The sequence below is a fragment of the Carcharhinus amblyrhynchos genome, chromosome 14 (assembly GCF_965287045.1).
Source record: "Carcharhinus amblyrhynchos chromosome 14, sCarAmb.v2.hapA, whole genome shotgun sequence".
In the NCBI taxonomy this organism is placed as follows: domain Eukaryota; kingdom Metazoa; phylum Chordata; class Chondrichthyes; order Carcharhiniformes; family Carcharhinidae; genus Carcharhinus; species Carcharhinus amblyrhynchos.
In genome coordinates, this window is record NC_137337.1 from 61,700,794 (window position 1) to 61,772,882 (window position 72,089).

The 72,089-nt window shown below is 43.0% G+C and overlaps 1 protein-coding gene across 1 annotated transcript; it reads left to right on the forward strand.

Moving 5' to 3' along the window:
* The first annotated feature begins 17,815 nt into the window (after window positions 1–17,815).
* Window positions 17,816–49,179, forward strand: LOC145352282 (EEF1A lysine methyltransferase 3-like). Its single transcript, XM_080202023.1, has 3 exons — window positions 17,816–17,998; window positions 20,052–20,163; window positions 48,769–49,179. The coding sequence occupies exons 1-3, from the start codon at window positions 17,879–17,881 to the stop codon at window positions 49,152–49,154; spliced, it is 618 nt and encodes a 205-aa protein (XP_080058149.1). The 5' UTR covers window positions 17,816–17,878; the 3' UTR covers window positions 49,155–49,179.
* The last annotated feature ends 22,910 nt before the right edge of the window (window positions 49,180–72,089 follow it).

Here is a 72,089-nt window from a genome sequence, read left to right on the forward strand (position 1 = left end):
GCCATCTAGCCCTTCGAGCCTGCCCCGCCATTCAATAAGATCATGGCTGATCTGTCGTGGCTCAGTTCCACTTTCCCGCCCTCTCCCCATAACCCTTAATCCCCTCTCTTATCAAGAACCCATCAACCCGCTTCTTAAAAATATTTAGCGAGGCAGCCTCCACCACTTCAACGGGCAGAGAATTCCAGAGATTCACCAGCCTTTGAGTGAAGAAGTTCCTCCTCAACTCCGTTCTAAACCGCCTCCCCTTTATCTTGAGGCTGTGCCCCCTAGTCCTACTGTCTTTTTTGAGCGGGAATCAGAATGGAACACAAGGGCGCTCACCCGCAGAACGGAAAATCCCTCCTGAAATCAATGGACCTTTGCATGGTCCCCCCACCCCCCGGCCCCGTTCGCTACGATTCCGTTGGCGAGCAGGACGGGAAAATTCCAGATTGAAATCCTTTTCAGCCACAGTCATAGGAATTGTGGTATGTTTGGTTTGGGACCGACTTCATTTCTTAAATTGACTGAAGACTAAAATGTTTATTAAGCAGGTGAGAATAGCAAAACTAGAAAGCGACCGTTCACTGCATTAAATACCGTCCAAATATGCAACACATCATGAGTTATGATGCTCATGGCGGATTTTATGGTCCCGCCAATGTCAGTGGACTTTTGAATGCATCGTCGCCCCAGCTCCCTCACAGTCTCCCCCCACCCGTGCTCCAAGTCCCACCAAGCTAAATAAGCAAACATCGTAGGACACAAGGATGTTCCACAGGCAGATGTTATTCCTTGGTGTTCAGACCCAAAATGTTTGTAGCAAAGGCAGCCGATACGCATAGATTGCAAGGTTCCCCTGGTGAATCGTACATGGCTTTCTTCAAGTAGCTTACACAACGGGACAGAATTTTCCCATGCCTGTGACTTGGTTGGGGCAAGTCTGAAGTGACATGCTATGATGGCTATGAGTTTCAAGGGAGATGTCAGGGAATAAAAGCTGGGGGGCAGGGGGTAGGCCGGTGGGGCTGGGTGGGTGTTGGGGGCTGGGGGTGAGGCAGCAATTTCATATCTTCTGTTTAGACCAATAATGGAATTTGACAGCAGGAAGTTTTCCTTCAGCCAGGGATTAATAATTTCTCAAACAAATGTTCAATGGTAATGGAGGATGAAGGGAACTGTGTGAGATTCGCAAATTATACAGCCCATCAATAATTGTCAAAGATCGTATATATTGTCAGTACGACGGGACAACGTCATTGTATGGAGCTCTAAGTAAATACGAAGTGAGAACAAGTTGCTTAATTGTCTAGTCCACATGTCCTTACAATATTTGAGTTTTCACATGAACTGGGAAGTTATTATTCAATATGAAATGATGTGCTGAATAATGGCAACAACTAGCAGTCTTTTGTGTTTAACAAATAACGTCATCTTCTAGAAGCATGAAATATGAAATTTAGCCAACCAAATGCCAATATTGCAAATGTCTGCAATCGCTATCAACTTGCCCTCAATCTACATGGAGTAATGAGGTGAGGTTGTGGGGGAGTGCTGCATTGCCGGAATTACCGCCTGATTGAATTGAGGGCCTATTCTTCCTGTTCTTCCAAAAAGATCGCACGGGGATAACCCCAATATTGGTCCCACAACCAACATCACTAAAACAGATTATCAGGCCACGTGTCTTGATTGTCAGATTGTGCTGTTTGCAGAACCCCTGTCAAATTCGCTACAAATGAAGAGCAAACACTTTTCGGAAGTAATTGACTGTAAATAATCCTGTAATGCCCTATATCTAACCCTGATAGTTTCAGAAACATGTTTATTTGTATTCAGTCAGTGACTATTAATCCTTAGAAAGCACATGGATACTAAGTAAATTTAAAATGTACCAGAAATGTTAGACATATATTAGCCTGTTATGACTAGGAGGGAAAGATTGAACTGGTTCCCTCTATTCAACCTCCTGGCTCTGCCACAATAAATGTTTAAGTTTCTCTTTCATGAAGGATGTGCCATTTACAAATCAAAATATATTAAACTATTTATACAGCAAACAAGAAGAAGCCAATCAAACATGATTTTCTTGAATTAAAGAAAATCAAATTTATTAAACATCAAACTCAAAAAAAAAGCAACGTCACAATCAGGTATAGAAATAAGGGAAGTACATTAGTAAAAGATGGGTAAGTGTGCTTTGATTTTCCTTAAGGTTTGCTTTGCAGCCAATTTGGATTAGCTGGTTTCATGCATGCGGTCAGCTGGACAAGGTGTTGCAATTATTACAAGATCCCAGTCCGCTGGTAGATTTTTGATAGCTGAATTCTTGATCTGAGTGACACACTTTTCCTAAAAGAAAGAGATGGAAAGAGGACAGCTCTTCAGTCTGCTCCCTCTGCTGAAATGTTTACTGACACTTACTTTGTCACCTGTAACCTCCCTGCACTGGCTGCAACCATTGCATGTCCCCACACGGTTTTGGGCGAGTCTGTCTGTGGCAGTCATTGTTTCACTACTCAGCACTTTGCATTTTACTGTCCCTTTCTTAGACAGTGATGAGTTTTGATGTTTTTTTTAACCTTCACTTTGGAATGTAGTTTGGTCTGTCTCTATTCAAATTGCAAAGTTTGAAATCGCAATTCTACACTGGAACTTGCCAGATGCTCATCAATTGGCAAGACCAGACATCAAGTGTCTTGTAGCAACCATCTTTAGTCAGTGAAGTTTCTTGTCTTTTAAACATTGTTCTTAAACAGTTGGACATGTTTAGTCAGCCAGTGGAATTGCAGATTTATCTCTTGTCAACATGTCATATAATAATGGCAGGAGTGAAAGTGACAATAATCAATCCAGAAACTTGGGTATATTGGAAATGTCACTGATCTAGTATTCCACAGTGCCAGGTTAATACTCTGTGGAATAAACAAAAAGCGCTGGAAAATTCAACAGGTCAGGCAGCATCTGCAGAAGGAAGCAGAGTAAATGTTTTTGAGTTGAATATGTCATTTAAGAATTCTTCCAGCACTTGCTGGTTTTATTTCAGATGCCCAACATCCCATAGTATGTTTGCTTTCATTTTATTAAGTGGAACTTAAATTCACTTAATAAAACCTGGTATTGAAAACCAATCTGCATAATGGCTGCTATGAACTTATCATCAATTGTCATAAAATCCATCTGGTTCATGAATGTCCTTTAGGCAAGGGAATCTTAACATCCTTATTAGGTCTGTTCTTACACCTATAGGGGACTCCAGAACTTGGCAATGTGGTTAACTCTTAACTGTCCTTTGTAAATGGCCTTGCAAACCACTCAGTTGAATGGCAATCCAGGATGAATGACAAATGCTTGCTTTGCCAGTGATGCCTATATACCATCATTTTTTAAAAAATACCATCGGAGTATTTGCACTCTCACTGCGCATCGAGCATTATCTCTTTTCTCCTCATTGAATGATTAAAATTTGGATTTACTTGAAGTGACTGAGATCAAATTCAATCAAAAGTTCCATAATGAATCTACATATAATACAGCACAGATAAAAACTTATTTTGTTAGTTATAACAACTGTGTTAAAAATGGCACAGCTCAAGCAAGTGGAGTGAGTTAACTATTAAATTGCAGTTACAATAGTCAATATATAAGAACATAAGAACATAAAAAATAGGAGCAGGAGTAGGCCATCTAGCCCTTCGAGCCTGCCCCACCATTCAATAAGATCATGGCTGAACTGTCGTGGCTCAGTTCCACATTCCCACCCTCTCCCCATAACCCTTAATCCCCTCTCTTATTAAAAACCCATCAACCCGCGTCTTAAAAATATTTAGCGAGGTAGCCTCCACCACTTCAACGGGCAGAGAATTCCAGAGATTCACCACCCTTTGAGTGAAGAAGTTCCTCCTCAACTCCGTTCTAAAACGCCCCTCCTTTATTTTGAGGCTGTGCCCCCTAGTCCTACTATCCTTTCTGAGTGGGAAAAGTCTCTCCACCTCTATCCTATCCATCCCATTCATCATCTTATACGTCTCAATGAGATCCCCCCTCATTCTTCTAAATTCTAATGAGTACAAGCCTAGTTTATTCAGCCTCTCCTCATAGCTCAACCCCCTCAACTCCGGCATCAGCCTAGTAAACCTCCTCTGCACTCCCTCCTAGGCCAAAATATCCTTGCGTAAGTACGGCGCCCAAAACTGCACACAGTACTCCAGCTGCGGCCTCACCAATGCCCTATACAGCTGCAGCAAGACCTCCCTACTTTTATATTCAATCCCCCTCGCTATGAAGGCCAGCATCCCATTCGCCTTCCTGACCACCTGCTGCACCTGCAAGCTGGGTTTTTGCGACTCATGCACAAGGACCCCAAGGTCCCTCTGCACCGTCGCCTGCTGCAGTTTTTCTCCACGTAAGTAATAATCCTTCCTACCATTATTCCTACCAAAGTGGACCACCTCGCACTTGCCAACATTAAATTCCATTTGCCATTTCCTGGCCCATTCGCCCAGCCTATCTAGATCCTTCTGTAGACTCTGCACACCCTCCGCACAATTTGCCGTTCCACCAATCTTGGTGTCATCAGCAAATTTCGACACCATACACACGGTTCCCTCCTCCAGATCATCTATATAAATGGTAAATAGCTGAGGCCCCACCACCGACCCCTGGGGCACTCCACTAGTCACCATCCGCCAATCCGAATAGCACCCATTGACCCCCACTCTCTGCCTCCTATTTGACAACCAATCCTCTATCCATGCTAACACCCTACCCCAAACTCCATGTCCCCTGACCTTCTGCAATAACCTCTTGTGAGGTACCTTCTCAAACGCCTTCTGAAAATCCAGAAAGACCACATCCACCGGCTCTCCTCTATCCACCGCCCTAGACACATCCTCATAGAACTCCAGTAAATTTGTCAGACACGACTTCCCTTTAACAAAACCGTGCTGCGTCTGCTCTATCAAGCAATTCCCCTCAAGATGCCTCGCTATTTCCTCCTTGATGACGGATTCTAACATTTTACCTACAACAGACGTTAAACTAACCGGTCTACAATTCCCTGCCTTTTGCCTGGCACCCTTCTTAAACAACGGCGTAACATTAGCCGTTTTCCAATCTTCCGGCACTTCCCCGGAATCCAGCGACGTCTGGAAAATAACCACCAAGGCATCCACTATCACCTCCGCCATTTCTTTCAGAACCCTCGGATGCATTCCATCCGGTCCTGGCGACTTGACCACAATCAGCCCCTCCAGTCTGTCGAGCACCGCCTCTCTAGTAACAGTAATGTCATTAAGACCCTCCAGTCCTACCACCTTTCCATCTCTAACACCCGGCAAATTATTCACGTCCTCCTCCGTGAAGACAGAAACAAAAAAGTTATTCAAGACCTCAGCCATATCCCCATCCCCTACCACTAAGTCCCCCTTCTCATCCTCTAAGGGACCAACGTTCACCCTAGCCAGCCTCTTCCTTTTTATATATTTATAAAAACTCTTGCTATCCTTTTTTATATTAAGCGCTAGCCCAGCTTCATAGTTTCTCCCTACCCTTCTTTATCAACTTCTTTGTCAATCTTTGTTGACATTTAAACCTCTCCCAATCCTCTTCTCGCCCACTACTCTTAGCTACTCTAAACGCCTCCGCTTTTAATTTAACACTTTCCTTCACCTCCTTCGTTATCCACGGCTTCTTACCTCTCCTCCTACGGTCCTTTTTGACCATCGGAATAAATTTCTGCTGAGCACCAAGAAAGATCTCCTTAAAGATCCTCCACTGCTCCTCAGCAGACCTACCTTCCAACATGCTCCCCCAGTCCACATTCGCCAATTCTTCTCTCATCCTACCGTACTCCCCTCTGTTCAAACAAAGGACGCGCGTCCGGGAACCCACTTTCTCCTCCTCCATCTGCACCAGAAACTCCACCATACAATGATCACTCTCCCCAAGAGGATCCTTCACCGCAAGGTCCCTAATTCTACCCACCTCATTACATAACACCAGATCCAAGATAGCTCGCTCCCTCGTCGGCTCCAACACACACTGTTCCAGGAAACTATCCCGGCAGCATTCCAAGAACATGTTGGCTCAGTTCAATTAACACACAGGAGACAGAGGACTATTTATTCTATTTCACTAGATTTCTACATTTATTGGTTAATGAAAACAGAAAAAAAATGTTTTCGGCATGTCAGTGATCCCACTGTATAAATAGGACTGAATAAAACTTGGCTGAAGCAAATGTCAATGCCACAGCCATTGAACTATGCTACATATCGTGCTACCATGCCAACCAGTTGGGCGGCATGGTAGCACAATGTTTAGCACTGCTGCTTCACAGCTCCAGGGACCTGGATTCGATTCCCGGCTTGGGTTACTCCAACATTCTCCTCATGTCTGTGTGGGCTTTTTTCCGGGTACTCCAGTTTCCTCCCACAGTCCAAAGATGTGCAGGCTAGGTAGATTGGCCGTGCTTAAAAATTGCCCTTAGTGTCCTGAGATGCATAGGTTAGAGGGATTAGTGGGTAAATATGTTGGGATATGGGGGTAGGGCCTGGGTAGAACTGTGGTTGGTGCAGACTCGATGGGCTGAATGGACTCTTTCTGTACTGTAATGTTTCTATGAACGTTTTCCAATCACATTTACTGGAGCTATATTGGCCGCTTTCAATGTCACAAAACTACATTTTGAAGGTAACATTTCATCCGTAGGTTTTTGGCAGCACTTGAGAATTTGTTTCCCTTTGCCTTGTTGTCTTCCTTGTTGTGGGAAGCTATGGCACATTCATCTACATACAGAAGCTCACTGATTACTTCCTTTGTGTTTTGTGGAGGCATGCAACCTGGGGAGATTGAAACATTTCCCTGAATTGATGCTGACTTGATGCTTGCAGACTTGTCACTGGTAGAGTCCTTATGCATTGCAGAAGAGAAGGCTTGAAGAGTTGAGGAGCCATGCTCCATCCTAGTGTTAGGCTGCTGATTACTGCAGAGGCATTGGACATTTCTGCATGGGCACATGCAAGTACGAAGATTCCATCATGTAGTCAGCACATAATTTTGACAAACATTTTGGAAATTCAGATTTGGAGAGCAAGTATTATACATCAGTGTACTTAAGGAAGTGGCAATGGAAATAGCAGATCTACTGGTGGTTATTTTCCAAAATTCTTTGGACTCTGGGCTGGTCGTAGCAGGTTGAAGGGCAACTAATATAATCCGCTATTCAAAAAGAGAGGTTGAGAGAAAATAGGGAACTATAGACAGTGAGCTAAACCATCTGTACTGAGAAAATTGTTAGTGTCCATTAACAAGGATTTTGTAACTCAGCATTTGGAAGGCAGTAGTACAATCAAACAAAGTCAGCATGGATGTATAATGGGGAAATCATGCTTGGTGATTGGAATTTTTTGAGGATGTAATTAATAGGATTGACCAAGGAGAAGTGGTAGATGTGGTTTACTTAGATTTTCAGAAGACTTTTGACAAGGTCTCACATAACAGACTACTATGTAAAATTAAAGTGCATGGGATTGCAAGTAATGTCTTGACAAGGATAGAAAGCTGGTTAGCAGATAAAAAGAGTTGCCATAAATGAATATTTTTTCTGATTGACAATTTGTGATTGCAGGGATCTGTGCTAGGACCCCAACTGTTCACAGTACATATTAATGATTTGGAAGAGGAAACTAAATGTATTGTCTCCAAATTTGCAGATGAATCAAAGTTGGGTGGGAAGGGAGCTGTGAGAGATGCAGAGATGTTTCAGCCTGATGTGGACAGGCTGATTGTGTGGGCATATACATGCCAGATGTAGTGTAATGTGAATAACTGTGAGGTTATTCACTTTGGTAGTAATAATAGGAAGACAAATTATTATTTGAATGGATGTAAATTGGGAGAGTTTGACATGCAGCGAGACCTTGGTGTATTTGTATATCAGCCAGCGAAAGTAAGCATGCAGATACAGCAGGCAATAAAGAAGCCAAATAGTATATTGGCCTTCACAGCGAGAGGATTTGAGTATAGGGATAGGATGTTGGTGAAGCCATGCCTGGGGTATTGTGTGCAATTTTGGTGTCATTATCTAAGGAAGAATGTCCTTGCTATAGAGGGAGTACAGCAAAGGTGTACCAGGCTGATTTTTGGGATGGTCATATGAGGAGAGACTAAATTGGTTAGGATATATTAATAGGGAATTAGAAGAGTGAGAGGGGATCTCATAGAAACTTACAAAGTTCTAACAGGGTAAGACTTGATATATTATAGTGGGGAAGTTCAGAACTAGGTGCCACAGTTTGAGGATGCTGAAATGAGGAGAAATTTCTTCACCCAAAGGGTGGTTAATATGTGAATTTCACTGCCACAGAAAGAGTTGAGGCCCAAACGCTATTTCATTTCAGGGAGAAATAAGATGTAGATCTTGAAGATAAAGGGATCAAGGGATATGGGCGGTGGGGGGGGGGGGGGGGGGGCGACGGGGGAATCAGGATATTGAATTTGATGATCAGCCATGATCAAAGTGAACAGTGGCGCACATTCAAAGGGCCGAATGGCCTACTCCTGCTTCTAGTTTCTATACTTCTATTAGGGTGACTCATGCTGCCAATAGCTTTCTTTAGCTGTGTGGCTAGCATATGTCGTACTTGATGTTGTTCTCTGCATTTTTTTGCCGCTGTACTGCTGCCGCCACCATGTCGGTTGTCCTACTTTTAGCAGTCGAATCACACTGTGCTACCAGGAGGTTTCTTTCACGAGGTTCTCTAGTAGACGGTTTAATATCCCTCAGAGTTGCCACATACATTTTTTGGGGGAAATTTTTGCATCTTTAGATGCTACGTTGGCACCCTTGATGTCCTGTGCCCCCTACCCCTTCCCAAATACCCTGAAAATGACTGTAAGGTTATTTACAAAAACTGTTTCTAATACACTCTCAACTCTGATGGAATGCCGTCTAAGCCAGGGTCTTTGATTGTTTTTTTCGCCACTTCCGTGGAGGTAGGAAGAGAGAGACTTTTGATGCAGAGGATCTGTTAACATGTGGAAGTCTCTGTTGACAAGCTCGGCGAGGTGCTGACTCCGCCATTCTACACAGCTGCTGAATCAGTGATTACACCATTCCCATCAACTGTTAGGATAGGAACAAAGGTTGTGATAGACGGGCCACATACAGTCATCGTCACTTTGTATAGAACAAGACGATTTTTCTAGGTTAGATATTTGGTTGTCTATGTGACGCCCTAGGAGACTTGTTTTGTTTCAGAAGATTCGCAATATTGTCAATATTCTCTTCAAAACAGCTTTGATGCTTGCATTTGCAGTATCCCAGGATTTCTACTGAAGTCTGAAAAGTTCGTGATAGAGCAGTTTCCATTCAACTTCAAATTCATTTTGGTGTGGGTGAGGCTGGGGAGTACAGACTAAGCTGTAGAGTCGCCTCCGGTTGAATAGGAGGACCTCAGTCAATAGAACATTTCTTAAGGTGTTTGGTACCTAGCTTTGGCCATGGTAATTTACAATGTTTCGGCTGGATCATTAGCTTCAGCTTGTTGCAAATCAATCGGTGGTCTGCCCAGCAGTCAGTTGTGTGTGAGGCATGAGTTATCGCGCAGTCAGCTCTTTCCTTCTTTTTGGCAAACACACGTTCCAGTGGATGCCAGAAATTAGGTATTGTTGGGTTGTCTCGTATTTTCCTTTTAGGCAGAATATGGTATTGGCCGCACTTGGCACACGATGAAAATAGGGAGTTGGCTTTGAGTATTGCATTTCAAAACCATGTTGACCTGGGTGCCTGCCCATATGATGTGATCATGTCTGACTCGAGCACTGAAATAATTCAAAGGAAAATTTTGTCTTCTTTAGGGATTGATAGTAGGAGGTAGGCCAGATCACCATGAAAGCTGTCCTTTACACTTTGATCACTGTGGGAGACAACGCATTTATGGCTGATTTTTGTCTCCTGTGTTGTTGCAGGTGAAGATATATGCTTATTAGGCGTTTGTCCACGATTTTGGGAAGATTTTTCAGGTCCTTTGTAATTTCTCTCCTGGCTTCTCTACATTCTGTAGGAGGTAGACCACTCCATCAGATAGTGCATCCTGCTTCTATCTTTTCAAATTGGCCTTCTGTTAGTCTTGCCTCGCTAACAACATCTATGCCTGCACCATGCTACGTTCACGGACTATTGGAGCTGAATGAAGTTCAGGTACTGCTGGTTTTATGATCAAATAGGGTGCGGACAATCGAGCTTGCCACTGCCATGGTTGGATATTCGAGTTTGTCGTTGCTTTCTTCGGTAACTCCTTGCCGCTCGACTGAGTTGGTCCCAGCCGCAGTATGCTGGGCAGTAATGTACAAGCAAACGATATTAAGGCGTCCTTCTGTGACAACTGACCAGCTATGCTTCCTTAAGTGGGGCAGCAGGGCCCTCGCATGGCACTATTATATCCCTTTTGGGTTACATCTAGTAGCCAATGACCATCTATGGAGCACTTACATACACATGAGTAATAGGACTTCCATTGTGACTGTTCTTGTCGTTTCACACACTTCAGTGACTATCGGACATGATTATATGAGACGTCTTTGAGTGAGATAGACATCAAGCAGTTAGGTAAATTAATTAACATTTGAAAACTGCATATGACAGAACCAATCAGAGTTGACAACCCGATATGGATCCTGAAATCCATTCACCCAGTCACTGACCTTATTGATTACGTTCATAGACTTCCCTCCTCCTTTGGCTCAGCGTTTATGTCTGACTTTTCTTCAGCGAAGAGTTTTGGGATGTATTTCTACATTTAAGGTGCTATGTTACTATTGTTGTATATCGTAATCGCTTTTCTTGTCGACAGAGCATTAATTTTCATTAATTTTGAGAATGTCACGTGAATCCAAGTTGTTGTTTTTCTCGATCCGACTTGTAAATTGAGCTCTTGGGCAGGTTGCAAGTGACCATTATCAATGGATTTGTAATCAGAGTGTGAATCAACGTTCTCAGGGAGATAATTGGGAGGAACTGTGTAAGATGTTCTTTTCTGATTACGAGTTGGTATCAGGTTTTGACCTTGTACAAAACGGTTCCAACATATAAAGGAAGCCCACTCACTGCGTAAAGCCATGAAGGTTTCTATACTCAGACTTCTGTAGGAGTTGCATGACTTTTAGCCGGACACACTCTCTTGAATTTTGGGTCAAATTTCCAACAATGACAACTTGCATTTAAAAAGGGCCTTTAACATAAGAAAATCATAGGCTTTTCTCCATAATGTAATTTGATTTAATTTGAGATTTTAAAAAAGAATTAGGGAGGTCCTTTTTTGGTCAAAATGTAAAACAGTTTTCAAATGGATACAATGCAGACATGCCTGTTTGAAAGTGTTGGGAGTAGCGCAGAATTTTTTTGTCCTATTGGTGATCACCATGACGTGAACTGTCCTAAACGTGCTAATTAGGCACTTGAAGTATTAATACTCAAGAGCTGATTTTTGTGGAATGGTATATGCGGGTTCCTTGCGCTCATCTCCAGTGAAGATGTGGCACTTTGCACAATGGCTGGGGATCTAAGATAGGGGGTACACGTACTCGAAAGTCTGTGGGGGCGAAGGTCCAGATGAAGAAGGATGTTGTGTGCCACAGAAGACAAGGTTGTCACATTCCACCCCCCCCCCCCACCCCACCCCCACTCCCAGCCCTCTGTCTTGCAGCAGCTGATGCGACTCTGCCTCACCTCATATCCTCCTTCTATGCTGCATGCAGACTAACGGGGACCCTTGGCAAGATGCTCATGACCAAGTATGCCCATTCTCCTGGTGACTCCAAACAGATGCATGTAAAGCTAGAGAAGCATGGCATTTACTCTTTTAAGAGAACACCTCGTAGAATTTCTGGAATAAAAGTTGACCACGTGCTGGCAAAATGTCCCAGAAAGTCTCCCGACTTTCACAGCCCTCATAATAGCTATAACATCAACCATCAGCAGGTGGTGACTATCCATTAAAGTGGTGAATATCCCTTTACTTTGTATGATTGAAATCAACATCAATGTCATGTTTACTCCCAAACACTTCAGTATATTGCATTAAGGCATCATTTCGAAACCTGGTAACCTTTATTTATAAATAGTGTGTACTAAACCTTATCCCTCTTCCTATTATGGACCAGGAGCATGGCAGATTTATAGCAAACAGGACTCAGACTGGACAGCAAGCTACGTGACCTCAATGTCCCTGGACTAAATATTGATGAGAATCTGTTCCTGCTATTTGTCATTTTCTGGTGACCCTAGCTGAAAATGTTTCTTTTGTGGTCAAATAGGAACTGAAGAGCATGAGACTATGGTGTTAGTTGTACTTGAACATCAGACTCACACTTGCCCTTGTTCAGGTGAGACGGCAATGATTTTGAGTACTTGTTTTACCGAGTATTAGAAGTGGAAGATTTGGAGTGGTGAAGTTTGGATACGGAGCCAACAGGAGCTGGTAGACGTGTTTGATACACCCTCAATATCTTATGGAAGGAAAGAACAGCAACCGTAGCAGTGAAATTTTCCATGTGCGGCCCACCATTTGGCCGATTGTGCAATCTGCCTCCAGGATTCAACTGAGCAAATGTAGAAACTGCAGGAACCCATAGTCGCCGGAACTTCACTGACATGATCACACTGGGCAATGACCATTTACCTGTTATTTACGTGGGAAATGATTCAGTTGCTCATCGTGTGAAGGCATCAGAGTATTTGCACTGACCAGAAATCAGTTAAGTGCTCAGACTGCAGCATAATCTTTAAAAGTTCAGAAAAACTGGTTCAGCAGCTGAAGAGTGAATTTTGAAATGTTCTGCGTTTAGAAAGTAATTCACCCGTTCAACACACTGGCTAAATCACCAGTGCACAAATACTGATGAGAAACAGTTTTCCTGTACTGAAAATGGGAGGACGTTTACACAGCCATCCAACCTGCTCATTAAATAGCGCATTCACACAGGAGTGAAGCTGTTTAAGCGATCAGCATGTGGAAAGGGGTTATTTCAGATGCCCTCTCTGCTGACACACCAACATATTCTCATTGGAGACAGACTGCCAAGAGAGAAAGTAGGAGAACTTGAGAAGTGACTGGTACTGGTCCAGACTGGTCTTGTATACCTTAAATGGAACTCCAGTTTGGATATGTACCGTTAACTTCCAAGCTTTACTGTTTTTTTCCCTTCTGGGATATATGTTTACTGACCACCTTCTAACACAAGTGGATTCACATAGGAGAGAGTCATTTAAGTGGTTGGCCTGTGAAAAAGATTTCGCTCACTAATCCTCCCTAATGAGCCAAGGACACATTCTGCCTCGGTGTATGGTCCAGGAATGGCAATTGTTTCTCGCTCCACAGATGCTGCCAGACCTGCTGAGCTTTTTCCCATTTTCTGTTTTTATTTCAGATTTCCAGCATCCGCAGTATTTTGCTTTTATTCGTACTGAGCTGCAGTTGATGCTGTGAACTGTGGTCAGGATGGAACCTTGTTACGGCTGTGACGCTTATTTATTTTGACCTTAATAACCACTAGGTTTGGGCTGACATTTAATATATTTATTTCTAAGGTAAATCAAATTTACTATAATGGTATGCTGTGTTAAAAAAACGCAGAATTTGTATTTATAAGGCTTCTTTCATAACAAAGAACAAAGAGAACAAAGAACAACACAGCGCAGGAAACAGGCCCTTTGGCCCAACAAGCCCGCACTGCCATTTTAACATTCAGTGAACGCCTCATTCCAATCCCTCTTCTTTTGACTTCTATGACTTTTGCCTACGCCTCTAGGATTCCACAATAAAGGTGTGCAAATTTACAGAATTATATATGTGTGCCAGATTGAGGGAGGTCTAACATCAGGACTTTGCAGCCAATGCAGCATTTCTTTGAAGTTTGGTTGTTGTCAAGTTGTTGAGTCCTCTTAAGATATTGCACAAAGTAACCTGGAGGCTCTGTACTTACCTGTTAAAAATTCTTGTGTGTGATTGATTCCATTGCTTCAATTAGTCAGCAGAAATTAATCCACTAAAACAAAAAAATCCCAAATCAATTCCTGGTGTGCAATCACATGTTGATATGTACATTCCAAAAAATTGGCAAGTATTAAATGACAATTATCGTGATTAGCAGAGCACACCAGCTCTGGTTCACATTATCTATCAACTAGGGAGGTGGGGGGGGGGAGGTGGGAGTGATGTTTTTTGGTGTTTTATCAAGAATCCTTCAAATTTGTTCCCGTGTCTGGTGATCGGTTTTTGTTACTGGGATGCCTCCATAAGATTGCACTTCAGACTTTGAATTAAGTAATGTAGTGATGTGGAGATGCCGGCGTTGGACTGGGGTAAACACGGGACAAACCCTGAAAGCTTGTGAGTTTACTATTAAATAAATTGATTGGACTCTAACCTGGTGTTGTGAGACTTCTTACTTAGGTAATGTAACACATTGAGTCATATTGAAGGCAAAATACTGCAGAACCTAGGGTCATAAACAAAAATAGAAAATGTTGGAAAATCTCAGCAGGTCTGACACAGATTTCCCAGCATTTTCTGTTTTTCTGACATTGAATCATGTATTTGGCTTAACATATCAACTGAGTCCATTTGACTTTGGACACCATCAGAAGCATACATCATAGAAGGAGGCCATTAGACCAATTGTGCCTGTGTCAGGCACCTCACTGAGATCTATCAACTCAACCAGTTTCTCTGCCTTATATAACAGTGCAGCTTCTTACTTTTAAGAAGGTATCTAATTTGCTGTTGAAATTTTTGTTGAAAGTGTTTCATAAATATTTCAGGCAGTGTGTTCCACATCATAATTCACTGAGCAAAAAAAACCCTCTCTCCTCTCTGGATATTTTTGAAATCATTTAAACTCGGTGTCTATAAGTAACAGACGCTCTAGCCAGAGTGACCGTCAAAACATCAAGATTAGCTAAGTTGAAATGATAAAACAAATAATGTAACAGATACAGTGAAAGAGTCACAACTCAAAAAAAAGTTTTACCAAATAAAGACTTTTAAATAAACGCCCATTATCCTTTATGCCAGAAAATTTCAGGTATGTTAATACTTTTCAAACTATCATTGGTTGATTTTGATTTTTGGAGGTTAAAAACAGCATTTTGTAGGTAAAATGTTAGAATCCGTCATCAAGGAGGAAATAGCGAGGCATCTTGAGAGGAACTGCTTGATAGAGCAGACGCAGCACGGTTTCGTTAAAGGGAAGTCGTGTCTGACAAATTTACTGGAGTTCTATGAGGATGTGTCTAGGGCGGTGGATAGAGGAGAGCCGGTGGATGTGGTCTTTCTGGATTTTCAGAAGGCGTTTGACAAGGTACCTCACAGGAGGTTATTGCAGAAGGTAAGGGGGCATGGAGTTGGGGGTAGGGTGTTAGCGTGGATAGAGGATTGGTTGTCAAATAGGAGGCAGAGAGTGGGGGTCAATGGGTGCTATTCGGATTGGCGGATGGTGACTAGTGGAGTGCCTCAGGGGTCAGTGCTGGGGCCTCAGCTATTTACCATTTATATAGGTGATCTGGAGGAGGGAACCGAGTGTAGGGTGTCGAAATTTGCTGATGACACCAAGATTGGAGGAAAGGCAAATTGTGCGGAGGGTGTGGAGAATCTGCAGAAGGATCTAGATAGGCTGGGCGAATGGACCAGGAAATGGCAAATGGAATTTAATGTTGGCAAGTATGAGGTGGTCCACTTTGGTAGGAATAATGGTAGGAAGGATTATCACTTACGTGGAGAAAAACTGCAGCAGGCGACGGTGCAGAGGGACCTTGGGGTCCTTGTGCATGAGTCGCAAAAACCCAGCTTGCAGGTGCAGCAGGTGGTCAGGAAGGCGAATGGGATGCTGGCCTTCATAGCGAGGGGGATTGAATATAAAAGTAGGGAGGTCTTGCTGCAGCTGTATAGGGCATTGGTGAGGCCGCAGCTGGAGTACTGTGTGCAGTTTTTGGCGCCGTACTTACGCAAGGATATTTTGGCCTTGGAGGGACTGCAGAGGAGGTTTACTAGGCTGATGCCGGGGTTGAGGGGGTTGAGCTATGAGGAGAGGCTGAATAAACTAGGCTTGTACTCGTTAGAGTTTAGAAGAATGAGGGGAGATCTCATTGAGATGTATAAGATGATGAATGGGATAGATAGGATAGAGGTGGAGAGACTCTTCCCACTCAGAAAGGATAATAGGACTAGGGGGCACAGCCTCAAGATAAAGGGGGGGGTGCGGTTTAGAACGGAGTTGAGGAGGAACTTCTTCACTCAAAGGGTGGTGAATCTCTGGAATTCTCTGCCCGTTGAAGTGGTGGAGGCTACCTCGCTAAATATTTTTAAGACGCGGGTTGATGGGTTTTTGATAAGAGAGGGGATTAAGGGTTATGGGGAGAGGGCGGGAATGTGGAACTGAGCCACGACAGATCAGCTATGATCTTATTGAATGGCGGGGCAGGCTCGAAGGGCTAGATGGCCTACTCCTGCTCCTATTTCTTATGTTCTTATGTTCATTGACTAGGTTTGAGTTATGTCTTTTCAACTTCAATGGGAATGCAGTAGTATATAACAGACAGTTTCTCACAGTATTTTTGCCCAATGTTGATCTTTTAAACCCCAAACTAAGTTGTGTTACTGATATGAGGGCAACTGATTTATATAAATGTGGTTCACTTGCATTGAACAAAGACATAGCCCTAGCCAATCTCCGAGTGTTTAGGTTAAACTTATTCTTGCAAAGCATGAGGTTGGTGTTTTTGTTGTTTTCTCAGAAGTCTGGGATATTCTGTATCCAGCCTGGTCATGTACTTCAACTTGAGAAATGATGCTTTAAGTGGTCAGTCGAAGATGAGCTGTCCAGTTCACACTGCCCACATTTCCTTTCTATTGAATTCAAGACCACAAAAATACACATCTCTGCCCCTTCTATCCAACTTTTATGCATTGTGGTTGCTGAGTTTACCTGTGTTAACAGTGGCTGCGTTCAATTGTAATCCATTGATTCGAAAAAAAAGAAATGTTTTGAACATGTAGATAAGAAGTTTAATTCTGATTTAACCTGGAATCAAGAGCCAATGAACGTCAATGAGGGCAGAGGTGATGGGAATAATATTTTGAAGGTATCCATAAGACCATAAAATGTAAGAGTGCAAATAGGTCATTTGGCCCATTAAGTCTTCTCCACCATTCAGTGAGATCATGATTGATCTAATATGTTAATCCTCAACGCCACTTTCCTGCTTTCCACCCATAATCCTTGATCCCTCTACTGTTTAAAAATCTATCTATCTCAGTCTTGGATCTCGTTAATAACTTAGCCTCCACGGCTGTCTGCGGTAAAAAATCCCACATACTGACTACCCTCTGTGAGAAGAAATTCCTCCTAATCTGTTTTAAATGGGTGACCTCTTACTCTGAGATTACACCTTCTGATCCTTATACTCTCCGACAGAATCTACCCTGAATCTACCCTTTCAGAATCTACCCTGCCAAGTCCTCTGAGAATCCTATATGTCTCAATGAAATCGCGTCTCATTTTTCCAAACTCCAATGTGCACAGGCCAAACCTACTTAACCTCTCCTCATAAGAAATTCCCTCCGTATCCGGGATCAACCTCATGAATCTTTTCTGGACTTCCTTCAGTGGCCGTATATCTTTCCTCAGATAAAGGGGACCAAAACTGTTCGCAGTATTCACAGATTTTCTGGGATTGAAAGCAGAATTAAATTGCGCCATGTCTTTAGGCATCAGAATCTTCGTTAACTGTTTTTTGTTCCTAGATAAAGATAAACTTGGAGTGGACGACTGGACTGTGTGGGACTGAAAGGAATCTGCTGGATAATTTGATAGAGTCCATTTGAAACTTCAAAGGATGAGCAAAACCAAAGATAACGATATCTCGGTGGAGAAGTATAACTTTTGTGGACACACTTTATCGATTACGATGTTTAAAGGATCTTCGTTAGGCCTTTCTGCTTATGTCTGGGGACCTGTAAGTCTAGTATTTTCCAACGCATTTATTCATTTCTGCAATGTCGGTCACACTGGCTTGGATTAAAAACCGGTTTCATTGGGTGTGTAGCTGCAGAGTCAGTTCCCAGTCTGATTCAGACACAAAATGGCACAAGCTCCAAAATGGAGAGGAATGTTTAGCGACTTGGATTGTCACCGTGGATTTCCGAAACACTGCATATTGTTATAATAGTTTGGGATTTCTGCATTGGCGTTCTTTCCATGATTGCGCAAATCTTTTAGTAATTGTGAAGCATCAGCAGGCGACTATGACCTACGGCTGCGCATGGTAGATACTATCCAACACGGTTCACGGTGTTTGTGGTTGAATAGTGTTACGAGACCGTTTACATCAACCCAGAGGATTGGGTGGCGTCGATTTGACAGTTCAACTCCATGATAATGCCTTCCTCTAGACTTTTCACTGTTGCGTTCAAACCCCAGCATGGCCCTGCTTCTCTTCGTCTCTTGTAGCCTCCTCCAGCTCTCTAAACCGCCCTGACTTCTGTACTCCTCTATCCAGGCCTCTTGTGCAATCCTGATTTCAAAGCCCTGCTTTCTGCTACCAAAGCCACGAGGTCTATAATTTCATCGCTAAACTTTTCCAGTTCCTGTTCCTCTGTTCAGATGTACGTGGAAACCAACTTTTTGTACCTCAGCTGCCCCAATATTTCCTTGCAAGTCTGTTGATCGAGAGTTAATTGAGATCATTCCAGTGAAACGCTTTAATACATTGAAGACGCTATGTAAATACGTTTTTTTGTTGTTGAACTTACCAGCTGTTGATGCAGAGGTACCACTGAATTAAGACTGACGTTTCTTTAAATGATTTTTGTTATGTTATAGAAACTGTTGGAATAATCCAGAAAATACCGTATTCAAATGACTCCAAGAGCGTTTGAGAACATATACCAGTCCCAGTTGTGACCTGGCCTATATTTGACTCCTCCCCCAAATACTGTCGGAGGTGGTTTGCATGGGAAGCCATTTAAGACTGCTCACCTATTTAAGAAGGTGGCACAGTGGTTAGCACTGCTGCTTCACAGTGCCAGGGACCGGGGTTTGATTCCCAGCTTGGGTCACTATCTGCATGGAATTGTCCCTATGTCTGTGTGGGGTTTCCTTCAGGTGCTCCTGTTCCCCCCACCCCCGGTCCGAAGATGCGTAGGTTAGATGCGTTGGTCATGCTAAATCCTCCCTCAGTGTACGCGAACAGGCACCAGATTGTAGCGACTAGGAGATTTGCACAGTAACTTCATTGCAGTGTGAATGAAACTGACTTGTGACTAACAAATAAACTTTAACTTTAAGATCTTGCCGCTAGTTACTTGGAGAAGTGACGATGTGAATTATACTCCTCTCTCCAGCTGCATTCGTATTTTGAAACTAAATAGAATGCGATTGTTGTCATTGAGCTTTATTAACCACTTCCATTTTGTATCAAGTAAACTTTTAATATCCAATTTAATAATTTAACTTCCGGCTGCAAATGCTGTGGGCAAACTATGTCACTCGGTTTTGTATCCCTTCATGAAAGGTGTTTGATTGAAGCCAGTGTTCTACTTTATTTTGCTTGGCAGTCAGAGTAAAGAACCATTTGCCTCAGACAGGCAATGCAATGTGAATGCAGCCCATACATTTATTTTAAATTCTGACCCAATTAAAGTATTGTATCCCTCCATTCCTTTCACAGTAAACCCAGCTGTCAAAGATCAATAATTTGTGCACAGGAAGAAGGAGAGGAATAGTGGCAAGAAGTGTGATTGGAGTAACTCAGTTTTCATTATATTTTCCTTCATGATTTTTCTTAGATCCTGAACGCACCCCTGAAACAGTAGGTTTGGTCACGACTTATCTGCTTGATTCTTTCAAAGCTCCTTGGCCTACCCACACAAATTTGTTTAGGCGATCTTTTGACATCCTCCCCACTACCTAGTCCCTACAATCATCCTTTTCTTCCTCTTCCCACATTGTCCTCGTTCTCTGTATACTTTGTCAAATTGCTCAACAATAATGAGTGCTTCTCTCATCAGGCAGTTGTACTTTGTAAGTACTTCCAAGATCAGAAGATTGATTTTACTGGGAAGAAGGTCCTTGAACTAGGTTCTGGTACTGGACTGGTGGGAATTTTGGTGGCGCTTCTGGGTAAGTTAACTCATCTTTCACTTTTGAAGTAAGAAAAACAAATCTGCAATAATAATAAACGTATAAAATAATGGTGTAAATGCAGGTTTACACACCAGCGGCCTATGGGCAAGATGTTGTCTCCGAAACAAGAACAACAAATGATGGAAAATCTCGGCAGGTCTGATGGCATCTGTGGCAAGAGAACAGAGTCAACATTTAGAATCTGAATATTTCTTTATTAGAGCTAAAGAGAACTGGAAATAGGAGGAGAATTATGCTGCTGTGGGGATGGGCGTGGGGAGTGGGGGGCTAGAACAAAGTGTGTCAAAGGACAACCTGGAAGAGCTAGCAGATGGGTCTAGTGGGATGGGCCATTCAATGTGGTCCCCAGAGACAGTTTTCAAAATCGTAGCCAAGCAGCTATGTTGAAGTGTAAGATCCTACAAAGAGCTAGGCAATGGCCTAGTGTTATTACCATTAGTTTATTAATCCAGAAACTCAGCTAATGTTCTGGGGACCTGGGTTTTAATCCCATCATGGCAGATGATGGAATTTGAATTCAATAAAAAAATCTGAAATTAAGAATCTATTGATCATCACGAAACCATTGTTGATTGTTGGAAAAACCAGCTGGTTCATTTATGTGCTTCAGGGAAGGAAACCTGCTATACCTTCCCTAGTCTGGTCTACATGTGACTCCAAAGTCACAGCAATGTGTTGACTCTCAATTGCCCTTGGGCCACTAGGGATGGACAATAAATGGTGGCCAGCCAGCGACGCCCATGTCTCACGAATGAATAGAAAAAAAAGTTGTTTCTCCAATCATCAGCTGTACCTCTCCAATGATTACTGCTGATGGACTCATAATCAGCAGCAAATGTGCTAGAAAAGTAAACTCTGATTAGAGGAGCAGTGAAGGCCAGCAGCAGTGATTTTGCTGGATAGAGGTTTTCTTTTGGGGGAGGTGGGGGAAAATGAGTGCCAAGGTCCAGGGAACGAGAAGACAAGTTTTGGGCCCAGTAATTGGAAAGACACATGCCAGCTCTGGCATTGGAGAACCAGAATGCTAAAGGCTTGGAAAGGCGGTTTTGGTATATGGCCTGGGAGTGAGATACTGCAGAGACTGAGATCAAAAGAGGCTGCCTGTGAGTGACTTGAGAGAGTGCTGGTGTGCAAATGTGTGTGTGGATGTTTCTATTCTTTTTAATTTAACAATGCATTGCTATTAGAATTTTTTTTTTGCTCAGTTGTATTTTTCTTTACTTTTTTATTTGAAATTCAGTTTAAGGTTCTGCCAAATCTTTCCAAAATTTGGTCATTCACCCTGTGCGCAGGAAAATACTGAAAATGTGTCCTCGCCCAACAAAAAAGGTTGGACAGGCCTGACATAATGTGAAACTAATGCTTTCCTACTGGTAATTTTTGATTTTGTTTAACATTCCATTTACTATTGTTCTGACCTCTACAGTTACTTTTCAGAGTGAATATTCTCATAGATATTAATCCATATTTTTATGTCACTATTCACAGTACTTTCATTGTTGTCATATATAGTGCCTATAGCTAATCCACTGTTCAAAATGCTTATACCAATCATTACTATGTCCTGTACACTACTTAACCATTATGCAAAGCTCCTATGCTTTGGTTATTCATACTCTTTGCTCTGCAGTAATGATGCACCGTATTTAATCATCTAGCCATGGGGCATAATTTAGCACATGATTGTAGTCATAATCCATTGCATTTACAATGATGTTTGCAAATTGTACTATTTATCTCTGAATTTTCACTTCATTTTGGTAATCCTTCTAATCTTTGCTTCAAGCATTACCTTTCTATAAGCACTGTTGCAGTCTCCATAGAGATGGATAACTTTTAAAAGGTAATTTGAACTTTCAGTTACTGATTGAAAGACTAGCAGGGCAAGATGTAAGGTTGAAAAACTGTTACTGTAACAAATGACTAAAAACTCTATTTGCAAAACCTTATTTTCTTTTAGAAGCTAATTTACATATTGAACTATATAAAGGAATATTCCCCTGGAATTCTCATCATACCATACTCCCTTGGCAATTCCAGTCTGTATACCAAAAAGTTCACAGTTGCTCCCAAGTTTCAAGGGATTCACATATCCCTACCTCAGTGAGTAGTAACTTTGAGTGATTATAGCAATTTTCCTCTGCTTTCAGATAATATTTTAAACCAAGGAACAGCAGTGAAGGCTGATCTGATTGTTTCTCTAACCTCGGCGATGTCAGCAACAAATCACGCACAATCCCTTTTGGCTGCAGGATGCGGCTCTTTAAGTAGAAACCATCTCCTTCCTGCCTTTAGATGTGGAAGCTTGCAAAACAAAGCAGCCTTTTCTCTCAAACTAAAGACATGTAACCTCCAACAACAGGGTATGTCTGGGCAATGACTGGGTCAGTAGATAGGCAGGGAAAATGCCAAAATCCTTTTCCTGTTATGGCTCTACCTCCTAGATCTGGGGAAACTGCTGCCTTGGGTCATTTCTGATGAGCAATTTAACCCTGTCTACAGGTAAATATGGACAATCCATACAATTACAATTACCAGCACACACATGTCACACTGCAGCTGCACCCAAAACAAAAGTGTGAGCATTTACTTTCCCCCAATACTGCTCACTAAAATCTTGGCCTTTTCACAAGAACAGATTTGTCTGGGTGGCTGTTGTATCCATAAGTATGGCCATTGGTTTACATGCCTCACCATGTAGGATGCCACTTTTCCTTTAGGTAAGAAATCCTGAGAACCCTCAGATGTCCTGTTTACTTTACTTCCACAGTGATGACTTTTATTGCTGCAGTCAGAAAAATAACTGCTGTCATGGCCATGACTTCTTCTGCACTGACCTGGAATACCCTGACAAATCCTTTCCACTCATTTCCTGTAATAAACACAAATATATCTGACCTGTTGCAATGGAACCATATGAGCTTCCAATCGACATGCCTACTCTTAGCACCTTCCTGTTTGGCATGGGATCTTTGCATTAGCAGCATCCAGCTGTTGTGAACCATTTCATTTACTTTTCTAATTGTTCACATCAAATGAAAAATGCCTCTACGCTCCTCTCCACATGTTTTGGACTTGCTTGGGCAAGTTTAAGCAAATCAGAACCTGGCTCCAAGTTGTGTGCATGTTCCATCCTACTGGTACCTTCTGTGGGTCCACGGACAGTCTTCCCTCTCAGTTCAAAATGTTTGAATTGAAATTCTCTTTTCTCTCCAGTCCTGGCTCTCTATCTTCTCTTCTTTTCTGCCTCTATCTTTCTGCTTTTCTTTCTTCATTCTCTCTTTTTCTCACCTGGAATTCTAACTCCAGCCTCTTCTGCTCCAACTGCATTTTTGTCTTTTTCTGTTTTTTATGCATATTCCTGGCTCTTCATAATCAGTTTCAGAGTTCCTGGCAACCAATGTTATTTTACCGTCTTGTTTTCTCACTTTCAGTTTAAATTCTGAACTGAGTAATACAATGCATTTCTGTCAGTGAACACAACTGACATGAAACATAATCATCCACATATATTAAAATCAGAAAACTGAGCAGCGGTGTAGCCATACTATGTTTTCATTTATAGATGGCTAAGACAAGGGAGTGAGTGGTGAGGCAGGGAAAAAGGTTCAGAATGGCCCTACGTTTTAGTAATGACTCTCTCCATGCCCTTCACCAGATTTTGTCCACCAAGCATCAGATCCTGATGCTAGCTGACAGGAAGAGGAGATCATGCTCCCTGCCCGGGTGGATGGAGGTGGCCACAGTGGTCAGCAGCCATGGAGGCAATATGAAGTGGCTAAATGCCCTCCTGACTTGACAAGTCTGCACACTGGGTATTTGCGTGCAAGGAAGACACAGGGAAGGCTCAAAAATGCTTGAGCTTTGAGAGACCCTCTGAGGTCTAAGGCACTATTATGCATCACCATCGCTGTTCATGGTCCCCGTGTGTCTGTGGTAGTGTGATTTAATTCAGGGGTCAGGGTGAGGTGAATGATGCTTTCAACCTGAGGAAGGTACACAGCATAATGACTGTCATTCATTTAGAGTCTGCATTTCCCTCTGAGCTTCAACAAGTACTGAATATAAGTTGCCGTAGTGTTATATATTTAAGTTGTTGCATGATTGCTTTAAGAGTCAGTTAGATGATTTGATGGTGATGACATTAGATGCATAAGCTGCTGTTTAGTTTCAGTTAGTGCTCTGTGCAGAGAAAACCTCTTTCAATAAACCTGTTATGTTTTACTTTGAATCTACGTGTGAAAATCACATCTTTTCTTTTTCTTAAAAGCTTAAAACTCTTAACATAGTTAGGACATTACAAAACAAAAATTGGCATTGAGGATTGGACTTTGTTTTACAAAGAATATCAAGAAAAGATCTTAAGTTTCAAAAAAACATTTCGGTCCTCACGCTTTGAATATTAACAGGCTGGGGAAAAGCAACAAATAGGATGAAGATTGAAATGTGAGTGGAGGAAGACTGTGTACAATTAAAAAGCATGGAAGCTGTTGGCATGATTTCAAAAGAGGGTATTTTTCAGAGAAGAGATTCCAGACAATATTTGACATATTACGAGCTATGGGCCCTTTCAGTGAAGAAAACAAATCATGGAATTACTCCATTGAGTATTTTCAGAACTTTGTAACAAGTGAATAAAATTTGCAAACAAGTTGTACATGCCAGCTTTTCTCAGTACAATAGGAAGTAAACCTTCAATTTGTTCCAAAATTTGGTTCATTTAGCAAAGCCAGAATTCTACAGAACTAATTTGGAGGGTGGCACAGTGGTGCAGTGGTTAGCACTGGTCAATGCCAAAATAGACTGACAGCACCTTCTGAATAAGTGCCAGAGTGTATTCAAAGAGACACTTGACTCAGAGAAGGGACTTCAAGTGCATCTCAAGGTAAAGCCTAATAGTCAACCAAGAAATCTCAAAGCAAGAACAGTGCCATATGCAATTTGTCCCATAGTTGAACAAGAATTAGCACATAGTTATCATTGTTGGCACGGTTTGGATGCTCAGATCGAAGAAAAAGTGGGACACTGTCAGTCCTGTGCACATATAAAAAATATACCACCATTGTCTGCTTTACATCCTTCAAAGTAGCCTAAAATGTCATGGCAACTAATACATGTAGATTTTGCTGGACAAGTTGAGAGTTAGATGTTCTAATTCATAATTGATGCACACTCGAAGTGGCCATACATTTTTATAATGAGATTTGTAGAACTGAACAAACTATTGAAAAACTTGACAAAATTTTTGCAAATTTTGGTAAACCAGAACAGATTGGTAGCAATAATAGTTCACAGTTTACTTCATGAGAATTTGAGGATTGTTGCAAAATAAATGCTTTTCAGTATATAAAATCCACACCTTATCATCCATCACCAATGAATTATCTGAAAGATTCATACAATCCTTGAAACATTCTTTAAAACATTCAAAAGAGCATTTTTTTTATCATGTCATGTGAATTATCTTTTGGCATCTTATGGAAACACTACTCATGGAATTACCCAAAGTTCATGCGCATACTCTTAAGGAGGAAGCTGAGAACTACATTTGATTTGTTATTACCTTTAGAACTTCAGAGATAGTAGGACGCCAACATCAGTCTGAATGTCAGGAGAGACATGAGGGCAAAACAATGCTTGTTTCATCAGGAAGATTGAGTGTTAGTGCATAATTGTGCCACAAGTCAGAAATGGATACCATCCATAGGTTTGGCAATAACTGGTCCAATTTCTTTGATGGTTCAAACCAAAGATGAACTAGTTTGATGCTGAAATGCTGACCAATTATTGTCAACTTGAAAGTATTTCTTAGATTCATCTCAAGAAATACCAACTTCTTTAGTCCCTAGTGTTGTGAATACTACTACAAAAAAACTTAGTTGAATCTGAATTGTCCAATGATTGTCTTAATTTCTATACCACATGAGAATCTTGCAGAATTAGCTCCAAGTGAAGAAGAGTTTATTGAAGTTCCAGATCATACTTCTAGGATCAAGGACAGCCAAATTCAAGAGCATCATACACAAACAAAGAAGAATAGACATCTTCTTGATTGGCTTTCTGATTGACTGTGTGTAATGATTAATGACACATAGTACTGTGTCTAGGTTATTATTGATCCTATGTGTAACATTGTTGTAATTTATTGTCATAAACACTGAAGTACAGGGGGAGGAGTGTTATATATTTAAGTAGTGGCATGATTGCTTTAACACACACATGCTGCTGTTTAGTTTCAGTTTGTACTCTGTTCAGAGAACATCTCTTTCAATAAACCTGTTATGTGTTACTTTGAACCCATATGTGAAAACCGTGTTTTTTTTTCTTTTTAAACCCAGAACCCCTAACATAGTTAGAACATTGCATTGAGAATAACCATTGCAATTGATACCTCATTTCATGAGAAGTGGGCCCACAATGTCTGTGGATGAAAGAGGACTGGAGGTGTGGCATGTCCATGCTGGCAATCCCCATGCTGCTGGAGGAAAAAATTCTCCTGCTGTCCTTGATGGAAGACACTGTTCCATTTACAGAGGAGAAGTTGGAGAGAGGCCTGGACTGGTGAGAGTGCAAGAAATGTAAGTAGGTTGATTTATTTGAAGTAAGGTTTATCGGGCTCATGCAATAACTACCGCAATACCTCCCCCCCCATCCCATTGTAATCACACCTGCTTCTAGAGACTTAACCTTGTTGAGAAAGCACACTTTAAATGATGAATTCAAAACATTTATCAAAAATTAAAAAGGTAACAAGATAGATAGAAAACTGATTGACAGACAGGAAACAGAGTAGGAATAAATAGGTCTTTTACCATGTTGCAGGCAGTGACTAATGGGATACCACAGGAATCGTGCTATGACCCCAGCTATTCACAATGCGTATTCAAGATTGAGATGAGAAAACCAAATTTGCAGATGATGCAAAGCTGGGTGGGAGGGTAAGCTGTGAGGGGGATGCAGAAATACTTCAGTGTGATTTGGACAGTTTGAGTGAGTGGGCAAATACATGGCAGCTGCAGTATAATGCGAATAAATGTAAGGTTATCCATATAGGTAGCAAAAACAGGAAGGCAGATTCTTATCTGAATGGCTGTAAATTGAGAGTGGGGAATGTGTGACAGGACCAGGATGCCCTTGTGCACCAGTGACTGAAGGGAAGCGTGCAGGTGCAGCAGTCAGTAAAGAAGGCAAATGGTAGAGTGGCCTTCATCACAGGAGCATTCGAGTAGAGGAGTAGAGATGTCTTGCTGCAATTACATAGGGTCTTGGTGAGGCCACACCTGGAATATTGTGTGCAGTTTTAGCCTCCTGATCTAAAGAAGAATATTCTTATTATAGAGGGAACACAGTGAAAATTTACCAGACTGATTCTTGGGATGGCCGGGCTGATGTATGAAGAGAGATTGAGTTGGTTAGGATTTTAGTCACAGGAGTTCAGAAGAATGGGAGGGGGGGAGGGCATAATCTCATAGAAACCCATAAAACTCTAACAAGACCAGACGCAGACTCGATGCAGGAATGATGTTCACAATGACAGGGGCTCCTGAACTAGGGGTGAGTATTTATGGGTACAGGCTAACCCTTTTAGGACTGAGATGAGAAATGTTTTCACCTAGAGAATGGTGAGCCTGTGGAATTAGCTACCATATGAAATAGCTGAGCACAAAACTTCAAATGTTTTCAAGAAGGAGTTTGATGTAGCTCTTTGGGGTAAAGGGATCAAAGGGTATGCGCTGGATGATCACTTGTAATCACAAAGAATGACAGAGGGGTCTCAAAAGGCCGAATAGTCTTCTCCTGCTACTATTTTCCATTCTTTCTACAACTCTCTCAACATTTGTCTCTCTCAAGTTTCTCGAGATCCTTTCTTTTATTCTTAAAAATATAGAAAGCTCAATGTGATGACTTCAGCCAGGCTAATGAAGTTAGCTTGTTAGATATGAGCTATCTGATGAGTCCTAATTGATGGTTAAATCAGGGCACATCATGCTTCTTATTTAAAGCTGGTGTGTCAGACTCTGAGCAACTAGAGAGCTGGCTGTATACAGATGTATAGTGCAAATAAAGCAACTAATGATGGAACTTTTGCCTCCATGGAGTCATTACAGTGGTGACAAGGGAAAAGGAGTGAACTGAAGGAACTTGCTGAACCACCACACATATTGAGAGTAAGCCATTGTTGAGAAAACATGCTGCTGTTTGGGAAATTGGACTCTTCTAACCACACAGTGGAGGACTGGACCCAATATGTGGAAGGGATGAAGTATTTCTTCAGGGCAAACAGCATAGCCTCAAATGAGAAGCAAAGGGTTATCCTGCTGACTGGACCTGATGTGGAGATGCCAGCGTTGGACTGGGGTAAAAACAGAAAGAAGTCTCACAACACCAGCTTAAAGTCCAACAGGTTTATTTGTGTGTAGACCAGCAGCTTTTGCGATTATGCATAGTTTAACGTTCCCCAAGGCACCGGACATAAAGTCCTTCCAAGAGTTTTCAAAGTTAGTTCAAGAATATTATGACCCCTAGTCGCCTCTGTTCCTGCGGAGGTACCATTTTTACTCCACATTTAGAGAAGCGGGGGAGTAAATCACCAATTTCCTAACAAGGCTAAGATGCCTGGTGGTGGCTTGCTAATTCAGGGGGATGCTAAATGAGATGCTCTGAGACTCACTGGTGTGCAGAATTAATGATATGTCTATACAGAAATGCCTTTTGGCGGAGGACCAGCTGGATTGTAAGCAGACATTACAGCTGGCCTTGTCATTTGAAAAAGCAGCAAGCAGAGCATCAGTATCCCAATGGAGGTAGAGGCCAACTCCAGGGATACTGGGTTAGGGGACTTCCACTATGGGGCAGGCCACTACATAGCGGCCTTCTGGAAGGATTCAGATACAAGGGAGCCCAAGTCTGCCTATAGCACCTCACCTGGACAAAGTCAAGTTAAACCCAGAGTGACAGCAGTTCCTGTAGAACCTCACCAGATGCGACACTGCTATGGTTGCCAGTGTCAGGTTGCAGAGGAAAAGCAAGTCTCCTGAACCAACACAACTAAAAAGAACATGTAGTCTGAGGGACAGGAGAATGCACAACTTGGAAACTCCCCCTACCTCTGACGAGGAACAGCTACTCTGCAGAGCGATGACAAAATCAGAATCCATCAAATTGTCGGTGAGACCGAGTGGATATCCAATTTTAATGGAGGCCGACACAGGTACAGCCATATCGGTCAAAGGGGAGAAAGTGTTTAACATGATATTCACTGGATTCCAATCCTTAGCCCTGACCAAAACTTTGGCAAAGCTGAGGACCTATACAGGGGAACCACTGAAAGTGATGGGCACAACCCATGTGCCAGTTACTTCTGGGAAACAATTCATTAGGCCCCCATTAATGGTAGTGGAAGGTTCAGGGCTGAGCCTATTAGGGTGAAATTGGCTAAAAGAGATCCAGCTAGATTGCACAGATATCTTCCAGCTGGAAAACAGTCGCCTGAGTGAGGCCCTGAGCAAATATCCAGAGGTTTTTCGGGAAGGCTTAGGGACAATCAGAGGTGTCAAGGCAAAATTGCATGTTGACCTGGAGGCGGTCCTATAGTTGTCTAACCAGCTCCATCAGGATACCTTGGAGCTCATGTGCTCTGCTAACTGCTTTTTCTGACAACAAGGCCAGCTGTCCCAAAACCCGACCAGTACCATTTGTGTTAATGGAAAAGGTTGATGTGGAAATCAGAAGATTACTGCACGAAGGAATAATAAAACCGGTCCAGTTCGTGGAATGGGTGGCACTGTGGTTCCTAGATTAAACACAGTAAGAAGTCTCACAACACCAGGTTGAAGTCCAACAGGTTTATTTGATAGTAATCCCACAAGCTTTCGGAAACAGTGTTCCTTCATCAGGTGTGTGGAAGGTTCTGATCAGAGAAGGGCATATAAAGTCACACGCTTCTTACTGTGTTTACCCCAGTCCAACGCCAGCATCTCTACATCATTCCTATCTTAAAGCCAGGTGTGCCTTTGCGACGATTTCAAACAGACGATAAATCATTTCTCTCAGCTAGACAAATACTCAATTCCCAGGATTGAGGACACGTACGCAAAGTTGGCCAGAGGGCTCCTATTCACAAAACTGGACATGAGCCACATACACCTGCAACTACGAGGCTGGATGAGGATTTGGAAAAATTCACCATAATAAATACGCTGAAAGGCCTCTCCAGTATAAAAGATTGCCCTTTGGGGTTTTGTCAGCTTGTACCATATTCCAAAGGACCATGGAGAGCATCCTACAGGGGTTACCAAAGGTTGCCATTTACCTAGATGATGTCCTCATTACGGGTAAAACAAGGGCAGAACATCTGCAGAATCGGGAGGAAATCCTCAGGAGATTTTCAGCAGTAGGAGTGTGTCTGAAAAGGGAGAAATGCATCTTTTCAACACCACAAGTAATCTACCTTAGATACAAAGTGGATAAATTGAGCCTACATCCTCTGGAGGATCGGTTGTGAGTAATAAAGGACATCCCAGCTCCCACAGCCATCCAGAAGCTACAGTCATTTTTAGGACTGGTGACATACTATGTGAAACTCATTCAGAATAGGGCCTCCATTCTGGATCCCCTCCACCAACTGCTAACAAAGGGACAAACTTGGGAATAGTTGGCCCACCAGGACAGGGCCTTCAAAAAAATTTAACAGCAACTCTCATCCCAAAATGTATTGGCACATTATGACCCCAAGAAGGAATTGGTACTCACCTGTGATACTTCCCCATATGGAGTGGGCACAGTCCTGGCACACAGGTGGCAGAACGTACAAGAGTGGTCAATAGTGTATACCTCCAGAACCCCGGCAATGGCAAAGCAAAGATATGCCCAGATTGAAAAGGAAGGACTCGCAGCAATCTTAGCAGTCATAAAATTTCACCAGTATTAATACGGGCGAAAATTTACGACTTAACAGATCATAAACACTTGCTGGGCCTACTGAAGGAAGACAAAGCAGTGTCGCTGATAGTGTCAGCCTGGATCCAACATGGGACATTGTTGCTGGCAGCATATCAGTATCGATTGGAGCACCGACCAGGGACTAGAGTGCAAAATGCCGATGCCTTAAGCCGACTACCGTTACTGGACACACACCATTGGTACCTAGAATGGAGGAGACCGTGATGATGTTAAATTTTATGGATACCCTCCCGGTTGATGCACACAATATACACTAGTGGAAGCAGAAAGACCCTATATTGGCAAAGGTGAAGCACCTGGTGCTAACAGGGCAGCTGGAAAGACCGGTCCATCCACAGTTCTACCCATACTGGAGCAGGAAGGAGCAGATTACGGTGGAAGATAGGATACTGCTGTGGGGAGCACGGGTCATCATCCAAAGGCAGGGCTGTCGGGCCATACTAGCCAAACTACACCATGGGCAGCCTAGAGTATCAAGAATGAAGCTGGCCAGGAGCTACATCTGGTGGCCAGGTCTGGAAGCAGACATAGCGAAACTGGTAGGACTGTGCCAGAAGTGCCAACAGGGGCAGAAGGCACCACTGGCAGCCCCACTGCACCCATGGGAATGGCCAGGCAGACCATGGTCGTGATACCATGTCAATTTTGCTGGCCCATATACAGGGTCCATGTTTCTAGTGATAATAGATGCCCATTCCAAGTAGTTAGATATCTATAAACTATAACCTAAACTCAACAAACCATTGAGAAACTGAGCACCTCATTCACAATGCATGGGATCCCAGAGGTATTAGTTTCCAATAATGGCTCAGTGTTCACCAGCTTTGAGTTTACAAAATTTATGAAATAAAATGGGATCTGGTACATTAAGATGACATCTTATCACCTGGCATCAAATGGGCAAGCATAGAGAGCAGTCCAGACGTTAAAGGTCAGGTTGAAAAAACAGCCAGCAGCCTCATTAGAGACAAAACTCTCAAAGTGGTTATTTGACTAAAGGATCACTCCACACGCCACCACCGGAACTATGCCAGCAGAGTTACTGATGGGCAGACGGCCTCACACCAGACTCAACCTGTTGTTGCCAAACCTGGAGGAAACGTGGAAAGATATCAGGAAGCCCAATGCAGGCTTCATAACAACACTCACCGAGAGAGGCACTTTGAAATAGGGGGCGAGAGTTTGGGTCAGAACCTGGGTAACCGGAACAGTCGTGTCCCAGTCTGGACTGGTATCCTACCGAGTATGTGTAGGCGAGGCAGCGGTAAGGAAACACCTGGCCCAAGTCTGGGTCTCAGGCTCTTCACCCGTTCCGGAGCCGAATCCACCCTGCAGCCTTAGGATGAGCAGAGTCCCCCTCAACAAGCCAGTACCGCCTCCCCTGCACCCTTGACGTGGGTCTGAAATGGACAGCAGGGATGAAGCTGCAGCGATTCCCCAACCACCTGAAGTGGACGAGGAACCAGACCTCTGGTGTTCGCACCAGAAGAAACGGGTGTCCAACCGTTACACATCGCCGACATCCTGACCTGGTGCTCAAGTGGAGGAGAAGACCCCTGAGGGAAGCAAACTCGGATTCCTCGGATTTTGTTGTGGGGGGGAGGAGTGTGATGACTTCAGCCAGGCTAATGAGGTCGGCTTGCTAGAGTGTGAGCTACATGATGAATTTTAATTGATGTTTAAATCAGGGAGCCTCATGCTCCCTATTTAAAGCAGATATATCAGATTCCCAGCCTGATTTCAGCAGGGAGCAACTAGAGAGCTGACTGTGTACCAATGTATGGTGTAAATAAAGTAACTTGGTGATCAGACTTTCACCTCCATGGAGTTATTACATCCACCATATCCAATTGCTGGAAAATAGCCAATTGATCAATAACTTTTCAATAATGAGATAAGTATTAGCCCATTGATTTTTACCCAATTACGCATCTTGTCTCAGCTTTGAAGACAATGTGCTATGACTATGAGCAATATCTTACTAAAAATTGGCACTGTTTCAGGATCAAACTGAAAACCATTTTGGTGCTCTCCAGAGAAACAGACAGGTTTTCTTTCCAGATTTTAGGACACATTGTCAGCAAAAAACAGGGAAACATGTTTCACGTCATCATGTTGAGAGGTTAGGCCTAAAGATGCCGGCAAAACTGATTCCAAAGAGTTTGGCACTGTATCAACCTGGCAGTGCCAACCTGTGCCAGGTGGCAGTGCCAGGGACAGTGGCAGGGGAAAGTGCCTGGCATGTCTCTCTCCCTTTGGAGTTATTTCCATGACAGGTTCACATCTGGATAATCCTGTTGTAAACCATTTGAAACTAAGGCAAGGGGATAAAGTATAGCAGTGGCCTGATCATTCAAATAGAATATATGTAAATACATTAAAATTATTCTCTCACCCCTTGTGCGTGTTAACCTCATGGCATCACTGATGAGGGACAGGGAAAATTGTGCATTGCAATCTCTCTGGAGCTTCCTGACTCTATCTAGATCTTAGCTCATGGCGCTGTTCGCAAACACAGACTGAAAGTCACCTCCTCTATCTCTTAACTTGAGGTGGACTGAGTGTTGACCAATAAATGGTTAATATAGTTTTCTGTTATTTAAAATTGAGGCATCTAAATCAGGAGCTGATTCAGTCCCTCCAGTCAAGATTAATAAGTCATGTTATTTTTTTTCCCAGAGAAGGGCATGTGCTTATTATTCCCGCAGCATTATAAGAATTTGTATTAATAATCATGTACTAATAATATGTTCATAATTATAAATGTTATAAATTACTGTGTTCCCATTGACATTTCCAGCCTTTCGAACATACCTCATAATGAATTACTCATTCTGTAATTGTCTCACAATTAAGGCTGTCCACTTAATTGATCTGGCTGATTTCTAATACCCTGGTTTAGTTATTGTTTTACAAATGGCTTCTATAAATTTTAGCATTCAATGTTCAAGGACAAATTAACTCCCACTACAAAATGATAGTCACACTAAACTAATTATTTTGGAATGACCAACAGGGTATTTAACTGAATCTGCAGAGAGGGTTATGGGGTTGGTTACTGAGGCTTATCATGTTTACATATTTATGCCTTCAAAGGCTGTGAGGCTCTCTGGTGCAAGCATTGTGAGTTTGCCATAGGTGTGGTTTCATGTTTGCTTGTTTGGTATCACATGTTGCTAATAGTAATTAACATTGTAAACTCACATCCCACGAAGGCTGTGAAAAGTCAATTAACACTTTGTGTTTTGTGTATCCTGCACAGGTGAAACTTCCTCTGTTGACACTGCCAAGCTCGAGGAACCCAATATTAGCCTCCGAGGAGGAAGAGGAAGCCTCAGAGATGCAGCATCACATACTCACCCTCCACCAAGCACCAGCACAGATACTGGCAATTCAGCAGGAATTAGCATGGGAGGCAAGGGGTGGCACGATGGCATAATGGTTAACACTACTGCCTACAGCATCAGGGACTCGGGTTCAATTTGGGCCTCCGATGACTGTCTGTGTGGAGTTTGCATGTTCCCCTCGTGCCTGTGTGAGTTTCCTCCAGGTGCTTTGGTTTCTTCCCACAGTCCAAAGATGTGCAGGTTAGGTTGATTGGCCATGTTAAATTGCCCTGTAGTGTCAGGCAGATCAGTGGGGTAAGTATGTGGGGTTACGGGGATTGGGCCAGGGTGAGATTGCTGTAGGTGCAGGTTCAATGGGCTGAATGGCCTCTTTCTGCACTGTATGGGTTCTATGGTTCTATGAAGCACAATTTGAGGGCATTTCCTTTTGCAGGTGCAGCTGCCAAAGAGTGTGGAGCTGTATGCCTCTGTCAGTTGAAGGAATATCCAAGCTGGTCCAGAGATTGAAACTCTGGAGTTATCCATGAGGTAGAAGATGCTGGATGTTCAATGTGAGGTGCTTGGGGATTTGTTGAATGTACCAGAGAGGTTTTGTGCTATGACACAGAATTTGACATGTCCATCTGGGCTGCGTGCAATGTGATCACCCAATTTGCATTGCACCAAGCTTCATCCATGGGCAAACTGGTGATTGTATTGGGGGGGGAGGGTAGCGGTGGCAAACCCATAATACTAGAGACACATTCATGGGTATGTGTTCTGACCATCACCCTGGCTCTGTACTCAGGAGCTCAAAGCCACTGAGGAGGATCGGAATCCTAGACATTGATTCAGTTCCAGAGACTGCACAGGAAGACACAGAGGACCGATCCCTCCTGACAGCAGAAGAAGAGAAGCTGCCACTATCTGGGAGCACCTTCTGTCATTTGCACAGTCCTCCTCAAATTGCAACTGTGGCAGAAGCTCCTCTTGTGACTCAGTGGGGTATTCTAATGAGTTGAGGGCCTCAAGGTCTCAGCCCCACATAGGACACCTGACAAAATTATCCATGGCACCAGGACAATCTGATCAGCACCATCTCTCCAGTACAATAGCCAATGAGGGGGGTGCAGTGTGCCACAGCACAGGAAAAAGAGTCACATCCGACACTATTCTGATGCATTTTGTATGTGCCGTCATCAGATTGGCCAATGTCAATATGTTAATAAAGCTTCAATTTATCATCTCTCATGCAGAGGTTTACTGAATCTGTGACCAGTATCAGAAATTACATGGAGAAATGACTCATGAATTGTCAGCACTGAATTTTGGTCTAGGTGCAACAATGCCTTGGCAATCGAGAAGGTGAAAGTGCTGATAGAACTTTCTCAGTGAGTGCATTGCGACACAGGCAGTGCATACATCTGTGGCCAACAATGCCAGACCTACTGGCACCCTTGTCTTATCAAGGCCTCTCGTGTATCATGGGCACCCTTCTTCCTCCCTTTTTCCTCCTCACAGGAGGAAGCATCTGTCAAAGTGACTATTATCCCTATGTTATACAACTAAACATGTTAAGATACAGTCAAAATGCACTGCTCTGCAGGCTAAATGACACCTCAGAACAGCAAAGGTATCTCCTGGAAGCAGCTTCCAGTATCAAATGTGCAAATAGCACTCACGGCATTCTGAATTGCTGATATCAAGTTGGTGACTTTTAACCTGTGCTTTTAATCTTACAGTGAAAATGAAACAAGACTCTCATGAGGTGTGATTCATACTTTCTATGCAGTTAAAGTTGCCAGCACGTATAATCCAGGTAATTGTCACATTAACAAGTTTAATGTGTCAAGAAGTCTATGTCCAAATGCAACATAATTTGGATAGCATTCAGGCTTTGCTTGACAAGTGGCAAGTAGAATTTGCACTACATGAATGCCAAGCAATTAACATCTCCAACAAGCGAAGGACAAGGGCAGCAGACACATGGGAGTGCCACCACCTGGAATTTCTCCCCCAGGTCACTCACCATCCTGGTGTGGAAACAATTGCCGTTTCTTCATTATTGCTGGGTCAAAATCCTGGAACACCCTACCTAACAGCACTGTGGGTGAGTGTACCTATACCACAGGGGCTGCAGCAGTTTAAGACTACAAATAAAAGAATAAAATGCTGGATAAAGTAAGCAGGTCTGGCTGCGTATGCAGAGAAACAGAGTTAGCATTTTGAGTCTAAGGCCGGAATCTTACCACCCTTTACATTGATGGGATTTTTCCATACCGCTACAGTGAATGGAGATTTGTACTCTGAGATTGTGCTGCCAAAATCTCCCACCTCGCTGCAGTGGGAGCATGACATGAATAGCAAATAAGACTGCACCATTTATGACTCATTCCAAGCTGGGATGGACAATAATTGCTGGTCTTAGCAGTGATACTCATGTCCTGTGAATCAATAAACTAAGCAATTAAATTGAATTTAAGTAAGATGGGCAGGCTGGCAATTTCTAGCCCTATGAAATAGGTGGATATGGCCAAATTAAAAGCAGGATGTAAATCTGACCCACTGTTACGACCTTCCCCGTTCATTTAATTGAATACTTTCTCTGTACAGTTCAAATTTACTGACTTTCCCTCCTCTTTCCAATCATGAATTTCCCTTTATTTTACTCTTTTCAATGAATTCAAGTTTAAATATTTCTCTTCACATCTAGAATTCACTTTCAAATTTTCTCCATCACATTCAGTATCAAATATTCTTCATTCTTGTATCCATTTCCAGTTGATGCATTTGCAGCTGTATCTTAGCCAAGTCATCCTGCATTTAATCAAATTCACCTTTTCATTCCTCAAAGTTCAAGCCATGAGCCAACATTGGAACTATTTCTGACTTTTGAACACTCAACTTTTAACTTGATTTCTAACTTATTTGCCATTGCTTTAAAATTAAAGTTGTTACCTGTTGCAAGGTACATAAAGACAAGTATTGCAGCATGGTGACACAGTGGTTGGAACAGCATAGTGGCACAAAGAACAACAAAGAACGAAGAACAGTACAGCATACGAACAGACCCTTCGGCCCTCCAAGCCTGCGCCGCTCATGCGCCCAACGAGACCATTCAGTGGGTAGTACTGCTGCCTGACAGCACCAGGGACCCAGGATCAATTCTAGCCTCAGGTCATTGTCTGGCTGGAGTTTGCACATTTTCCCTGTACTGCTTGGGTTTTTTCTGGGTGCTCCAATTTCTTCCCATTGCCTAAAGATGTGTGGGTTAGGTGCATTGATCATGCTAAAAGTGTCAGGGGATTAGCAGGGTAAATATGTTGAGCTATGGGAATAGGGTCTGGGTGAGATTGTGGTCGGTGCAGATTAGATGGTTTGAGTGGCCTCCTTCTTTACTGTAGGGATTCTACGATCTGATGCTATAAGGTATGCAGAAATACACAGAGCCTGTGACTCAGCAGGCTAATTGTCATCAGACAACACCTCATTTTGAAACATAGTGGCAGAATCAATTCAACAGATATTCTGTGGATTTCTCCTCAAATTCCCCTACCCCACGTAATCTGATCTCAAAAATGAGTTCCTCTCCCCTCTTCCCAATGGCAACAGAAGACCATAAAAATATGAATGAGTAGACCATTGAGCCCTTCGAACCTGCTTTGCCATTTAATAAAATCAAGGCTGATCTATCATTCATTAAGTCCACTTTCCCACCTTATCTGTGCAGCCCTTAATTCACCTACTAATTCACCTGAAACTTACAATTTCAGCTTTGAACATGTTCAAGGACTCAGTCTCCACTTCTTCCTGAGGTAAAAAATTCCAAAGACTCACCACTCTTCCCCAAGAAGAAGGGGTAAACAAGAAGGTAGATGAGGGCAGTGCAGTTCATGTTGTCCACATGGACTTTAGCAAGGCCTTTGACAAGGTACCTCACGGTAGATTGTTGTATAAGGTTAAATCTCACGGGATCCAGGGTCAGGTATCTAAATGGATACTAAATGACAGAAGCCAGAGGGTGATTGTAGAGGATTGTTTTTCAAACTAGAAGTCTGTGATCAGTGGTGTGCCCCAGGGATCAGTGCTAGGTCCATTGTTATTTGTCATTTATATTAGTGATTTGGATGAGATATAGGAGGCATGTTTAATAAGTTTGCAGAAGATACCAAGATTGATGGCATCGTGGACACTGAAGAAAGTTATCTCCGATTACAATGGGATCTTGATCAATTGGGCCAGTGGATTGACGAATGGCAAATGGAGTTTAATTTAGACAAATTCGAGGTGATGCATTTTGGTAGAATTACAGAAAAAAGAGATCTAGGAGTACATGTTCATAGTTCCTTGAAAGTGGAGTCACAGGCGGACAGAATGGTGAAGAAGGCATTCAGCATGCTTGGTTTCATTGATCAGAACATTGAATACAGGAGTTGGGAGGTCTTGCTGAAGTTGTACAAGACATTGAAAAGGCCACACTTAGAGTACAGTTGGGTGTACAGTTCTGGTCACCCTATTAAGAAAGGACATCATTAAACTAGAAAGAGTGCAGAAAAGATTTACTAGGATGCTACCAGAACTTGATGGTTTGAGTTATAAGGAGAAGCTGGATAGACTGGGACTTTTTCCTCTGGAGCATAGAAGGCTGAGGGATGATCTTATAGAGGTCTATAAAATAATGAGGGGCAGAGATCAGCTGTGTAGTCATTGCCTTTTCCTAAAGGCAGGGGAGTCTAAAACTAGAGGGCATGCATTTAAAGTGAGAGGGGAGACATACAAAAGTGTCCAGAGGGGCAATTTTTTTACACAGAGGGTGGTGAGTGCCTGGAACAAGCTGCCAGAGGTAGTAGCAGAGACGGGTACAATTTTGTCTTTTAAAAAGCGTTTAGACAGTTACATGGGTAAGATGGGTATGGAGGGATATGGGCCAAATGCAGCCAATTGGGATTAGCTTAGGGGTTTAAAAAAGGGCAGCATGGACAAGTTGGGCTGAAGGGCCTATATCCATGTTGTAAACCTCTATGACTCTATAACAATATGATTCTAAGAGAAACATCCTCAAATCCATCATAAATGACCACCCCCTTATTAGGTGACTATGCCCTCTGGTCCTACACTCTCCAATGAGCAAAAACATCCTCCCAACATTTACCCTATCTAATACTCTTAGAATCGTATATGTTCCAATCATGTCACACAAAATGGTGAGGTCTTAAGTCAGTGTTCCCTCTCCATGTGATTGGTGGTGGGGGCTCAATATCTGGTGGAAGCCAGAAGTTGGAAATCTCACCAGCAAGATTGCACCTTCTGATTTTTACCACTCTCATGGTTGCATGGATTTTCCTAATTCCACTCTGAAAAATATACACTTTAAAATCTGCTTCCACGTGATGTTTTCCCTCAGTTATTTTAGCAAGAATCCACCTCCAGGTTTTTGAACTGTGCTTTCAAACATGGTTCTCAGCTATTTCAGCATGGATCCTCCTCCAGGATTTCCAACTCTCACTTCAGTATTCCTTTGGGAGTGATCTTATGAAAATATTTCTAAGTGCTGAAGAAGTGAGAAAATAAGAGAGAATCACACTTTTTTTTGGGAGAGCTGCATGTCACTATCTTATGGCATTTAGTGCAAAAAAAGTACCAGGAGGCAATTCTCTTCAGCAAGATGGGGAGTGGGGTGGTGTGTCAAACCAGAGCTCACTAATGAAGCTGGCTCCAGAGCTCTTGGAGCACAATTGGTTAGGTGTCCTGATCTCCCAGAGGTCTCCTGCCACCTCCCCCCACCAGCCTTGCAGACATGGAGTCTCCACTCTACTTTGATCACTTCCAGTACCAGTTTACCCACAGACATCAGACCCTCCCCCACCCATCCCATGGACATTGGATCTTCTGCCAGTTGCCCCGTCTGCATAGTTCCCACTTCCTGCCACTAATCACCTTGTCTGCAGAGTTCATTCCCTCCTCAATCATCACCCCTGCAGAGATTTTGCCCTCCCCATCTTGATTACCACCCATGCAGAGTTCCCTCTCTCCCCCAATCTTGATCACCATCCATAGAATTTCCTCCCTTCCTCCCACACCAATCACCTCCATGTACAGAGTTCCTTTCTTCCTTGATTGCCTCCCCTCAGGATTCCTTCCATCCCCATCTTGATTGCTGCCCCTGCAGCTTGTCCCAGACACTCACCACCCTCTGTGTAAAAAAATTCACCCTCTGGACACTTTTGTATCTCTCCCCTCTCACTTTAAATGTATGCCCTCTAGTTTTAGACTCCCCTGCCTTTAGGAAAAGACAATGACTACACAGCTGAACTCTGCCCCTCGTTATTTTGTAGACCTCTATAAGATCATTCCACAATCTCAATGACAATCTATGTGCAGTTTCCTCCCTCCCACCCTAATTACCCCCAAGTGCACTTCCTCCTTGATTGCCACTCCTGCAAAGTTCCTTCCCTAGATCCCACCTAGGTTGCCACCCCTGTAGAGTTCCCATTCTCCCTCCCATCCTGATCACCCCCATTTGCAAAGTTCGTCCCTCCCTCCCCGATCACCACTCATCATAGAATCATAGAAACCCTACAGTGCAGAAGAAGGCCATTTGGCCCATTGAGTCTGCACTGAAAACAATCCCACCCAGGCCCTATCCCCATAATTCCACATGTTTACTCTGCTAATCCCACTAACCTACACATCCCAGAACACAAAGGGGTAATTTAGCAGCGAATCCACCTAACCCACACATCTTTGGACTGTTGGGGGGAAAGTGGAGCACCCAGAGGAAACCCAGCCAGATGTGGGGAAAATGTGCAAACTCCGCTCACACAGTAATGCCAGCTGGGACTCGAATCCAAGTCCCTGGAGTTGTGGGGAAGCTAACCACAATGCCATCATGCCGCCCACCTGGTAGAATTTCTTTCATCCCCTTCAACCCTATTTGCCACCCCAGCAGAGTTCCTTCCCTCCATTCCACCCCAATTGCCCTCATCTCCAGAGTTCCTTCCCTGATCATATCTTGGCAGATTCCCTTCTCTCACTCCCTCCCATTCCAGTCACTCCTGTCTGCAGAGATCCTTCCCTGCTTCACTCCCTGATCGCCACCCCAGCAGAGTTCCTCCCCTCCCTTCCACCCCAATTGCCTCCATCTCCAGAGTTCCTTCCCTGATCATATCTTGGCAGATTCCCTTCTCTCACTCCCTCCCATTCCAGTCACTCCTGTCTGCAGAGATCCTTCCCTGCTTCACTCCCTGATCGCCACCCCAGCAGAGTTCCTTCCCTCCATTCCACCCCAATTGCCTCCATCTCCAGAGTTCCTTCCCTGAACATAACCTGGCAGATTCCCTTCTCTCGCTCCCTCCCAGACCAGTCACTCCTGTCTGCAGAGTTCCTTTCCTGCTTCCCTCCATGATCACCACACCAGCAGAGTTCCTTCCCTCCCTCCCACAGCAATTGCCACCCTTTCAGAATTCCTTCCTTCCCTCCACCCAACAGCCACCCATTCCTTCCCCCCTGTCATAACTCTACCCCCACGTGCTCTGCCTCCACTCTGCACCCAAACCCTTAATACTGCCCTGGCACAGTTATGGTGCCAGTGGGCAATGCAATTGTGGCTGTTGGGCACTGTCAGGGTGCCCAGTGTGCACTGCCCAGCCTTGTCCCCAACCACACAGGGGCTTCAATGGCCCTGGCAAAGCCATCATGTCAGGTCTCCTTTGCTGGAGACCACCTATGAATCTCATCGGTGAGGAGCTCAATCAGGAAAATGGTTCAGGTAAGTAAGCCTGGACAATTGTGACAATTTAAATAGTAATATTAATATTTAAATTGGCTTCAAGCCAAAGTGCTGATTCAGTTAGGGGAGATGAGATACTGAGCTCATTTCTTGTCTTTTGCCTCTCACCAGTGTTACTGGGACGATGGCGTAAGATTGCGTCTTTTCTCTTTTTTTTACCTTTTCAATGGTAATGGTACCGCAAATAATTTTAGATTCTCAGAGTCCTGATGACCATTACTGCTGAAAGCTGTGTGCCTTGCAGATTGGACAAGCTGCCAAAGTCCAGCAGTTTTAGCATCTCCATTGTAGTTGGGTTCACCTCAATCATCTCTTGATCCAGAGTGGAAACCTCTGGGCCATGGTTTTACCTCCTCTCCTGCTCTTCTTCCTGATATTTGTTGGAGATGCCTTTGACAGGCCCACAATAAGTATGCTTCTATAGTATCTCACATATCCTGCAATTATTTTGCAAAGTTTCTTGCTAGAGATGATGGCAATCTCCTCACAGACTCCCTTGTCAGTGTAGAAGTCATTGCCATGGCAAGTGTAATATTTTTCAATGATCACTCAGGCTGCTTTCTTTACCGCCTGAGTCCTGACATTAAAAAAATGCTGGATCCAACCAAGAGAGTGAAGGCTGAGGAGAACAGTTCTGTGAGGACCTAAGCTTTCACACAAACTCTGAGAGATTCAGCCATTAATTGCTCCATTATTGCTTCAACAATCACTTCATAGGCTGTGGTAAAATATCACTAATCTTAGGAGTGCTTTAGATATCTTTGGCTTCTTACTAGTTAACTTCTTCTCAGCTCTGTCTGTGACTTCAATGAATAGTACTTTGTTCCCATTCCAGTTGCTGTTTGTTCATTTGACATCAAAATTCCTGGAACATCTCTTTTCATCCTCGTTTCCAGAACTAGCTGTTCTTTAGTTTCTGGTGTGTGCTTTTTGTGATGTCTTCTTTTTTGTAACTCCCTTGTCCTGCTTTTGCTTCTGACAGAACTGACAGACTGTTCTCTCCATCTGCTATGAATTCAGCTCAGACAGTCTCTCTCTCCTGAAGTGGCCACTGACTGCTAAAGAACATCTCATTCTTTCCCCAAGCCCACATTGACTTTTTCCATCATATTGTCTCTCAGCATAATAGAATCAGAGTTGGAACTGGAAGCAAAAATCCCCGTACATGCCAACACCTTGGTCTAACATGAACCTAACTAGAATATCCTTTCCTATATAGAAAAACTAAAGTAAACGCAGTTTAATCTTATTTCAAATATCCTACAATACTAATGTAGTGGCACTGCTGCTTCACAGAGCCAGGGATCGGGGTTCAATTGTGGCTTCGGGTTACTATCAGTGTGGAGTTTGCACAACCTCCCTGCATCTGAGTGGGTTTCCTCCGGGTGCTCCGGTTTCCTCCCACAGTCCAAAGTTGTGCAGGTTAGGTTGATTGGCCATGCTAAATTGTCCCTTGGTGTCAGGGGGACTAGCAAATTTAATACGTGGGATTACGGGGATAGGAATGGGTGGCAATGTTGTCCACGCAGGCTCGATGGGTCGAATGGCCTCCTTCTGCATTGTAGCGATTCTAAAACTATCTCTGCTTTTCAATGATCACTCAGGCTGCTTTCTTTACCGCCTGAGTCTTGACGTTAGAAAAAACTGTTGGATCCAACCAAGAGAGTGATGGCAGAGGACGACAGTTCTGTCAGCACCTAAGCTTTCACACAAACTCTGAGAAAATTAGCCACTAATTGCTCAATTAATATTCATATTATTATACTCCTGTACTCGTGTAACAACTTTCCATACTGCGAACACCCGATAAATAATATTCACTATGCTATCCACCTATAGTCATTGTTTATCATTCGAACTGGTTACTCAAAATGCCTTTTAAACTATTGCTCACCCGCACGCCAACCATTAACATTCTTAGTTATGTGGTTATGTCTGTAGTTATCCATATTGCTACTCCTTTGATTGTGATTTATAATGCTTACCACTATCTCGCTATTTGTAGCGTTAACCCCTAAAGTTGCGCTTCATGGACGCAAATCTTCCGATTAGTGTCTCTTCAATCTATCCTCGATCAGACAGAAAACTGCGCACTTCCCTCGTTACGTTTGAAAAGGCCAAAACATCCAATTCAGTATGGAGAAAAAAATCCCTCCCTGCAGAAATCGATGCAAAGATTTGCGAAGAGATACATCGCAAAAGTCACTTCCCAATTTGTACAGCACTTGGCTGTCATATTTTGGTAAGTATTTAAGAGCCTTTTAATGAATTACAACGTACCAGTGAAGTGTTGAGGGGACGGGTGTGTGGATGCTTTGGGAAGGGGGTGGGTAAGTTTGTGAGTGAATGAGGAGCTGGTAGATGGGGAGGCGGGTCAGGTCGGGTCTGAATTGGGCGTAGTTTTGTCGGAGGTGTGGGGGTATGATCGGCTGGCCTAGGGACTGTGGCAGCCGGGTCAGTTCGAGGATGCAGTCTGCTTGTCGAGTAATTGGAAAATCGGCACTGGTTAAGAGATAGTTCGTTGCTCGGTGGGTACCTGAATAGTGGGTGGGATTCGGCGTGATGAGGAGGTCGTTCAGACGTGGAGTTACTATCAGCCTACGTCCCGTGGATTTGTCTGAAGTCTCCGATCCACAAAATCAGAGACATTGGGAAAGAGTCTTAGGCAGAAGGAGAGTTGCCCACTGGAATTGTGAACTTCCCAAGAATTCCAATGTAAGTCGGTATGTCATGTCTTCTGCAAGATCCTGACATACCTTCGGCATCTTGGGAGAGAGGTCAGGTCTCTGACAATCTGGAAACCGGAAGATTTGGGTCTGTGTTCACGAATGTCATCATTCGAGTTTGCACTTATAAGGACAACGTGTAGCCATTGATGATGTTGACATTACTTTTTCTTGTATACCTGGCTACAATCGCTATTCCAAAACTCCTTCTACAAGTCATGCGCAATCAGTAGATTTACTTCTTTCGGGGCGGCACGGTGGTACAGTGTTCAACTAAGAAACTCTCTCTAGCAGTGCTGCCTCACTGCACCAAGGACCCAGGTTCAATTTCAGTCTCGGGTGACTATCTGTGTGGAGTTTGCACGTTCTCCCCGTGTTTGCGTGGGTTTCCTCCTGACCCAACTGTCTACCCCTGACCAAACTCGACCAGTCCTGATCGACTGAATAGCCGATCCTGATCTTCTGACCAAACCTTCAACCTGAACCGATTCCTCTCTTGATCAAACCGCATCCCAACCATTCTGACCAGAGCTGACTAGACGCCGACCTGACTACAAGTCACACCCGACTACCTAGAGGTGAGGGGAGTAATTAAAGTTGTAGTATTCTCTGTGAGTAAATTTTCGCAGACCACCTCACCCACATGTCACCCTAAATACTCAGAATTCACCAATTTGCCACCTCAATCAACTGCCATCCTATTCAACTACCAGCTCATTCACCTACCACCTTACCCACCTACCAATTCAGTCACAAATATGTCTGCCTACCAATTCATCCCTTGCCACCCGCTCACGCCACCCACCACCTCCCCCCCCACCCCCACTCGCTGCTGTCAAGGAGATTAGTGAACATGAGCCCTTTTACAACTTCATTGTAAAAAGCCCTGAAAATGTCACAGCTAGCTTGCTGAATGAGTTCCAGTTGGGTTTGTTATAGGACAATAAGTTCATAAATACTGATAAACAACCTGACTGTAGCTGCAAAAATATGCTTATGTAATGTTAATGTCTTCATTATGATAAATGTTCAGATGTTTTTAAGGTAGTGGCCCAAATCTTCCTTTCTCCTGAATGTAAAGGGACTATTATCCATTGTTGGGAGTCGGGACTTTGCAGAAGTCAGGGTGTTCAGACATATGTGAGAATTGCCCAGGAACTTTAAATATTTGATGGACTGACTCCCTGCCGCCGACTGGGATCCACCATGAATATTTCTGACCTGAGCTCAGGGTGGAGACTTGGTTACATATGTGTTACTTCCCTGGATACTCACCCAGGAATTGTTATCATAGCATAGGATCATAGAATCCCTATAATGGAGACGGAGGCCATTTGACCCATTGGGTCTGCACCAACCACAATCCCACCCAGCCCTATCCCCATAACCCCACATATTTACCCTGCTGATCTCCCGGACAGTAAGGGGCAATTTATCATGTCCAATCCACCTAGCTAGTACATCTTTGGACTGTGGGAGAAAAGCAGAGCACCTGGAGGAAACCCAAACATGGGAGAGCATGTAGACTCCATACAGACAGTGATCCAAGCTGGGAATTGAACCTGGGTCCCTGATGCTGTCAGGCAGCAGTGTTAACCATTGTGCCACCATGCCACCGTCACCCATTATGCAGGTTAATATTGATCAAATAGCTAACAGTACAACTCCATTCCCCCCACCCCTGTCCCCCATGTACCCTATCACACTGCTACCACATAACTACATTCCAGACCCGACACGGCTACCGCCTGACCTGACCCTGCTAACACCATCACGACTACCTCAAACAACTTTGAACAAACTTGACTATCCCCGTCCCAATTAACTTCCAACCGTCTGGCTACTCCTACCCCAACCTGACCACTCGACTAAATCTAATCTGACACCCAGCCTAGGCACCTCATCCGACACCCACTTATCTATCTCACTACCTCTCCACTCCACCCAGCTATCCAACTGCCTACTTTAATCACCTGCACACCTCAGCCAACTCTCACCCAGTTACCCATTTCACCCACTGCCTACCTCACGGAGTAACGCATCTCACCCATTAATCCACTCACCTATTTGTTCGCCCATTCAGTAACCTACATTCCTTCATTAAAAGATTTGGACCTTTAAAAACTGACCTCAATTCAAATATCATTGGGTTGGTAAAAACTTCAGGGGCACTGGCAATGCACCCGGCATTGTCACTGAATGGAAGATCTCGGCCAGTATATTATATTTTTTACTGATGTATTGGTTTCTACCTTACTCCAATATGCATGTCTCAATTATCAAACATGCTCTGGAAACTTATCACTGAAATGGAAAGAACCAGTCAGTTACAGGTACTCAGTCGCCCACCAATGCCTTTTGGGTCAACACCGGCCAAAAACCTAATTGGATCATCCATATAAATACCTTGTCCGCAAGAGTAACCCACCTCCTGATTCATCCAAAGTTTGGCTTTCAGCAAGTCTGAAATCGGGAATGTTATCGAATGCTCTCCATTTGCCTGGATGAGTGCAGCTCCGAAAACATGCGGTCCAGGATAAAGCAGATTGGTTTATTGGCACCTAATCACCAGGTTAGCCATTTACTGCTTTTACGACTGACACATAGTGACACCACGTGGACTGCAGTAAGGTGGGTTAACAAAACATTCTTGATGGTAATCTTAGGAGCGAGCAGCTGGTATCCTGTGAGCTAATAAAAGAAAACACTCTGGTCTGCTGAGTACAAAACTGCTTCAATGTGTTGGAATACTTAACCTTCTTGATGACCTCTGAACCTATGGCTTCGTTCTAGGTCAAACTGATGTCCAGGAACGGGAAATTCAGATCGCAGAAAGTATAAGACCTTAGTGGGCAACTTGCTTCCACTTCAGCGGTGAAAACAGTCGCCTGGCCTCTGCCCATGAAACCTGGGCCAATATAATTGTTTTTTTTTAAGAAGCTATATTAAGCAAACTATGTTAATGGGAATACGAATGCAGATAGAAACATAGAAAATGGAAGCAGGAGAAGGCCATTCGGTCCATCTAGCCTGCGCCGCCATTCTTTATGATCATGGCTGATCATCACATTAAATACCCTGATCCCGCCTTCCCCCATATTGCTCGATCCTTTTTAGCCCCTAGAGCTGTATCTAATTTCTACTTGAAATCACACAACAATGTTGACTCATTTACCGTCATTGCATTATCTTGGCTTCATAAAGGACGATTTTATTATTTAAGGTTAATGTATCAAAGGTGCTTAAAAGCAGAACCCTGTTTTCCTTATTACGGAAGATGACATTGCGTGATATTCGAAGGGAAGGTGCACACAGCACTACCCAATTGCTGATATCGAATGACAATTTACTGATCAGTTTTGGTCGGTCGTCAATGGCATACTTCTCTAACTTTAATATGATAATGTTGTTTCAAGTGTTCCTAGATACTTTATTCATATAATCAGGCACTGGGGAATAGTGATGGTAAAATAACGAGGGCATACCCTAACACCCCTGCATGAAAGAACGCAGAAAGACTGCAGCTTCCTCTGAACTTTTAAATTGAATATGCTTTCGAGTTTACTTGAATTCAATCTATATTGCAGCCAGAGCAGGCGGGTGTGAGTTACCGGAACCGTTTCACTGCATGTGCACTTGTTCTTCCTGCCCATGCGCTCTGATTCGAATGACCAAGAGTTACAATTATTCTTTTACTTCCGGTGACCACCGATGCATGTCGCAACTTGTGCTTGGTAGAATCATTAGGTACTGAAATTATTTCATTCTTTTTGCCCAGGTGGACATGTCACCATTACGGACGTATCGGAAACTCTGGAGCAGATAGAATACAACGTTGATGCTAACATTCCAGTCACCTCCAAGCACCGTTCAAAAGTGCGTGCCCTTTATTGGGGCACTGATCACCATGACTATCCATCCGACTTTGATTTCATTCTGGGATCCGATATTGTTTACAGCCCACCGCAATTTCCAAATATTGTAGAGACACTTCTGCATTGCTCCAACGAAAACACCACTATTTTCTTCTGCACTAATATGGTCGCCAGAATGGGGGCTCGGGATTTCCACGATGAGGTTATACCAAAGAAATTTGATAGCGACCACGTTTTTACTGACGGGGCGATTTCTATTTACAAAATAACCAGAAAATGCGCCAGCTAAGCACCAATTCCTGGCGGTTGGCAGCACAAAACTTGAGTATTGCTGAGAAAGAAGCATTATTCATGGAAGCTTTCGGCCTTGCACTCATCTGGACAATTCGCAAAAATGGCAATGTCAGGGAGAATAACATGGATGCTGCATCAACTGCATTATTCACGGGCGCCTTTACCAATCAGAGCCCATTTGACAACCAATCAATATCTCCTCTCGTGTAGGATAAATTGGTATTTTCTTGCGAATTATTCGGATAAATGCAAGACCGAAAGCTTCCACAAAAAAATCGTTTTTCAGCAATGCTAGTTTCTGATGCCGGGATGAGATGGGAGAGAACCAGCAATTTTTCATTTTACATCGTTTTGGAGGTTAATACGGTTTGCCAACCATTTCGAATGTCATTTTGAATACACTTATCTCATTTTCCATCCCTTTTCAAGCTCCTCCCCTTGCTCTGCCAAATGTTTTTTTTTTGCTATCCATAATGCATAGCATTTAACATACAGCTCTCTTCTAGTGAAAGCCAAGACACGTTAACGCTTCCAACTCGCAGCAACCAAGAACATAACGATCCAAAGGTTTCATCATTCTGCACTATTCCAGTGATGATCGGTATGGAATGCAGGCTTTATATTATTTAATAGATGATTTAAGGCGTTTATGATAATGAGGTTAACGTTCTCAGTAAACTGCGCAAGGGGGACTTTTATATAGTAAATCAACCCGTTCGCATCCTTTAGCGGAACTTAACAGAAAGTCCCACTCCTGCTCCAGTTAACGGCGATCTTATCTTCGCTCTTTGCTCTCATTCTAAATCTAACTATCCTATTTGTTTCACCGCGGAATTTGATTCCTAAATCTGATGTTACAGCTGCTAACACCTCAGATAACCTCAACAACTCTCCTATCTCTTGTGCTAAAATAGTTGACGATTGAGTCCATTACATTATCACCCACAAGTTATAACGTGCTTTTTATTCTCGCTTGAAATTATGGCAATTTGAATATACATAAGGGCAATTGAAAACTCACTAATGTAAAAGTTTAAAAAAACTACAATTTATTTCTTTTCCGAAGGTCGGAAAGACGTGGTGGTTGGGTGCATTGGCCACGCTAAATTCTCCCTCAGTGTATCCGAACAGGCGCTGGAGTGTAGCGACTCATTGTAACTTCATTGCAGTGTTAATGTAAGCCTAATTGTGACACTAATAAATACACTTTAAAAATTAAACTTTCCAGAAATTCAGAGTTTTGAGCATGAGCGTCTTAAAGGAGAAACATCCGTATGTTTCAAGTAAGCTAGTGTAAGTGATGGTCAAAGGTGTCTTTGTATTTTTCTTCCCCCTTTACTTTGTTCAGGCAAGTATTGCTAACTGCAGTAGATACATTTGCCAACTATTGGTTGTATTCATTTAAATTACAACGAGCAAAATTGCTACCCAAATCTGAAAAGATGCCAAATCTATTGTCCACAACAGGGTATAACTTAATTGTACCTCGACAATTGAAAAAATCGGTGCATTCCTGGTATTATGTATAATCATATTGGTGGCAAAGCTTGAACTTGTTTCAGTATCTGAATGGAATTTGTGATGCAAAATGCATAATTGCTGATTAACTTTTGTTTTCTTTACTCTATACCAGACACTTTCAATTATAACCATCATGTAACACTAATGAGAACAAAAATAAAACAAGTTTGCCAATTTTCATCCTGAAATTAAATCTGTGGCATTTTTGCAGTATTTACTGAGGTGATTGAAATAATGACTGTAAAAATGAAGTAAGTGCCATACAAAGAACAAAGAACAACACAGCACAGGAAACAGGCCCTTCAGCCCAACAAGCCCGCGCTGCCATTTTAACATTGTGTGTGCCCTCTTCTACCTATGGCCTTTGTCGACGCCTATTGGACTCCACAATAAAGGGACCATAACCAGATTGAGGGATGACTAATTTAGGGACAATTTGTTAACACCAATCAGCCTAAGAGCACGTTTTTGGGGTGTGGGAGGAAGCCAGAGCACCCAGAGAAAACCCACACCATACTGTATAAGGTAAGAAACTAAACATCATCATACACCAATTTATTAAAAACATCATTGCAGAATGAGCGAGGCAAAATAGCCCAAAATTCTCAGAATCTTGTTCTCTACAGCATTTTTATCAGCTCATTATTGTTGGTGTGATCGGGTTTTTTAAATAATCAACAGCCTAAGACATCAGTCACAACAGGCACATCACAGCCTTTCACACACCTGATGTCCAGGTATCCTTTCTGATTTAAATGAAATATATTGTCACCATTTTCCTACAGTTCAAGTGTTAGCAAGTTTGGGATAGCGCAGCAGCCCTGTCAACACAGTTATTCCTAGGCTTCACCATTTAAATGTCATCAACTCTTCGGTCTCGTTCTAATCAAAGAGGTGGGATTGTTTTTCTTTCAACAGACATTGCCATCCATGTATCAGGGTCAGAGACAACATCAGACAGGGGTACAAGCATTGCGAGAAGAAGATTAGGTTGTACCTTCTGTCCGAGGAATAATGAAGTATTATAATTCCTAGAGTAAGGTTTATTTAATAGTCACAAGTAAGCTTACATTCACACAGCAATGAAGTTACTGTGAAAATCCCCTAGTTGCCACACTCAGGCGCCTGTTTGGGTACACTGAAGGAGAATTTAGCATGGATAATCCACCTACCCTGTACATCTTTGGACTGTGAGAGGAAACTGGAAGAAATCCACGCAGACATGGGGAGAATGTGCAAACTCCACACAGAGAGTGACCCAATCCAGAATCAAAACAGGTATCTTGTGCTGTGAGGCAGCAAAGCTAACCACTCTGCCACCATATCGCCCAGCTTACACTTCCTTGTAAGTTGCAGCTCTAGATATATTTTGTAAGATCTTATTCACTTGGAAGATTAAGAAATTTAAGGCAGCACCCACCCAGTAACGCTGATATGTCTCATATTTTCTCTAATTGAACAACAGCTGTTTCCAACAACAAATGCACCTGTAAATTTAGTTTTCATGATGCTTCTGCTTTATATTAAGAAACAAAGGACATATTTTCATTACTATTTTTCCAGTTTGTTTCCACAATGATTACCTTGCTTTCCAAATAAAACACATGCCTCATTTGCATTAAGTTAAATTATGATTAGATAAACACTTTAACTTTCTGTGTCAAACAAAATACCTTGGATGCTGGAATTTTTTAAAAAAAAGCATAAAGTGCTTGAAAAACTCATCAAAACTAGCAGCATCTGTGGAAAGAGAAAGAGACCTGACATTTCCAGTCCATTCTGACTCTTCTTCAGATCAAGAGAGAGGTGGAAACATGATGGATTTTATTCTGTGGAAGAAAAGGGTTGTGCAGAAAGAACAAAGAGGAAGCTCAAGGATAGGTTAGAGAGCAGGAGAGATTAAATAACAAAGGTCATTGATCAAAAGGCAAAAGGCATCATAATGATTGTAGTAAACTAACATAACATTGGTCCAAAGCAAGTATTAATGGCAGACCACAGTGCATTTTGATCTCAAAGCAAAGACATGAAAACAAGATACAGACTGACAATTGGCAAAATAAAATTAATCAAAATGGAGGACAAAGTTCGTGGTCTGAAGCTGTTTAACTCAATGTTCAATGCAGAAAGCTGCAGCATGCCCAATCAGAAGATAAAGTGCTATTCCTCATCCTTAACTTGGGCTTCAATGAAACATTGCAGCAGGCCGAGGACATAAATGTGAGCATGAGAGCACATTGGTGAACTAAAATGTCAGGTTAGATCCATGCTTGTCAACTGAGCAAAGGTGGGTTCCATTTCCTGCACTTTTGCCCTCAGCCCTTCCCTCCGTCCCAGAACCACAATGGGGTTGTCCTCATCCTCACTGTCCACCACAGCAGCCTGTCATTTTAAAGATTTCCACCATTTCCGCCAACTTCAACATGATCACAGAACAAAGATATTTCCCTTCACCTTCCATATCAGCTTTCCCTCTGTGACATCCTGGTGGACTGTTTCTATCATCATTAACTGTTCACCCTTCCCACAGCACTTTCTCATTCAACCGCAAAAGATGGAACATGTATTTCCTCTCTTCTCACTGTCTGAGGCCTCAATCGTTCCTTCCAGATGAACCAAGGTTTTGCTTGTATCTCTTTCAATTTAATATTTTACATTCCTGCTCGCAATGCAGGATCCTCTACACAGGGGAAACCAAAAAGTGACAGCGTGACTGCTTTGGAGAACAATTCTGTCAGTCCTCGATCATGGCCTAGTCTTCCTTATTGCTTGCCATTCTAATTCACCACCGTGCTGTCATGCTCACATTTCTGTTCCATGACATTTTGGTCATTAATATGTCTCAATTCCCAACCTATCCTTCAGCACTTCTGGACCCGTCTCCACTTTTCAACAGCATAAAACCCATCACATTACTGCATCTTTCAGTTCTAAAGAAGGGTCAGATTGGTCTCAAAAAGTTAACCATGTTTTTATCTCCACTGTGATTCAGTTTTCTTTCCTAGCAACTTTTCCTTTTATTGACTTTTCTGTATAAATTCCTCATGCATTTCTTTCCCCTCACTTGATTAAATTCTCTTAACTCAAAATTTCTATCCATCTTTTGCTCGGCTCAGATTAGATAGCCCTCACAATACAGAGAACGCGAGGTCAGAAATAGAATTCAGTCTCATTGAGGAGTTCAGAATTGATGGTGTAGGAACAGAGTTTATGAAGGAGCCAAGGACATTATCTTCCAACTTCCCAGGCTGAAGATAAAAGAATTCGTATTTCAATTGTGACAGATTTAGGAGAAGTCTACTGACAATGCAAAGGTAGTGGAGGGAAGGAGAATGGTGTAGTGAGTTAGAATTCAGTGATGTTGGGTAACATTAGCATACAGGTGAAACTTGATGCCATGTCAATATGATATTGCTTAGGGATAGCAAGTAGATGAGAAATGGTGAGTTAGAGAGGGAGTCAGTGTGGGAATTTGTGGTCAAAGGACAGCTCAGTTTAGCTCCAGAGATAAATATGTGAGGATGTGTAAAGAAGCTTTGCAGGAAATCCACTGGCTATGACTGATAGGCAAAGCTTTCACAGTTGAGGGCTGATGTGTACACTTTGATAGTGAGGAAAAGTATAGCAGAAGAGTGAAGTCAATGACTATTCCAAAGGATTCAGAACTGTCAAGAAGATGCCAATCTATTAGAAAATCAAGCAGAGTCAATGTGGTTTTGTGAAGAGAAATTATGTTTGAAAATCCATTTATGAATGTATGAATTAGGAATAAGAGCGAGCCATTCAATAAATTCATGATTATTTTGATTTTGACTCAACTCAACTTTTCTTTCTATTCCCAATACCGCTTGACACACTTGTCAATGAATAGTCTACCTAATTCAGCCTTAAAGATATGCAATGACTCTGCCTCCATTCTTCTTTTGGGAAGTTATTTCCATAGACCCATGAACCTCTGTGAGAAAATAATCTCTTCTCCATCCCCTTGTCTCCTAGTTCTAGTCTGTTCCACAATGGGGAAACATCCGTCCAGCATTCATGCTATATTGTCCACTCAGGGCCTAATGTTTCAATAAAATCACCTGTCTTTCTTTCAAATTACAATGGCTGTAGGCCCAACTTGCACAACCTTTCCTCATAGAATAACCCTTTCATTTCAGGCATGACTCGAATCTTCTCTGAACTGCTCCCAATCCAAATATGTCCTTTCTTAAATAAGGAAAGCAAAACTGAACAGTGGCTCACCAATATCGTAGCAAAACATCCCTACTTGCATATTTAATTTCCCTCGAAAAAAATGACAATATTCCATTTGTCTTCCTAATCACTTGTTGGACCAGCATACTATCTTCCGTGATTCTTGTAGCAGGCCATCAGATAACTCTGTTCCTCAAGAAATCAGCAACCGCTCCCTGTCTTCTCATTCTTCATGCCAAAGTGGATGAGATCACATTTTCCCACAGCATACTCCATCTAAACAAGTTTGCCAACTCACCTAATGGACGTAAAGCCCTTTGCAGGCTCTTTTGTCCTCTTCCCATTCTGCTTCCTTATATTGTGTCAGCAGCAAATTTAGCAGCCATACATTCAATCCCTTCATCTCCATCATTAAAATTAATTGTAAATAGTTCAGATCTCAGCACTGATTATTCATCATAAGTTGTCACACATGTCATTAAATCTTGCCAACATGAAATAAACCTATTTATGCCCACTCTCTATTTCCTGTTTGCAAACCAATCCTCTATCAATTACAATTGCTCAAAGATTGGTGACAAGTTTGAAGATTGGACAGAAGAGCAACAGGTTAGTGGATGGTGTTCTCATGTGAGATGGTGGCATCCATGTTGATGATTTGGCATGTCTTGCAGAGGTTGCTGTGGTAAGGTTGTATGGTGTCATAGTCACTATTCTTCTGAAGGCTGGGTAGTTTGTTGTGGACAGTGGTCTATTTGAGGTCATGCGTTTGTTAGAAGGCAAGAAGTGGGGGTGTGGGGATGGTCTTGGTGAGATGTTCGTCTTCATCGATGATATATTGAAGGCTGTGGGGAAGATGTCATAGATGTTGGAGAAGGCAGCCTTCATGACACACGACAAAGCAGAATTACTATGCAGAAACTGATAGCCAAGTTCTCCACACATGAGGACAGCCTCAATTGGGATCTTGGGTTCACGTCACACTATCTGTAACCCCCACGACTTGCCTGGTCTTGCAAAATCTCACTAATTATCCTGGCTGGAGACAATACACATCTCTTTAACTTGTGCTTGGCCGTCTCTTTACTCACATTGTCTGTACGTTTAAGACTTGATTACCTGTAAAGACTCTCATTCCAACCATTATCTTGTAAATTTAGTTTGTGTCAAAAAATGCCCTGCTTGTGAACACAAATCCCACTCACCTGATGAAGGGGCAGTGCTCCGAAAGATAGTGCTGCCAAATAAACCTGTTGGACTTTAACCTGGTATTGTGAGACTTCTTACAGTGCTTACCCCAGGCCAACACTAGCATCTCCACATCATAATTGTTAGTTAGCATTTGCCTCACAACCTTTAAAAATGCCTGGATGAGCACTTGGCACATCATAACATTCAAGGCTACCGGCCAAGTACTGACATGTGGGATTAGGTGGGAGTTCAGATGTTTCTAATGTGCCAATGCAGACTTGATGGGCCAAAGGGCATCTTCTGCACTGTATGATTCTATGACTCTATGAAAATTTTGCTGACTCAGCCTTGAATCCATTCAGTGACCCAGCTGCCAGTGCTCAACAAAAAAAAGTGCCGTGATTCTCCCATTGCGACTGACAACTTTTCTGTTGGGTCACGGTGGGAGATGTGCATCTGCGGCCTTGAACAGGGATTTGCACATACACCAGGAATGCATGCGCATCACCCAGAGCTGGTGAATGCTGAAAACTAGTGGGAAATCATTTATATTTGTTTTTAATCTATTTTAAAAATGCGTATTACGTAATTACAGGGATCGAATCTCCCACCTTGCCAGGAGTACTTCATTCCGGCAGATTTCAGATGAGTTCCCCATCTTTGGGGAACTAGTGGGAGACCCTGCTGGAATGAAGGGGGGTGATTTGGGGCCTCCAAGGTGTTGGGCGGCCGAGGGGTGGTGCCCCTGGGCATGGATGTCCTGGCAGTGCCAGCCTGTGCCCCCTGACACTGCCCAAGGGGCAACGTCCCAACCCCAGGGGGCACCTTGGCACTGCCCATTGGGCATCGGGTAGTGTCAAGAGAGTGGGGCCTATTGTGGGCAGGGCCCAGGGGTAATCGATGGGGATGGGGGGTCCTGCTGCCACTCTACGGACAGGGCCGGTCTGAGTTGGAGGGAGGGCAACGATTGGGGTTGGGGGGACTATTCTGCTGGGAGGGGTTTGTCTCTGTGGGTGTCTGACTCTGGGGGGGGCGGTGTCTGTCAGGGTGAGAGGGGGTGAGAGGAATTGCCACTGCTGGTGTGTGGGGCCTGTACATCAGGGCATTCCGGAATGGGTGTGAGGGCCAGGGCTAGCCTGGGAATTGCTGTGGGGGCCACGGTAAGGAGGGAGGGGGCTGGAGGGGCAGCACTGCAGTGGTCCTGGGCTAGTCAGTGATTCCAGCAAACTGTAGGTTGATAATTTGGGGCCATTGCAGATGCAAAGCTCCAGAACTGTCAAACTCTGGCTTGAATGGGTCCCGCTGCCCTGAGTTTTTAATGAGATTCCAGACTGGGACCTCTTCAGTGCATAGCATGCAGAGATTCAGGTGAGAAACTGAACGGACAGAACAGTCAGGATTTAGAGCCATTTTCCCACCTATTCAACACTTTTGGGAGAATCGCGGCTGAGATTTCCAAATGCTAACTCACCTCTGAGACAAGAAATTCCTCCTCATCACTGGCTGAAATGGAAGACCCCCTTATTTGGAATGGTACCCCCTAGTTCTGGATTCCTCCATAAAAGGGAAACATTCTCCCAGCATTTACCCTGTCAATCTCCTCATTATATATCTGTTATTATATATAATTATATATCTGTTTCTATATATTCACCACAAATTCTTCTAAAGTACAATTCTTCTAAACTATTAACCCTAAACTACAAGTGTGGACCCAAACTGCTGAACCTTTCCTCAAAACCCCCAACCATCATGCAAGGAATCAGTTTAGTGAACCTTCTCTGAACTGTTCCAAGTGTTAGTATTTTCTTCATTAAGTAAAGTGACCAAAACTATATACAGTACTCTAGGTATGGTCTCCCTATGCCCTGTATAGTTTCAGTGAAATTTTGTTCTTTTATAGACTAGCTCCCTTGCAATAAAGGCCAACATTCTATTTGCCTTCCAAATTACTTGCTGTACCTGCATGCTGATTTTTTTTGATTCATGTACAAGGATGCCTTGATCCCTCTATATTGCAATACTCAGCAGTCTCTCTCCATTCAAACACTGTTTTTCTATTCTCTCTGCCAAGTGGACAACCTCTCCCACATTCTCCCACATTCTGCTCCATCTGTCCAATTTCCAACCACTCATTTAAGTAATCTGAATTGCTTTAAAGTCTCTTTATATCCTCTTCACAATTTGCTTTCCGTTCTATCACTAACAAATTTGGCTACAATGCAACTGACCCATCAAGTCATTAACATAGATCATAAATAGTAGAGGCACCAGCACTGACTTATAAAATCCCCTATTACTTTTGCCCTGCCTCTCTCTTCCATCCCTTTCTCCTTCTCCTGCACAGACATGCTACTTGTGGTGCCAGAGCGTAGCTCTGTCCACACTCCCTGGAGGAACCAACACACTCACCAGCCTCCAAATTAGAATACCGATTTGTGAGTGAGACCCCAGGGAACTCCTGAACTACCTGCCTGTACCTCTAACTCTGTCTGGTGGTCATCCTTTCCCTTCCTTCTTCAATTCCCTTCAAATGCTGTTTGATGACCTCCCTAAATGTGTTATACACAATGCTCTCATACTCAGGATGCTCCACGGTGCCCTCAGCCACCATTCCAGGTCCGAAACTCGAGCTTCCAGGAGCTGCTAGAAACACTTCCTATACACACGCTGGCCCTGGGCACTGGAAAAGTGGCTGGCCTCCCACATGGTACAAGAAGAGAAAACCACAGCTTTGAGCTCTCTGCCATGACTCATAAGAACATAAGAACATAAGAAATAGGAGCAGGAGTAGGCCATCTAGCCCTTCGAGCCTGCCCCGCCATTCAATAAGATCATGGCTGATCTGTCGTGGCTCAGTTCTGCCCGCTCCCCATAACCCTTAATCCCCTAGCTTATCAAAAACCCATCAACCCGCGTCTTAAAAATATTTAGCGAGGCAGCCTCCACCACTTCAACGGGCAGAGAATTCCAGAGATTCACCACCCTTTGAGTGAAGAAGTCCCTCCTCAACTCCGTTCTAAACCGCCACCCCCCCCCCCTTTATCTTGAGGCCGTGCCCCCTAGTCCTACTGTCCTTTCTGAGCGGGAAGAGTCTCTCCACCTCTATCCTATCCATCCCATTCATCATCTTATATGTCTCAATGAGATCTCCCCTCATTCTTCTAAACTCTAACGAGTACAAGCCTAGTTTATTCAGCCTCTCCTCATAGCTCAACTCCCTCAACTCCGGTATCAGCCTAGTAAACCTCCTCTGCACTCCCTCCAAGGCCAAAATATCCTTGCGTAAGTGCAGCGACCAAAACTGCACACAGTACTCCAGCCGCGGCCTCACCAATGCCCTATACAGCTATACAGCTGCAGCAAGACCTCCCTACTTTTATATTCAATCCCCCTCGCTATGAAGGACTTGACACTTTAAGTTTTAAAACTTTATAAAAAAAAGAAAATTATTTCCCACCTTTGCCTAAACAATGAGTTTCAATTTAATATGGCTTGGAAATGCCAACCAGAACTTACTCAACAATCAACTGCATCCATTGTTCTTACATCACTTTATGACCTGTACTATCTGTGCCCTTTTTTTGGTCAGAGGAGGTGGGAGGGAAACACTAATGTAGAGTTGCAGACTTAACTGCTCCTTGACACTGGTTCTTCCATTTCCCAGCTGTGACTGTGCTGACTTCTCCGAGAATGCTCCACTGTGAAGTCTCTCTGTCAGGTCTGCTGGATGCTCTTCATCCTGTTTATCATTGGAGACTTCTTTCACCTCCCACTTTTCAGTAGATGCGACTGTGCTGACCTCTCCCAGCATGCTCCTGAGTGAAGTCTCTCTGCTGCTTCTGCTGGATCTTTTGATTGATAAGACAATCAACCATTATGGAGGACAGGCAGGAAGATGGATCAGCCAAGACCTTATTGAATAGCAGGGCAGGCTCGAGCATGAGTGACTGACTGCTGGTCCTATTTCTTATGTTCCAATGTCTGTACTCCACTATGCCACCACCTCTGGTGGGTCTGTTCTGCCAATGCATACTCAGAGATGGCAATAAGATGTCTGGTTCATTAGATGTAAGCTATAATTCATTGACTATGAGCATTTCAGGATATTACTTGAGTAATTGCTGCAGCTGTTCTTTCAAATTTGACAGAAGTGCCCAGTTGAAAGTGAGGAGGAGTTTGCATGTTCAACCAGGCAGCGTGTGCATTTATTGTTTCCATTGTCCTATCCAATGCCTGTTGATTTCTCTTCTTCAATTTTTCTGTTATGGCTTGATGGAACTTAATGGCTTGGCTGGGCCATTTCAGAAGGCAGTTAAGACTCAGTCACATTTTGGTTGGTCTGGTGTCACATGTAGTCCAGACCACATAATGATGACAGTGGAAGACATGCCCCTGTCAATATTCACAGGGATGAAGTGGAGGTAGCCTCCACCACTTCAATGGGCAGAGAATTCCAGAGACTCACCACCCTTTGAGTGAAGAAGTTCCTCCTCAACTCTGATCTAAACTGCCCCCCCCTTATCTTGAGGCTGTGCCCTCTAGTTCTGCTATCCTTTCTAAGCAGGAAGAATCTCTCTACCTCTACCCTATCTAGCCCCTTCATTATCTTATATGTCTCTATAAGATCCCCCCTCAGCCTTCTAAAGTCTAACGAGTACAGACCCAGTCTATTCAATCTCTCTTCACAGGCTAACCCCCTCATCTCCGGTATCAGCCTAGTGAACCTTCTCTGTACTCCCTCCAAGGCCAATATATCCTTTTGCAAATGTGGTGACCAAAACTGCACACACAGCACCCCAGTTGCGGCCTCACCAGTGCCCTGTACAGTTGCAGCAAAACCTCCCTACTTTTATCTTCTATCCTCCTCGCTGTAAAGGCCAACATCCCATTCGTCTTCTTGATCACCTGCTGCACCTGCAGACTGGGTTTTTGCGATTCGTGCACAAGGACCCCCGGGTCCCTCTGCACCGTAGCATGCTGCGGCTTTTTGCCCTTTAAATAATAATCCCTAGCAAATCGTTTCTGCACTCTTTCGAGTTTAATAATATCCTTTCTATAATAGGGTGACCAGAATTGTATGCAGTTGACCAGAACTGTACACAATACAGACGAAAATCTGGAAAAAAGTCAGGAAAAAAATAGAAAAGTTTGAATCAGCCGACTCAAGAACAGCTTCTTCTCTGCTGCCATCAAATGTTTGAATGGACCTACCTTATATTAAGTTGATGTTTCTCTACACCTAGCTATGACTGCAATACTATATTCCACACTCCCTTCTTTCCTTCTCCCCTGTGTACTCTATGAATATTGTGCTTCATCTGTATAGAGTACAAGAAACAATACTTTCCACTGTATGGAATTACATATGACAGTAATGAATGAAATCATGGATGTTGTAACTTAATTAATTTGATCAATGCTAATCTGCACTCTAGCAGTGACACAGACTTCATCTGCTCCCACCCTTCTCCTGCACTGAGTGCTAGGTTACTAAATGAACGGAAGAACACACACTCCAAATGAATCATCTAACCTCCACATTTTAAAAAAATGGAATAATAGCCTTGCATTTCCAACAACAATTACTTGTACTTGGAGGCAGTGACAGATTGAACTCAGCACACTGTTTTTATGTGAAAATAAAAATTTATGTCACTTGAGGTTAATGTATATTCTCACCACATTTTCTTTAGAAGGAACTGGTTACTTACTGGTGTTTGGAAGACTATGATGTTGGGAATATAATTGACCGTCAATCTGATCATTCAGGACATTTGGTGCAAGAGTATTTGGCAAGACCTACGGACTACTACAAAACTCATCTCCAAATGCCACGGACTGGGCTTCGGCTCCTCCCTCTGTGATTGGATCCTGAACTTCCTAACCCACTGACGACAATCAGTAAAGATAAGCAACAACAAATCTTCCATGATCATCCTCAGCATTGGTGCCCAACAAAGGCTGTGTCCTCAGCCCCCTACTATACTCCTTATACACCTATTCCCCTCCAAAACGATTTTCAAGTTTGCTGATGACACCACCTTAATGGGTCGGATCTCAAACAATGACAAGACAGAGTACAGGAATGAGATAGACAGTCTGGTAAACTGGTACAGTGGCAATAATCTCTCCCTCAATGTCAACAAAATGAAGGAGATGGTCATTGACTTCAGCAAGCACAGTGTAGAACATATTCCTGTCTACTGCGATGAGGATGAAATAGAAATGGTCAAGAGCTTCAAGTTTTTTGGTGTCCAGATCACCAACAACCTGTCCTTGTTCCCACCCACCTACCACCCTCCCCCCCAGCCCCGCCACCACTGCAGACACTAGTGTTAAGAAAGCCCACCAGCGCCTCTACTTTCTCAGAAGACTAAGGAAATTTGGCATGTCAGCTACGACTCTCACCAATTTTTACAGATGCACCATAGAAAGGATTCTTTCTGGTTGTATCACAGCTCGGTATGGCTCCTGCTCTGCCCAAGACCAGAAAAAATTCAAAGGTCATGAATGTAGCCCTTTCCATCACACAAACTAGCCTCCCATCCATTGACTCTGTCTACACTTTCCACTGTCTCGAAAAAGCAGTAAGCATAATTAAGGATGCCAAGCACCCCAGGCATACTCTCTTCCACCTTCTTCCATCAGGAAAAAGATACAAAAGTCTGAGGTCACACACCAGCTGATTCAAGAGCAACTTCTTCTCTATTGCCATTAGACTTCTAAATGGACCTACCACGCATAAGTTGATCTTTCTCCACACCCTAGTTATGACTCTAATTCTGCACTCTGAATCTCCTCCTTTCCTTCTCTATAAATGGTATACTTTGTCTGTATAGCATGCAAGAGTCAATACTTTTCACTGTATACTAATACACGTGACAATGATAAATCAAATCAAATCAAATCAAATCAAACCTTCAGCCTTGCAGAATTAACTTTTGAAAATTAATGGAGTAAAATAGTGCCAAGAATTTTTTGTCATCAGTCACACTCTCACTCAAATGCTAGAAATGATCTAGTTCACGGTTTGTTGTTATACATGGTTCTCTCTCCCTCCATCCTCCCACTGGATGCCACTCACTAGATTCCCACCTTTCACCCACACCCCCATGAGATCACCCAGGAGTTTTCTGGTCAACCCTGAAGTACTTTCCTGCAGCCAGTATTTTTGTTACAAAAACCGAAACTGCTGGAAAATCTCAGCTGGTCTGACAGCATCTGAAAGGGGAAACTGTAATATGGTAGTAAGATTTTTAAAACTTTACATATTAAAATACTGACAGAGCTACCATCATTAAGTTAAATGGCTTTTAAAACAAGCTTATGAGCTAACAAGTAAGCAGTTTGCACATATAAGATGCAGTATGAGATATAAGCAAGTGATTATGATTTTAAATCACATGCTGATATTTTGAATGTATTAATGTATCATTTAAGGTATATTGTTCACTTTAGCCAACAACAACTTGCTGCAAAGCATCACGGTAAAAAGGGTTAGTCATATTCCAAGAGAATATTTAGTCTTGGGGATATGCAAGATTTACCGCTAAAGTTTTGGATAGAAAGAACATTTAGAACACTTAATCACATTTCATGAATAGAGTTTATTCACTATCCAGACAAGATGGATTCATGGTCAAATATGGAGTCATGTGTTAATCTGGTTTGGCAGATGCATTTGAAGGAATGCATGAACGTATTCATTTGAACTTTGAGCTTGCACCTGAGGTCACTAGGCAAAATGGGAAGCAGATTCACCCAAGACAGGAGTTAGCTTCCGATTTCTATGTACTAATAAAATGCCATTATGCCAGAGAGCAAGATGCAGTTGGCTAAGATACATGATAGGAATTTTTGTTGATTTGTGTATTTTGAAGATGATTGATTTTAATCTAATGAAAGGTTGGAGTTATTGATAAGAAAACCAATAGTTGATCCATTCTGAATTGTATATATTCCTCCACTTTGGCAGGAATAATAGTAGGAGGAACTACTATTTAAAGGGCGAAAAGCTGCAGCATGCTATGGTGCAGAGGGACCTGGGGGTCCTTGTGCATGAGCCGCAAAAACCCAGCCTACAGGTGCAGCAGGTGATCAGGAAGGCAAATGGGATGCTGGCCTTCATAGCGAGGGAGATTGAATATAAAAGTAGGGAGGTCTTGCTGCAACTGTACAGGGCACTGGTGAGGCCGCAGCTGGAGTACTGTGTGCAGTTTTGGTCGCCGCACTTGCGCAAGGATATTTTGGCCTTGGAGGGAGTGCAGAGGAGGTTCACTAGGCTGATACCGGAGTTGAGGGGGTTGAACTATGAAGAGAGGCTGAATAGACTGGGCTTGTACTCGTTGGAGTTTAGAAGGATGAGGGGGGATCTTATTGAGACATATAAGATGATGAAGGGGATAGATAGGGTAGAGGTGGAGAGGTTCTTCCCGCTCAGAAAGGACAGCAGGACTAGAGGGCACAGCCTCAAGATAAGGTGGGTGCAATTTAGAACGGAATTGAGGAGGAACTTCACTCAAAGGGTGGTGAATCTCCGGAATTCTCTGCCCGTTGAAGTGGTGGAGGCTATCTTGCTAAATATATTTAAGACGCGGGTAGATAGTATTTTGATAGGCAAGGGGATTAAGGGTTATGGGGAGAAAGCGGGAAAGTGGAACTGAGCCACTTCAGATCAGCCATGATCTTATTGAATGGTGGGGCAGGCTCGAGGGGCTAGATGGCCTACTCCTGCTCCTACTTCTTATGTTCTTATGTTCTTATATATCAGATTTCATCAAAGAGCTTTGGCAGCTCTATCTCAGAACTATCCTTACCCTTTGATGGTCTCCCGGCAGCTGCTGGTGAAATATGTCTTTAATACAGAGACACTGGCATCATAAGGAGAAACTGTCACTGGCGGATCAGCCAGCCAAGAAGGGGAGGGAGGTTTTGATTAGTGGATCAACCAGCACCAAGAAAGATGTTGATTGGTGGCATAGCCAGCATGGGAAAGGCTTTGATTGGTGAATCAGCCAGCAAGTAGATGAATGGAAGGTTTTGATTGGTGGATTCACCAGCACAGAGGTGATGAGATTACTTTCATTGAAAGTCGGACAAAGTTTTAAAGTTAAAAAAATACTGCGGATGCTGGAATCTGAAACAAAAACAGAAAATGCTGGAAAACCTCAGCAGGTCCAACGGCACTTCAGTAGAGAGGATAAAACCAATGTTTCAATTACCCTTCGTCAGAGCTATTTTAAAGTTCATTTATTGGTGTCACAAGTAGGCTTACATTAACATTGTAATGATGTTATAATGAAAATCCCCTAGTCACCACACTCCAGCACCTGTTTGGGTATACTGAATGAAAATTTAGCATGGCCAGTGCACCTAACCAGTATGTCTTTCTGGCTGTGTGAGGAAACCGGAGTGCCCAGAAGAAATCCATGCAGAAATAAAGAGAACTTGCAGTCTCTGCACAGACACTGACCCAAGCCAGAATTGAGCACAGGTCCCTGGCGCTGTGCGGCGCAGTGCTAGCCATGCACCACCATGCCATTCACTTTGCACTCTGTGCATTCAAAGCTTCATCTGCCTGATGCTTTGAGGGAAGTCTGTTTTTACTTCTTCCTTGTTCCAAACCGGGTCAGCCAGATAAGAGCTGCTTCAGAAGATTTTCCTGTTTTGGATTCATCAGTGGAAATGGGCACTCATGGAAAGTAGTTTACATCATTTTAAAGTTCTATGTCATTTCAGTTCTGTATTTTCTTTGTCCAGTTGTTGCACTGACCCTGACAGAAGTCTGCATTTCATAGGTTCACAGATGCATTATGATACATAAGCAGGGAATTACGCCCACCGAATCTATGTCTGCTTTCTGTAGACCGATCTTATCAGTCCCATTCCACCAATATATTGCTATAGCCCTGCAAATTTGTTTCCCTCAAGTGTCTATACACCACCCTTACATGCAAAGAGTTTCAGGTCATTATCACTTTGAGTGAAAAAAAACTTCTTCCTCACTATCAGTCCTGCATCTCTTGCCAAGACCTTTATAGCTGCATCCTGAAAGATTGTACCATCAACTAATAAGAACAGTCCTTCTTTGTTAACCTTAGTTTTACCTGCTATAACCGTGTTCAGTTTGACATGATCTTCTTTCAATATCCTTTGCTGCAGGAACTTCAGCATTCTCCAAGCACAGCTTGTCACTAAAATTCTCACTTCCATGGACCATTTTACTAAACCCCCTTTGTACTGTATCAATGACCTTCACATCCTTCTTAAAGTTTAGGGACCAGAACTGAATGCAATATTATAGTGCTGTCTAACTCAAAATTTAATAAGGTTCAGCACAACGTTCTTGATTTTGTACTGAATGTCTCTCCTTATCAAACTCAAGATGTATTTGTTTTTCTAATTCATTTCTTAAGATGTCCTGCCACCTTCAAAGAAGTGGGCACATGCATCTTGTGATCCCTTCGGCCCTATACACTCTTTAGGATTGTGCTTTGAAGTCTACATTGCATATCTTTATTTGTTCTGCCAAATTGAATAATCTCACGGTTCCTTGTATTAAATTCAATATGCCACTTTTCTACCCATTCTACTTGCCTATGTATGGCCTCTTGCAGTCAATTTGTGTCACTCATATTGTTCTCCACAACTCCTTGTTTGATTTCATTGGCAAATTGTGAAATTTCACTCGCTATTCCAAGATCCAAGTCTATTAAAGGAAGCAATGAGCTGAGCGCTGACACTTGGGGAACACCATCATGTACCATCCAACAACTTGAAAGTGGCCATTTTCCATCTCTATATTATTTTTTAATCCAAGCTGACACTGACCCTCCTATACCATGAGCCTCATATTTATGCACCAGTCCTTTAAGTGGTTCTTTTTAATATGTTTTATTAAAATCCACAAAGACACCATTCATTGTTCTCACTTCATCACCCTTCCCTACTCCTTCATCAAAAATTTCGAGTGGATTAATCAAGTACAAATCTTTTTCCTAGGTATTGGCTATCTCAGATTATATTTTATTCAATAAGTGTAGCTATCGTTTGTGTTAAACTGATCAGCCTGATTTGCTCAGAATAGTCTTACAGCCTTTCTTGAACAAAAGTGCTGTATTTGCCAATGTCAAATCATCTGGCACCTCTCCCATGCCTTGTAAATATTGAAAGAGTAGAATCCTATAGTATAGAAGGAGGCCATTTGGTCCATCGAACCTGCACTGACGACGATCCCATCCAGGCCCCAGAACCCCATGCATTTACCCCAGCTAGTCCCCCTGACACTAAGGGGCAATTTAGCATGACCAATCTGCCTAACCTACACATCTTTGGAGAGGAAACCGGAGCATCTGAAGGGAACCTACACTAACACAGGGAGAACTCCACAAAGACAATGACTCAAGCCGGAATCAAACCCAGGTCCCTGGCGCTTTGAGGCAGCAGTGGTATCCACTGTGACACTGTATCACCTGAGTGTGGCAAGCCCAACAATTATTTTCACCATTCCAACATCCCCCCACACTCCTCCCACCTCCCACAATTCACCCAACTCACCTTAGTAGCTGGAATGAGTGCTAGGTGGACCAGGCAACCAATGCACTCAAAATAGAGTGAGGCCTATTAATTTCCACCTCATCCAATACCTCTTCAGTCTCTCCTTCTACTGATATTATGAAAGTATCATTTGCATTCAAGGCGTGCCGTATGTCTCTAATGATATATCATCCTCTTTGTCCCTAAGTGGTCCTAAACTACCTCTCCTACCCACTTAATAATTACATGCCACATACAGGAAGACCTGCTACAAGCCATGAATTGATCTCTGATCTATCTATCTTTACTCTTGATAGTGCTGGGAATAATCCAGATATTATTACCTTCAAGGCATTATGTTTTTCTCTCTTGCTGCTAGAATTCTGATTATCGGATCTCAATACCTGTGCTCTATATGTCTTCGATACGAAGTGCACCACACTCCTGGCTTACTTGCTTCCTCCAAAAAATATTCTGCAGCCTCTCAATAGTGTATTTTATCCTGACATCAGGCAAGGAAAACATCATCTGGGTCACTGTGGAAGGAGCGTTCCTCAGTATCTAACGTATGCTGTACCTGCCCTGGGAATGTTTCATGGGAAAAATTGGTATATCCACTACGACTCTCACCAGTTTTCAAAAATGCACAACAGAAAGCATCCTTTTTGGATGCATCACAGCTAGGTATGATTCCTGCTCTGTTGAGACTGCAAGAAACCACAAAGGGTTGTGAAGATAGTCCAGTCCATCACGCAAACCAGCTTCCCACCCATTGACTCCATCTATACTTTCTACAGTCTCGGAAAAGAAGCCAACATCATCAAGGATTCTATGCACCCGGCCATACCCTCTTCCATCTTCTTCCATTGGGAAAAAGAGGCAAAATTCTCAGATCAGGTACCCAAATGACTCAGAACAGGCTCTTCCCTGCTGCCATCAGACTTTTGAATAGATCTACCATACATTAAGCTGATCTTTCTCTACACCCTAGCTGTGACATTAACATTATAATCTTTCCTTTCCTTCTCCCTTATGTACTCTATGAACAGTGTGCTTTGTCTATATAGCGTAATAAAAAATACTTTTTGCTGTATCCTAATGCATGTGACAATAATAAATCAAATCAAATCAAATCGAAAAAGGTTTTCTTAGTATCTATCCCATGTTGTACCTATCCTGGAATTGGACATTGCAGCGTGACCTTTATTCAATATCTGACCCATGCTTGAACAGCCCTAACAGTGATAGAGCCATAGAGGTTTGCAACATGGAAACAGGCCCTTCGACCCAACTTTTTCAAGGCCACCCTTTTTTTCACCACTAAGCTAGTCCCAGTTGCCCACATTTGGCCCATATTCCTCTGTACCCATCTTATCCATGTAATTGTCTGAATGCTTTTTAAAATACAAAATTGTACCTGTCTCTACTACTACCTCTGGCAGCTTGTTCCAGATACTCACCACCCTGTGTGTGAAAAAATTGTCCCTCTGGACTGTTTTGTATCTCTCCCCTCTCTCCTTAAACCTATGTCCTCTAGTTTTAGACTCCCCCACCCTTGGGAAAAGATATTGACTATCTATGCCCTTCATTATTTTACAGACCTCTAAAAGTTCACCCCTAAGCCTCCAATGCACCAGAGAAAAAAGTCCCAGTCTATCCAGCCTCCCTTTCTAACTCAAATTATGAAGTCCTGATAGCATCCAGTAATTTTTTCCTGCACTCTTTCTAGTTTAATAATATCTTTTCTATAATAGGGTGACCAGAATTGTACACAGTATTCCAAGTACAGCCTTACCAATGTCTTGCACAACCTCAACAAGACGTCCCAACTCCTGTATTCAACGTCCTGGACCTTCTTCACTACCCTGTCCACCTGTCACTGCACTTTCAATGAGCTAAGAACATATACCCCAAGATTACTTGTTCTATAACTCTCCCTTCCAGCGGTAGGTACCTGAATAAGTCCTGCCCACGTTCGATCTATCAAACTGCATCACCTCGCATTTATCTAAATTAAACTCCATCTGCCGTTAGTCAGCCCGCAGGCCCAATTGATCAAGATCCCGTTGCAATCCGAGATAACCTTCTTCACTGTCCACTATGCCATCAATCTTGGTGTCATCTGTAAACTTACTAACCACGCCTCCTAAATTCTCATCCAAATCATTGATTTAAATGACAAATGACATGTGGACAGTGTAGTGTGGAGAGTGATGCGTGAACAGTAGGATGCTGACATTGGGCAGTGAGGTATGGGCAGCGGTATGTAAATAGCGAACTAAGGACAGAGATGTGTGGACAGTGGCATGTAAATAGTGAACTGAAGCGAGATGTGTAGACAGTACAGTAAGGACAGTGCGCTGCCAAAATTCGGATGCGGGGAGTGGGGTGTGAGCAGTGAGCCGAGGGCTATGTGGTGAGTACGGACAGTGAGTTCAGGACGGTGGGAGTGAATCGTGAGCAGTTGAACAGTAAGGTGTGAGCAGTTGGATGTCAGCTATGGTGTGGACGGCGAGTTGTGTCAGGAAGCAGTGTAACACGGAATGGTGACAGTAGGTTGTGCCAGTGAGCTGTGAAAATTTGTCACTGGAGAATTAGAAAAAGCGATTCAGATCAGAAGACACAAAGCCCACTCAGAAACACGTCCAAGTATGGTGTTGTCATGCAGTAGAATAATTGAATAGTTGTTCTCCGTTCTTAAAGTGAACGCAAACGGGTCAGGACTCGATTGACTCAAGCACATATATTTCATTTACTTCAAACCATCCACGCATTCATTCGCCAAAGAAATCGTCAAAAACAGAACAATAAAATGTTTAATCAGAACGATAGTGACATGGTATTGATCGGACGTAACACAACAGCGCAAATTAATATGAACTGATCTGCGAGTGGTGTTAATACACTAAATGTTCTTCAATACTGGAGCGGTTAGCTGGTTTCAATCTCACATCGGGTAATGTGGTTTGAGAAGTTAACATTTCATTCGCAAAAGCCCGTGGGACCTGGCTGAATGAACGTTGGCTGGACCGCTGTATGCAGGTCTCAGCAAGTAACGGCGCTTATTTCAATGCTGTTCAGCGTAACTCCGTGACTAGGCAGGCTATCGTTTTAACGTTTTAGCCACATGTATTAATTTTAACCCCCCCAAAAGAACAAACAGAGTGCTTTGCGTACACCAGCACAATACAGAAAATGCGCTTCAGGTGTGTGTATATTTATTGACCGGCAGGCGCCACACTACAATTGAGTAGTCAAGGATATCAAGCACTGGCGATTATCCAAAACAATCGCACTGTGCTATTTTATCAGATATTTGAATTATTTCAGTAATTTCATCTGTCCAACGCATCCCACATCTGCATTTAATTAAATAAAGTTATGTTTAATCGTTAATAAACTGTCTGAAGTATTTAAGAGTCCAACATTCGTGCATGGTCAGACAAAGTGACACCATCACTTTGTTTACGGTCCAGCATTCCACTTAATTTTGAATAAGGTACTTTGAAAATAAAGATAAATTCGCCATAGTCCCAGATAGCCATTGGCTGAGTGGTGGCCATTTTAACCGGAGGATCACCACACTTCTGGTGGCGGTCAAAATTGAGAAGGAGAAGTTGAAGATGGCGTTTCATGGATAACCTCAGCCGGGAGGGGAATTGAACCTACGCTGTTGACATCACTCTAGCCAGCCAACCGAGCTAACCAAGGCATCGCTTACACAAACAGGACATATACTTTAGAAAGTTGTAGCGGTTGCAAAAGTAACTTCAACGATAGGAGGCAAACTACTTGAAAGAGTAAAAACAAATTGATGCGAATGCACAACAAATTTTGCAACATCTGTGGAGACAGTAAGAAGTTTCACAATACCAGGTTAAAGTCCAACGGGTTTATTTGGTAGCACGAGCTTTCGGAGCATCGCTCCTCCATCAGGTAAGTGGGCATTCCGAAAGCTTGTGCTGTCAAATAGCCCACTCACCTGATGAAGGAGCTGCGCTCCAAAAGCACGTGCTACCAGATAAACCTGTTGGACTTTAACCTGGTGTTGCGAGACTTCTTACTGTGCCCAATCCAATGCCGGCATCTCCACATCATCTCTGGAGACAGAAATATAGACAATTGTTCAGATCATGACCTTTCGTCAGAACCCTATTATAAAAGGCCACATCCTTAGAACAGATGCAATATAGACAGAGAAACTGGAAAAGTACAGTGGAATCCTTACTAAATGTAGGGTGCGATTCAGTGTAAGAGGTAGCAGTGTCGATGGACTTCTAACGAAGATTTATCAATAGCCTATTCTCAAATTGAGACGGAGAAGCCCGGAAGGGAAGCGACCTTTCCGAGGTAAACTTTGTGAACCTGAGAGTAGGATGGAAATGAATACAAAGTTAATGGAGCTTTCCAATTCATGGTAAGAGCAGGAAGCAGGATACAGTCATCAAGCCATCCAAAAACAGTTAAGAGATGATGCCTAGTT

Coding starts and splice junctions, on each gene's coding strand:
- LOC145352282 (XM_080202023.1), top strand. CDS start 17,879: ATGAGCAAAACCAAAGATAACGATATCTCGGTGGAGAAGTATAACTTT. Junction 17,999..20,051: donor CTGCTTATGTCTGGGGACCT/GTAAGTCTAGTA, acceptor TTCTCTCATCAG/GCAGTTGTACTTTGTAAGTA. Junction 20,164..48,768: donor AATTTTGGTGGCGCTTCTGG/GTAAGTTAACTC, acceptor CTTTTTGCCCAG/GTGGACATGTCACCATTACG.